Source organism: Prunus avium, chromosome 4, assembly GCF_965620075.1.
Source record: "Prunus avium chromosome 4, drPruAviu1.hap1.1, whole genome shotgun sequence".
Classification (NCBI taxonomy): domain Eukaryota; kingdom Viridiplantae; phylum Streptophyta; class Magnoliopsida; order Rosales; family Rosaceae; genus Prunus; species Prunus avium.
Window position 1 is genome coordinate 16,316,616 of NC_142287.1, and position 72,089 is coordinate 16,388,704.

General features: G+C 39.6%; 1 protein-coding gene and 1 long non-coding RNA gene across 2 annotated transcripts; both read right to left on the reverse strand.

Annotated features, from left to right (window-relative positions):
• Nucleotides 1-10,330: 10,330 nt before the first annotated feature.
• Nucleotides 10,331-12,439, reverse strand: LOC110760789 (palmitoyl-monogalactosyldiacylglycerol delta-7 desaturase, chloroplastic). The gene is made up of 5 exons (XM_021963112.2): nucleotides 11,941-12,439; nucleotides 11,685-11,825; nucleotides 11,424-11,564; nucleotides 10,877-10,983; nucleotides 10,331-10,705 (listed from the first exon to the last, which is right to left on the reverse strand). Exons 1-5 carry the CDS (start codon nucleotides 12,226-12,228, stop codon nucleotides 10,486-10,488), a joined length of 897 nt encoding a protein of 298 aa, XP_021818804.1. The 5' UTR covers nucleotides 12,229-12,439; the 3' UTR covers nucleotides 10,331-10,485.
• Nucleotides 12,440-14,034: 1,595 nt separating this feature from the next.
• LOC110760790 (uncharacterized) lies at nucleotides 14,035-15,269 on the reverse strand. Its single transcript, XR_015835240.1, has 2 exons — nucleotides 14,475-15,269; nucleotides 14,035-14,249 (listed from the first exon to the last, which is right to left on the reverse strand). It is a non-coding gene; the product is annotated as an uncharacterized LOC110760790 (long non-coding RNA).
• Nucleotides 15,270-72,089: the final 56,820 nt, after the last annotated feature.

The following is a 72,089-nucleotide window of genomic DNA, read 5'->3' on the forward strand; positions in this document are numbered from 1 at the left end:
AACCAACCATTGTGTTATGACAAAGGGTAACGGCAAGTAAGGACAGACACTATTTATGTGAATAGTGATTGCTCTAGCAATTTTTTTTATGCATTCTCACCCATTGTCATGGCAACCCAAGGACAACCACTATTCGCATGGGATATGAGAAGAGCAATTTGTATAGATTTTGGTGTAGGAAGTGAAGAACATGGCTAGGTATTTATAGAAAAAAAGATTCTAAAATTTTTGGTTTTTTTTCCTTATTTTTTCAATTTTTTTGGTATTTAAATTGGTGTGACGTCAACTTGCCCATGCGGCAACCCAGGCAAGTCTTGCCTTCAGGCTTGTCCAGTTTCATGGCCCACTTCTTGCCATGGCAAATTTTCCAATCACTCAGAAATACTTGTACTCCATAAAACTAGTCGTGAATGCGTTTGGTTAAGGTCGATGATCCATCACATCCGAAGCGCATGTGCCCTACCCTCAGCAACGGACACTCCAACTATCCTAAATGAGGACAATCCAGCTTGTATTGCTCAGATCACAGGAGGATACATCAAGGGTGACAGGACCAAGCACATATCACCAAAAAATTTCTACACACATGAGCTTCAGAAGAGTCAAAAAATTAAAGTCAGACAAATCCGTTCACGCGATAACCTAGCAGATCTCTTCACCAAATCTTTACCAAAATGTACATTCCAAAAGCTAGTGCATGGCATCGGATTACGTCAACTCTGCAAGCAATCAAATTGGAGCATGCAAAATCAAGAGGAGCATTCAAGAGTCCTCTAACACAGGACATATGTGCGTTGTACTCTTTTTCCTTCGATTAGGGTTTTTCCTAGCAAGGTTTTAACGAGGCAATATGAGCGCATTTAACATTACCCATATATCCCAAATAAAGTTGTACTCTTTTTCCTTCGCTTAGGTTTTTTTCCACTGGATTTTTACAAATCAATATACTTTTCTAAGCGGGCTAGATTAGACCCTGTCGACAATACTGTAAGTTTTATGACAGTCTTTTTGTTTTTACTAACTAAATTCCTGCGTGGTTTTATGACTTAATAAAAAGTATTGCCTTGCAAGTTGCAATGTATGGACAACTTTTGTTCTATATGACATTCATTCCAAATTTGGTTTCTTCACTTTTTTACTTAAAAGTGAAATAGTAATGGATTTTTGTTTACGTTTCAAAAACCAATCATTCGATAAAGACATGGAACAATCATTCAATTCAACTTAGTAATTATATATATATGCGATCGTGAGTGGTATCTGCCACATAATTTGAGATCTAAACTCGGTACACAAACTATTTGAATACTAAGAAGCACATCAAACTTCTGTTTCTGTTTATGGGGGATAGGAAGTTGCTTTGAAGCCTAATTCTGAGTAGCCATGGTTTTGTGGTGTATAGCTTTTCTTTCCTTCTGTGCCTCAGTTGGAGTTTTCACATCTGTTGCCAATCCAATTGCTTCAAGAAATCTTATTACATACCAAGTAACATCAATCTGCCACCATTCAAAACCTTGTCGAGCTGAGTAATCAAAAGCATGGTGATTATTTTGCTATCCTTCTCCAAGTGCAAGCAACCCCAACCACCTAATTAACGTACATTTCAAGAAGAAGACAAAAAAAAGATGCCCAATACCTCATCAGTTTCCATATAATAAAAAAAATGTTGAAATTGGGCAGAATATATACCAGTTGTTCCTTGATGTATCACCAATGTGATGTACTTGTTGTCTCCACATGTGGCCGGCCGAATTTACTAGTATAGTACTGTGGAAAAGACATATCATCCTCACCCCCTACAATGTCGACAAGGAATAATTTAACCTTCGATACTCTAAGCTTTAAAATATATATATATACCAGAGGTATTGGGGTTGCGGTGTTCTGACAGACACAATCGGGTGTTATGGAGTTCAAACTTGATAATTGATATGCTAGTCAAGATTCTTTTAAATTCATGCATGGTTTGGTTTTATGACTTTATTGCAATCAAATGAACCATAAAAAACTTTAATGCGACAATAATGTACATGCCAGCCCTGAATTAAATACATAAAAAGATATTCTATTAAAAAGCCATGGAAGTACAGAGAACGAGCAATTATAAAAAAAAGAAAACAGGACAAGGGATGAGAACTGCTCTCCCATGTCCCTCTAGTGTAATCGTTTTTGAGTTTGTAATTTGCTATGCCTTTGTGGCTCTATTTTATGAAGTTGTATTTTGAGACAAAAAAAGGAAACGAAAAAAGAGAATTGCTACAACATTGAAATATACATGTATCAATTTTGGAATCAGTACATTGATGGCGTGTTGGGTGTTATCTAAGATGGTAGACTTTCACACACTCAGGCACCTAGCACAATATAATAAGTGTTGACAATGACTTGAGACAAGCAAGAAACATGGAAAAGCTTGTCTACCACCTTTCCATGTTTTTGGGGAACACAATAAGTGGAAACACGGAAACATAACTCATGCTTTGGAGATTGTAATTTATTGTGAATTGGATTGTAACCAACGGATAGCTATCTCTAGCTATGTCTATACTTGTAGATATATATTCAATATGAGAAATAAGAAAAAATTGATTTTGCATTCTCTGCAAAACCTCTCTTATTTCACATTCTCTGCAAAACCTCTCTTATTTCACATTCTCTACTCTCTCAATTACACTATCTTTGGCATGGTATCAGAGCAATCGATTTTGGTTGCCTCTGCATAACCTTGTTCTTGCCTAATCTCTACCTATCCTTGCCCATAATTTGCTGTTATATCATTCCTATCTCATACTTTGCATTGCCTTAAAATTGGTTGTGATCACAATCCTAATTTGTGCTCTTGTTTGCTGAAGTTCTAAGCTTGTTTGCTTAAACCTTGTCTCTACTTAACCTTGTCCCTGCATAATTCAAACTTGTGTTCCTTTGGTTACTTGGTTCTGTTGTACCCCTGTTGTGTTCTTGAAATCTTCCGCTGCATTTACGTATCCGTACTTTCACACAAGACCCGCAACATGGCACCCAAGACTGCTTATGTCATGACTACCGTTGAGTCTCCATCTCCTGCCTTACTCTCCGACTCCAACCCCGACTCAGGTACACGCTCTACTACATGAATAATTGATACTGGTGCCACTGATCATATGACTTTTGACTCCACTGTTTTTTCCACCTTATCTCCTAAATCTCATTATCCTTACATCACTAGTGCCAATGGGGCTCCTTCTAATGTTGCTGGAGAAGGGACTATATCACTTTCCCCTAAATTGTCCTTACCTCATACACTACTTGTCCCCTCTATTAAATGCAATTTGTTGTCTGTTGGGAAATTCCTTGACTCACATAATTGTTATGCCACATTCTATCCTTCTCATTGTAAGTTTCAGGACCTTATGACGTCGCTTAGGACATCCATCGTTTGGCTACCTTCGACGGTTGTTTCGATCTTTATTCCAAGGCTTAGTTGATTCTCAGTTTAAGTGTGAAACATGTGTGTTGGCCAAGAGCCATCGCACTGTATTTCCCTCAAGTGATAGTAAAACAGAATTTCCTTTTGAGTTGATTCACTCCGATGTTTGGGGCCCTGCTAAAGTCTCTTCTACTGGCAAGAGGTGGTTTGTTACATTTATAGATGACTGTACCCGCATGACATGGGTATATTTGCTTGCCCATAAAAGTGATGTTACCACCACAATCCACGAATTTCATGCTATGATCACCACTCAGTTCCAAGCATCCATCAAAGTGTTTCGATCTGACAATGGTGGGGAGTATGTGAATGGTGCCTTGGCTCAATTCTTCAAGGACCAAGGCATCATCCATCAAACCTCCACACCCTTCACTCCACAACAAAATGGTGTCGCCGAATAAAAGAATCGCCAATTACTTGAAGTTGCCCGTGCCTATATGCTTGATAAATCTGTTCCTCATCACTTATGGGGTCATGCTCTTCTCTCTGCAGTCTATGTGATTAATCGGGTGCCTAGTAGCGTTCTGAATTTCCAAACTCCACTAGATACCTTGGCTCATCACATCTCTCTTCCTACCATTCTCAAGTTGCCTCCTCGTGTGTTCGGTTGCGTTGTTTATGCTCATATTCCTTCTCATTAACGGAGTAAGCTGGATCCGTGTGCCCTCCGATGTGCGTTCATTGGATATGGCTTGAATAAAAAAGGATACAAGTGTTACCATCCTCCTACTCAAAAAATCTTTGTCACTATGGATACCATTTTTCATTAAGATTTGGCCTACTTTATGGTTTCCAAGACCCCTTCTCTTCAGGGGGAGAGGGGGAGTGAAGAGAAGGACTTGTCATTTGAAGAGAATATTGAAAAAAATGCTGAAGAAAACGGAGAAGTACCCCAGGCGACCGATCGCCACCCTTCTTGCGACCGGTCGTTGATCGGTTCATAATTGTATATCATTTTGTACCCTTCTAGCTTATGATTTGGTTATGTTTTTGAGTTAAACTTGTGCTTTTAATCCTTTTTGTGTTTATCTTTCAGCTTTAGGGAACAATGATGGCTTTGGATAGGAAATGATGCAATCCATGCATGTTAAAGCCTGATTTGGATGAATGGATGAAGAGCTTAAAGACAAACTCAATTTTGGCTACAGTCCCCTGCCAGCCCAGTTTCGTAGGTCATATTGTAAGCTTTGTTTCAGCAACCTACATAGCTCGGATGAGGCCACATTCTTCATGAAAGTTGTTCCAATGGGTGTGTAATATAACATATCCAAAATTCAGCCCCATTGGATAAATATGGAGTCTGTTACCTAGCAAACACAGAGCCATGCTCAGGATGGATTTTATCAGCGCGCAAAATGAGTTAGCAATTTGTTTTGGCCTTAACTTCCTCCTCCGACCTTGGATTGGCCCAAATGATATATGGCTAGAAAGAAGACATTCTGAACTTCAAGTTTGAGTGCTTAAAGTCTTAATTTGCTTAAGGGAAGCCCAATTCGTAAGCCCTTGAAGTTTCTGGTCATGCTGACCTCAGGATGAACTATTATTTCTGGTTGGAAGCTTAGTCATGGTGACATGAAGATGAGCTAGGGCTGCTGGTGGGATTTATTAGTGAAGTGCATCAACCATTTCAGATTTTATAATGGAAGTGTTGTATGCATTAGTGAAGTGCATCAACCATTTCAGATTTTATAAAACAAGTGTTGTATGCATTAGCCATACTTAATTCAGATTTTCAGCTTCCTTAGGCCTATATATAGTGAGGTTTCCCAAGCTTGTAAACACACCCCAAGGGGGGGAGCTCTCAAACACTTCTCTAGAGCTCCCTTCCCTTCTCTCCCTCAAATTCTCTTAGTTTTCCTTTCTAGATTCTCAATTGATTGTAACAAAAATCCTTTTACTAAATTTTCCTTTAAGTCCTTTCAAGTTCCACTTTAATTTTCATTGTTATGTAAATTCTTTTCTTTAGTTTCAAGTTTGATTAGTTTCCAAGTTTCAATTATGGTTTTTGTTCTTATTCATTATGCTTATAAGTTAATATGCTAGTTTGAATGATTGATCACCATTTAGGCTTGCATGTTAGCTATCTTGGTTTGAATTAAGAGTATACACCATGCTTTAATTCGAATTGAACTATGAATAGGAAGAGTATGTATGGACATTCGACAACAGGGATTAGATACATACTTGGTTGTTTAAATTGTTCTTCTATGCTTAATGGGTTCCTAATGCTTAATTTTAGGTTAGACAACAAATGATCAAATTAGGGAATTAGGAACACAAGGTTATGACCACACACCATGGCTTAATCATACTTTAGCTAGAATCAATCCATTAATCTAATTGAACTTGGGAACTTATTTGCTTGAGGTATTTCCTTTTTCTTGTTTTATTTATTTCCTTTTTTTTCATTTCTGTTTTGTGTAGGAGAAATGAATGGGATCATTCAATCACCAATCCTCGTGGGATCGACCTCGCACTTACATACGCTATACTACCGAACGGCTCGTGCACTTGCGAGTATCACAAGTTGAGGATGCAACTGAATCCATTTTGGTGCAGCTGAATCTACGCAACAGTCGTTTTTACACAGAGTTGAAGATTCTCATGAAGTGCCCCAGGCGACCGGTCGCGATCCATTGATGACCAGTCGCGGAGTGCCCCATGCGACCGGTCGCGACACATTTACGACCGGTCATTTTTACACAGAGACGAATACAATTCAAATTCCCCAGGCGACCAGTCGTGAAGAACCCAGCGACCGGTCGCTTTTTCAAAGAGTTGAAAATTCTGAAGAAAATTATGATCTGTCCAGTCCTGACCTCAGTGAAGACCTTGAGACTATGGAACCAGAAGGTGATCCAGATGCCCCTGATGATCAACTACAAAATACAACCCCTCCTGCCCTGCCATCGCATCATTCGTCTAGTGATGAAGAACTACTTGAGGTAACCACTGAACCACCTAATGTTGCAACATATACACTTCCACCTAGATCCACTAGGGGAAAACCTAAACCTCAATATTGCACTGACCTTAATGCTAAATCTAAATACCCCATCAATAACCATGTGTCCACTCATAGATTGTCAAAGTCATATGCATCATTTGTCAATCAATTATCTACTGTATGTGTTCCAAGTAAATGGCAGGATGCTGTGACAGATTCTAGATGGACTGAAGCAATGGCAATTGAAATGGAAGCTTTGAAAAAGAATTCTACATGGGAAATGGTTCCTTTACCACATGGGAAGAAACCAGTTGGATGTCGATGGATATACACTGTTAAATACAAAGCTGATGGATCCATAGACCGATACAAAGCTCGATTAGTGGCCAAGGGATATACACAAACATATGGAATTGACTACCAGGAGACGTTTGTACCAGTTGCCAAAATCAACACTGTACGTGTTCTCATATCCTTGGCTGCAAATCTTGACTGGCTACTACTGCAATATGATGTAAAAAATGCTTTTCTTCATGGGGACTTACAAGAAGAAATATATATGGATCCACCACCAGGGATTCCTATGACATCCAGTCCTAATACCGTATGCAAACTGAGAAAATCTCTGTATGGGCTAAAGCAATCACCCCGAGCTTGGTTTGGGAGATTTACTGATTCCATGAAACGATTTGGGTATACTCCGAGTAGCTCAGATCACACATTGTTCTTAAAGCGTCGTGGTGGAAAGCTTACGGCCCTGATCCTCTATGTAGATGATATGGTGGTTACCAGTAATGACAATGAAGAAATGCAGAATCTACAGAAGCTCCTTGGAAGTGAATTTGAGATGAAGGAACTGGGTGAGTTACAATATTTTCTTGGCATTGAGGTTGCTAGATCTAAACATGGCATATTTTTATCCCAAAGAAAGTATGTGTTAGATTTGTTGACAGAAACAGGAATGCTGGATTGCAAGCCAGCTGACACACCTATTGAACAGAATCACAAATTGGGAATGTATCCAGATCAAGCTCCTACTGATAAAGAAAGGTATTAAAGGTTAGTTGGGCGATTGATTTATCTATCCCACACACGCCCTGACATAGCTTATGCTGTGAGTGTGGTAAGCCAATTCATGCATCAACCGAGTGAAGCACACATGAATGGAGTAATACGGATAATGCGATACTTGAAGACTGGAAAAGGATTGATGTTCTCCAAACATACACCTATGGATCTTGAAGGATACACTGATGCTGATTGGGCAGGGTGTATCACGGATAGACGCTCAACTTCTGGATATTTTACATTTGTGGGTGGCAATTTAGTTACTTGGAGGAGTAAGAAACAAAGAGTTGTAGCAAGATCCAATGCTGAAGCTGAGTTTAGAGGAATGGCTCAAGGAGTATGTGAATTGCTTTGGTTGCGAAGATTGCTAAAGAATCTTGGCATTAAACAAGTGGATGCCACAAACCTATATTGTGACAATAAAGCTGCCATTGAGATAGCACATAACCCAGTACAACACGACCGTACCAAACATGTGGAAGTCGACCGACACTTCATCAAAGAGAAACTAGAAAGTGGTATAATTAAGTTTCCGTTTGTAAACTCAGAAAACCAACTTGCCGACATTCTGACGAAGGCCGTATCAAGTAAAGTCTTTCATGACTCAGTTGACAAGTTGGGCATGCGTGATATCTTTGCACCAACTTGAGGGGGAGTGTTGACAATGACTTGAGACAAGCAAGAAACATGGAAAAGCTTGTCTACCACCTTTCCATGTTTTAGGGGAACACAACAAGCTGGAAACATGGAAACATAACTCATGCTTTGGAGATTGTAATTTATTGTGAATTGGATTGTAACCAACGGATAGCTATCTCTAGCTATGTCTATACTTGTAGATATATATTCAATATGAGAAATAAGAAAAAACTGATTTTGCATTCTCTGCAAAACCTCTCTTATTTCACGTTCTCTACTCTCTCAATTACACTATCTTTGGCAATAAGCACATGCCAATAGCAATAAAATGAGGAGACAAAACAGTGGTTGCTTGCTTCTCCATAAACCAACTCTCGTTCTATTGTTATGTAGCTAGGGTCATTTTTTGAATAATGTACCCACTACAAACTATATGTCGTACCTTTTATGTCAAATAAAGTATGACAAATATTCAGTTATGCTTATATTATTATTCTTCTACAATATGGAGGTATTTATACAAGTACAAAGATATGTTAACCTTAAATAAAATATGAAATATATCTAAATTACAATAGGAAATAAATCTCATTTATAATAGGACTAAATAAATGATAAGTAACCAAAATCCTAACTAAATAAGGACTCGCCAACATTTTATGAGTTATATATATATATATAATCTTTCTCTAATGCATATTGTTAAAATCCGGTCATCCCCTCTACAACTTTTTTTTTTTTTGGCCGTTGGATTGCATTCCTTCAATTCCAAGTGGTCCACAATTTGCATATATAAACAAAAACATCAAGAGCCGTGAGAGCAACCAATGGGAGTGCTTTCTTCTTCTGCAACTCCACTTTCCCACATGTGCTTTATGTGCTTTCTTCTTCTGCATCTGCACGTTCCCAAACCCATGATTGTTTTTCTATAAATTATTTATATTGGCAAATTGTGGACTACTTGGAATTTCAGGAATTCAATCCACTTGAAAAAACAAGCTGTGAAAGGGACAACTGGACTTTCAGAGCATCCGCATTAGAGAAAGACTATATATATATATATATATATATATAGAGAGAGAGAGAGAGAGAGAGAGAGAGAGAGAGAGAGAGAGAGAGAGAGAGAGAGAGAGAGAGAGAGAGAGAGAGAGAGAGAGAGAGAGAGAGAGAGAGAGATCCCTCAAATAAGTATTTGAGGGACACCCCTTGTAGGGCCTACTTCGGATTGTATTTCACTAATCCAAACCATCTATTTTGTAGATACTCATTCAAAGATCATCTCTACAAAAAAATCACTTGAATCCAATATCATTTGACCACTCAATTGAATTATTGAAATTTTAGTATTTTCTTGAAGCACCATGTTCATTGATTTTATAGGACGCAATGGATATCGAAATAGTTTCCAATTTGTCTAATTTTTTGCAAGGATGATCTATGAATGTAGACTTAAAAAATAGATGATTTGGATCGTTGAATTGTTTTTTTTGTAAGGGACCCTAAAGTCAATGGCGGAGCTAGAAAATTTTCACAGAGGGGCACCTCATATTTTGAAATATATATTTTTTAGAGTGACAACCAAACTAATTACCCTAGTTTTAATTTATATAATTCATTATTTTACATGTTATATTAACTATCTACTCATTATCGATTCTAGCAAAAAATCAAATGAAATGTATTTTATATAAAATACTCACAAATAAAATTTGAACGATAATTTATCACTATAAAATCAAGAGTCGAAGCAATAAGAGATATTGAAAGGGTAGCAATGATAGTGAGGAAGGAAAATAAGAGAAAAATACAAAGAGAGAAATAAAATTTGGTAAAGAAAAGTATGATTGTATTAAGAAGACAATAGCCTCAATGAAGATTTGAGAGGGGGAACATGCCAACCTTGGGCCTTAGCTCCCTCTGCCACTGTTTAAAAAGTGTCCCTCAAATAATTTATTTGAAAAATCTCTTAATAGAAGGGGAGTGATATACATCCCCTTCTTTTATGAAGTAACTTGGTATATTAGGTAAATTATTTTATGACTTAATAAAAAGTATTGACTTGCAAGTTGCAATGTATGGACAACTTTTGTTCTATATGACATTCATTCCAAATTTGGTTTTTTTTTACTTTTTTACCTAAAAGTGAAAAAGTAATGGATTTTTGTTTACATTTCAAAAACCAATCATTCGATAAAGCCATGGAACAATCATTCAATTCAACTTAGTAATTATATATATGCGATCGTGAGTGGTATCTGCCCCCACATAATTTGAGATCTGAACTCGGTACACAAACCATTTGAATACTAAGAAGCACATCAAACTTCTGTTTCTGTTTATGGCGAATAGGAATTTGCTTTGAAGCTTAATTCTGAGTAGCCATGGTTTTGTGGTGTAAAGCTTTTCTTTCCTTCTGTGCCTCAGTTGGAGTTTTCACATCTGTTGCCAATCCAATTGCTTCAAGAAATCTTATTACATACCAAGTGACATCAATTTGCCACCATTCAAAACCTTGTCGAGCTGAGTAATCAAAAGCATGGTGATTATTGTGCCATCCTTCTCCAAATGTAAGCAATCCTAACCACCTAAACGTACAGTTGAAAAAATATACATTTAATATCTCTCATCAGGATTCAGGATTCAGGAAGAAGAACATATAATAATATCCCAACTTAAAAAATACCCATAAAACAGTTAAAATCCCTCATCAATTTCTATATAATAAAAAAAATGTTGAAATTGGGCAGAATATATACCAGTTGTTCCTGGACGTATCACCAGTGTGATATACTTGTTGTCCCCAAATGTGGCCAGCCGAATTTACTAGCATAGTACTGTGGAAAAGACATACCATCCTCACCCCCTACAATGTCGACAAGGAGTAATTTAACCTTCAATACTCACTTAAAAAAAAATTGACAATAGTCACCAGTATTTGGTGATATTTTGTGACTAATATGGTGATATTTTGTGACTAATATGGAAGTGATTAAAGTGACTTTAAGTTTTAAAAATATATATATATACCAGTGGTATTGGGGGCTGGGGTGTTCTGACACACACTATCGGGTGTTATGGAGTTCGAACTTGACAACTGATATGCAAGTTAAAATTCTTTTAAATTCATGCGTCTTATGACTTTATGGCAATCAGATGAACCATGAAAAACTTTAATGCGACAATAATGTACATGCCAGCTCTTAATTAATTACATAAAAAGATATTCTATTAAAAAGCCAAGAAAGTACAGAGAACGAGCAATTATATAAAAAAGAAAACAGGACAAGAAGCAAAATATCTCACCACTCCCCATGTCAAGAAGGGCAATCCACCGACGGCATAGAGTAAAGCTCCAAGTAGAAAAGAATGCAAAAGAAAAGTATGATGAAGAAACCTATAGAAGGCTTGCCTTTTCAAATCTTCAACGTTCTTCAGTCCTCCATACTGCAACAATTTCCATTGAAGAGTTGAACAAAATGAGTGCACTGTGGTGGTGTATGTAAATGTATTTAAGAGAGAGAAAGAGAGAGAGAGAGAGAGAGAGTTGGGTGTATTTTTTGTTACATTTCCAAACCGAGAGCCGCTATCGAGGATCCAACCCATGTGACTAAACCAAAAACCTTGAAGAGGGCTATGAACATCTTTCACAGTATCAGTAAACTGATGGTGATATCTGTGTGAGCTCACCCACTCTATTGGACTTCCCTACAAAAACCAAAAGAAGAACAACAAACACTTCAAATAAAAATTGCCCCTAAAACAAAAAGAAAAGGGCTAAAGCTAAGCAAAATTATGTTGCTCAACATTGACATTTACATACCTGAAGTGAGAGAACCCCGAAATAGGCAAACAAGTACTCGAGCCATTTCGGAATACGAAAGCTCCTGTGAGCAAGATTTCTGTGGAAAGACAGAGTAACTCCTACCCCCGTCACAACATAGAGAGCAAAGGCCAGCCAAAACGCAGGCCAGGTGAAATGAAACGGCGCCATCGCACAAAGGCAATGCATAGTGAGAAACACAGCTGCGGTGACTATGTCTAGTAAATTCCATTTCCTTCCAAAATATTCTCCGCAGGGCATCATCACAATTTTGACTAAAATCCCCATCGCTCCTCTGCTTCTATGGCTGCTGCTCAATCCCGCTTCTGTTGCATCTAAACGCTGCCACTAGCAAACTATATATATATATATATATAATATATATATACATATACAACGTTGTATGAAAATGTTGGTGTTTGGAGACAAGTTGGCCTCCCATTACATACTAATGAAGCAATTTAATACCTCGCTGCTTTGTCAGGATAGGGTATCGCTGTTTTTTTATTACAAGTCAGGAAATCGATTATGTGAATTTCTAAAAAGCATAACTTGACTTCTTAAGTAATAATGTGTGTTTAATATCATTATAATACGACAGCCCGCCCGGTTCATGGCCCGAGCTTTTTATTTTAATTTTATTATTTGATACAAGCGATAGTGGGAGAGGGGTAATCTAACTTAGGACCAGTATAGAAATAAATGCTTTTAACCACCTTAGCTATAAATTCCTTGTCTCATGAACCGAACCCTAAATAATATATACGTATGAATATCTTTTTCCTTACATGTTGTTCTCTATATATTGTGGTGTTTTTTTTTTTTTTGTTTGTTTCCTTTTGTTTTTGGATGCTTCATTTTGTCCAAACCTCTAGAAACAATCTACATTCAGTCGTATAAGTCTAAAATGAATGAACCGCTTTGTTTGAATGAAACATCACAATTAATAGTTACTTGTTAATTTCACTATCATTATCCAAACGATGTGCAATTTCAAGAAAAAACATGGACTACAGGTCATGCTTTGCACACATGAGTTGAATTTATTGTATGAACCGACTGTCTGTATAAACTATTGAAACTTGACAAAATGGTAGTTCTATGGACACTGTCGATAATGAAGTGGGAATGCTAACAATTTTCTCTCTAACCTTCTTTTTTGGATATTCTCCCATTTCCTCCGGACACTGTCGGTAATGAAGTTAAAAACAATATGATAATAGTGAGTTACAAGTCCATTTCTTTGAAATATTTACATCTATCTTATTAAAAGCTTTGGCATACAAGGAGTTTTATATAGCCTCCTTTTTGACCATATCACTCTTTATAATGTGGTGGGCAGAATACAGCTGCTAAAACATCTTTTGTTTTCTTTTTGGGCTTCATTCCCTGTTGCCAAAAAAGAAAAAACAAACAGAAGAATTCATCATGCGTGGTTGGGGCCACAAAGTATATTTCTCGGGTCTCACATGCAAAGATATCATGGCTACGATTCTTTTTCCACTAATTAGAACACATCTCAATCTACTTTTAGCCATGCCTTCTGTTGGAAGCCTGGTATTTGTTTCTTTATGGTGAGGGGAAACTTTATTTTCCTGAAGGCATTTTAAACCTAATATTGTTAACAATTCAAAATTTGAATGGAAATTAATTATTATTTTTTGTTATACAATCGATATTGAGGTAAGGAGGAATCAAATTTAGTACCTCCGATGCATGCATAAATAGATGTTCTTAATCACTAGAGCTACAACCTCTCTACAAATGAACATTAATTTTTAAAATAAAAAAGAAGAGCTTAATTAAACCAGGGTGTTGAATCTAGAAGTTGGGAATTATCTTGTGTGGTTGAGTAGCTAGTAGCTACAAATGCCAGTCTTCACAATAGTGAAGAAGCTTGAGGAGATTAACTAGGTACGTTAAGGTCATGTTTGGTGGGTTTGACTGAACTGGTTAGGATTGGGCTTGAAATGTTGGATTGATTTGACTTGAATTGAGTTGGACTTTAATAAGTTATTTGGTACATTAAGTTGGGTTAGACTGCACTGGACTAAGTCCAGTCCGTTGTTTGGTACAAGTATGGGCTGGACTGCATTGGAATTCAAACAAAATTTATTAAAATTATTTAATATCAGAAATAATTAAATTTAATAGAAAAACATGTAAACAAAATTAAAAATAAGAAATCAGATATTCCAAGAGGAAGATATTCCAAGACCTTAAGGAGCGGTATACACAGATTCCATGATAATATTTGAGGTTGTAATGGAGTGGCGACAATGATCTCAGGAAGGTCAACTGCAGAGGAACTTAAACCAATCCATGGCCAATTAAAAAACCAAAATTTCTCATCAAATCATGCCTATTTAGATTCTTTGTCAATCTAGTTTCTGCTTGAACATAAATAAATAACTACACCATTTCCTTTCTTCAACATAATAAGCATTTCAGAATTGAACCCAGAACCACAAATCATAAAAGGGGTCTATCTGATGCCAAATTCACCAAATTGAGATGGGTTTGTTTCTCTTTACCTTGTCGTTCATCAGTGTTGATGGAGTCGGAGGCGACGACGTCGTTCATCGGTGTTGCTGGAGTCTCAGGCGAAGGCGTCGATCAACCCATTAACCAAAATTAACAACAGCAAATAAATAAATAAAATTGAAGCCAAAAGGAGATAGAGAGGTGGAGAAAATCTGGGATTCTTATCAGGACCAGAAACAAACAGAAGCAAGAAAAAAAAACAGAGATAGACAACCCTTATCAAGGGCCCCCAATTCCAAGTTTAGGCGAAACTCAGAAAATGAGAAGAAAAAAAATTATTGTCAAGATCTACTTTTCCCTTCTCTTCAGACCCATCCTTTCCTTCCTATTTTTTTCTTGCTCCTATTTGCATGAGAGAGAGCATGAGAGATTGAAGTGTCAGATTGCTTGAAATCTGTGGGAGCATCAGAGACAAAGATGAATAGAAGAAGAAAAGAAAGACGATGAAAAGAAGAGGTGCTCTAAGCAACGAAAGGCAGAGGCGGAGGCGGAGGCGGAGGCTTCGAAACCCATGGTTCCACTTGGGTTTACAAAATCCTCATTCGCTGGATTGGTATCCTATCGAGATATGAGGCCTAACCAGTCCCACAGTGCATTTAGACCCACCAAACAACAGCTAGGATTATAGTCCATTTTAAGCCCAACAAATAGGGCCTAAGTATACTATATATATCAAACATGGCCTATCAGGGTATGGGTTAGAGTACTTTAATTTGACTGGTGATTTTTATGGAGTTTGGGTGAGTGAGAGTTACCTGTAATATTGCCTTTCATGCAAACCTGCTCCTCCATACCCTCAGATATTTTGTGTGGGTGAAGATGTGGTAGAGATGTAGTTTAAATTTAGGCTTATTTACTGTAGTGCTTTTTGAAATTATGGTCAAATCTCATTTTATTATTTGAAAGTTAAAGTGACTCAGAGTGCCCCCCTTGATCAAGGTTTGATGGTTCACTTTGCCCCCCACTGTTAACTCTATTAAAAAATATGTTAAAAACGTTGACATGGCACTAATGTACCCACCCTTTTGCTAAAATGTATGCTACATAAGTGCCATGTGTGAAAAGAAACAATAAAATATTTTATTGAAAAAATTAACATATAGGAAAAAATATTTATAATTTTTTTTTTCTTTCTCCTTTCTCTTTCTCCCTCTCTCTCTCTCTCTCTACTCGACCCATCCCCGCCCAAATAGACACCCACCCACAACACACACCCATCCTACCCATAAACCCACACAAATAGAACAAATATTCTTTTGAGAGGGAGATTAGGCTTGTGGGTCAGTGGAAAATCCATCTCTCAAAAGCCAACCATTTCCCTCTGTTTACACCCGAAATAAACAGCCAATGAGAACAAGACACGTGGAAGGAATCGAGCATGGTCAGGAAGGCCCTCGGCACCCTACCTACCGGTCGCTCCGTTTAGGGCAACTCCCCCTCCTGGGACACGTGGCATGCTCCCAAGCGACGTCCACAGTCCCACATTGAAATTATCAACAAAATGCACACCTCCCAAGGCCTATAAAAGAGGTCAACTATCCCAAAATAGAGGTAATCAGAACTTACGGCATACAAGCCTATTGATTTGTCAGTTGAACTTTCTATTCCCGAACTTACTTAAGCATCGGAGAGCCTTCGGCCGGTACCACACCGGTGCCCTAGGTCTTACCGTGCGTTTGCTCATATTGCAGATCACGTTGACTACCGAGGCCTTAAGGATACCGAAGGCATAAAATTACTAAGTTGACCCTCAAAGTCAGAGAACCACTTTTTGGCATCAACAGTTTGGCGCCGTATGTGGGAAGCGATAAAATCGACCCTTTATCCCAAACACATGGGGACCAACTCAAAAGCTACGTTCCTACCACAGGAGGGGATGCCGTTCGGCATGCCTAGCGGGGTTAGCCCAGCGCCACCCCCATGCACCCCGGCAACTAATCCACCTGTACTCCAACCCGCTGAAAATGCGGAGCTTTTAGCCCAAGTTGTGTCCCTTCGGCAGGACATGGCTAGGTTGCAGGAACACAACAACTTCCTATCGTCCAGAGTGGACGAAACACAACAGTTGCTCAATCAGCAGCAAACACAAAACATCCAGACCAATCGATCTTCCGAGAGCCTACAGACTCCCCGTCGGCAGAAGAAGGGCAAGAAGGTGGCAAAGGCAACGCCTGCGCCGTCTAAACAATTGGTGGTCCCGGCACCAAGAAATAAGCCCCATGTGCCGAAGAAGGTCTATTCCGATTGCCGACACATGCTGTTAGAGTGGGAAGTCGAACGGCAGTCCGAACGGCAGGAATCGCCGATCAGGATAAATGCCCACCTGGACGATCCCCGACTGAGAAAATGGGGAGGAAGTCTCCAATACGGAGGATACAAGTCTTGGAATCAACGGCAGAGTCTGACCGAGAGTACGCTCCTTCCACCAATCGGCCATCGTCCTACCGTTGGGCAACGCCGATGAAATTCTCTGAAGTTAACCCTATCAGGTCCCAGCAGCAATCGGTGCATCAAACCGCGGAGGAGATACCGGACAGGGACCCTGTCATCCGCCTCCTCCTTCAAAGGGTACAGAAGATGGAGGACGATCGAACTCGTTCTCAGGAGCCGGACTGGGGAAGGCTCCGGCCAGGACCCTTCACCGAACGCATAAGGCGCTCCCGGCAGGACAGAGACGTACGGCCCCTACGCATAACCCCATACACAGGAGTGGAGGATCCACTGACACACCTTCATTCTTTCCAATCGGCTGTAGGGTGCCGAGGGCTAAGCGACGAAGGACTGTGCCTTCTGTTCCCCTCTTCGCTCACGGAAGCGGCTCTGAACTGGTTCTACCATTTGGAACCAGGAACGGTAGATTCCTTCGACGAGCTAAAACAGATTTTCCTGAACCATTTTATGATTCAGACGGACAGACTGTATTCTGCCGATGATCTATATACCATCCGGCAGAGAGATGACGAACCATTGCGTGAGTATACCGCACAATTCAGCCATGAATACTCGAGATGTCCAGATACCGATGACAAGGCAGCCTACGGCGCCTTCAAGAGTGGCCTACGGTCCTCATACTTTCGGTATTTGGTGCACAGCAGCAACTGGCGTACGTACGATGAACTCATGAAGCAAGGGCAATCCACGCCAAGGCCGAATACTTTAACTCGAGGGCCGAGACCACGGCTCGGCAGAGCGAACCCATACAGCGGTCCTCCACGACACAGGCATCGCCGTTCGCGCCAGCAGTGCAAACCGCCGGATACCTTGAAAGCCACAAGCGCAAAGATGCCGGGAGCTCCCAAAAGGGGCATTCCAAGAAAAACAAGAGCAGGTACGGCAAGGACAACTACCGAGCCCCACTACCGGCACATAACCAGGGGACAGAGGTGTTCACCCTGCTCAATACCTCCTACGAAGCGGTACTGATGAACGAAAACGAGATAATCCCGAAGCCAGCATTCCGAAAGCCCAGTCGGCAAGACGGCAGGGATACAGGGAAATTCTGCCGATACCACCAGCAGAATAGCCACAACACTGAGGACTGCATCAGCTTGCGGAAGATCGTCAAGCGGTTGATTCGGGAAGGCAAACTGGATCAGTACATTGCCAGGCCGCAGCAGGCGCCAGTGTCGAACGCCAATCGACAGATCAACATAATCAGCACAATCAGTGGGGGCCCAACCCTCGCCGGAGCATCTAACTGGTCAATGAAGCAGTATGTCAGGGCGGCACAATACCCCCAAGTCTTCGGCATAGAAAGTAGCCGGCATACCAAGATGCCGAAGGTCAGGTGGGAACCCATCACCTTCTCCGAGGAAGAAGAGGAGGGGATCATCTACCCACATGACTACCCTATGATCATCCGAGCCAAAATTGCCGAATTCGATGTCGGACGAATTCTGATCGACACTGGCAGCTCGGTAAATGTCATCTTTGCCGATGCATTCAAAGAACTCGGAATAGATGACAGCCAGGTCAACCGACAACTCTCGCCTCTCCTTAGCTTTTCGGGAGACCTGGTCCAGCCAATCGGCAGTGTCAGTCTGCCAATCTCCTTCGGCACAACCCCACGAAGGACCATGGTCTACGACCAGTTCCTTGTGGTGGACTGTCCGACGGCCTACAACGTCATAGTTGGTCGAACGGCGCTCACGGCGATAAAGGCTCACCTATCCCCCCACATGCTACTCATGAAGTTCCCAACCTGCTACGGCACGGGGGCAATCAGGGGCGATCAGATAAGCGCTCGGAACTGCTATGCCACGACGTTGAAATCAGCATCCCCTCAAAAGCAGAAGGAGACCCTTACGGTTGCAGGCTTGCCGAACAGCAACGAACCAGTGGACGATCCAAGGGAGGAAATGCCCACTCCAGTGGCACAACCTGCCGAGGATCTCGAAACGGTGGCGCTGGACGAGTGTCAATCGGATCGGTGCGTGAGAATCGGTACCATGTTAAACGCCACCCTCCGTGCCGAATTCATCCAGTTCCTTCGGCAGAACTCGGAAGTCTTTGCCTGGTCTTACAACGACATGCCAGACATATCTCCTGATGTCATCAGCCACAAGCTGAGCATCTCACCAGCCTTCAAAGTCGTCAGGCAAAAGCGCCGATCCTATGATGCCGAACGGTATGAAGCTATGAAAAACGAAGTGGACAAACTAATGACCATAGGCTTCATCCGGGAGGCTGTATACCCGGATTGGATGGCAAACTCTGTCATGGTTCGGAAGGTAAAAGGCGGGTGGCAAATGTGCCAAGACTATACTGTTGTGTGGATTTCAGCTGCACCAAAATGGATTCAGTTGCATCCTCAACTTGTGATACTCGCAAGTGCACGAGCCGTTTGGTAGTATAGCATATGTAAGTGCGAGGTCGATCCCACGAGGATTGGTGATTGAATGATCCAATTCATTTTCCCTACACAAAACAGAAATGAAAAAAAAAGGAAATAAATAAAACAAGGAAGAAAGAAAATAACTAACTCAAGTAGATAAGTTCCCAAGTTCAATTTAGATTAATGGATTGATTCTAGCTAAAGTATGATTAAGCCATGGTGTGTGGTCATAACCTTGTGTTCCTAATTCCCTAATTTGATCATTTGTTGTCTAACCTAAAATTAAGCATTAGGAACCCATTAAGCATAGAAGAACATTTTAAACAACCAAGTATGTATCTAATCCCTGTTGTCGAATGTCCATACATACTCTTCCTATTCATAGTTCAATTCGAATTAAAGCATGGTGTATACTCTTAATTCAAACCAAGATAGCTAACATGCAAGCCTAAATGGTGATCAATCATTCAAACTAGCATATTAACTTATAAGCATAATGAATAACAACAAAAACCATAATTGAAACTTGGAAACTAATTCAACTTGAAAACTTAAGAAAAGAATTTACATAACAAAGAAAAATAAATTACAACTAAGAAAACATTAAGGAAACTAAGAGAACTTTGAGGAAGAAAGGAAGTGTTTGAGAACTTTGAGGAGGGAGAAGAAAGTGTTTGGGAACTTTAGAGAATTTTGGAAGAACATGTGTTTGAGAGCTTTGAGGATTTTGGAAGGGAATGTGTTTAAGACATGGGGAATTTGGAAGAGAGTGTTTGAGAACTTGGAGGATTTGGAGAAGAAAGTAGAGAGGTGTTTTGAGAGCTTTGTGGATTTTGGAAGAGAGTGTTTAGGAACTTTGAGAATTTGGAAGAGAGTGGTTGAGAACTTGGAGGATGTTTGTGAACTTGGAGAATTTGAGAACTTAGGGAAGGAAGAGAAATGTGTTTGTGAAGTGTTTGAGACATGGAGACTTTTGGAAGAGAAGGGAAGTAGAGAGATGTTTGAGAACTTTGAGGATTTTGGAAGAACATGTGTTTGAAAGCTTTAGAGAATTAGAAGAAGAGAAAGGAAAAGTGTTTGATATTTAGTACAAAGAAAATTTAATAGAATGATCTTATTACAACAATTGAGAACTACAAAGGGAAACTAAGAGAATTTGAGGGAGAGAAGGGAAGGGAGCTCTAGAGAAGTGCTTGAGAGCTCCCCCCCTTGGGGTGTTTTTACAAGCTTGGGAAACCTCACTATATATAGGCCTAAGGAAGCTGAAAATCTGAATTAAGTATGGCTAATGCATACAACACTTTGTTTTATAAAATCTGAAATGGTTGATGCACTTCACTAATGCATACAACACTTCCATTATAAAATCTGAAATGGTTGATGCACTTCACTAATAAATCCCACCAGCAGCCCTAGCTCATCTTCATGTCACCATGACCAAGCTTCCAACCAGAAATAATAGCTCATCCTGAGGTCAGCATGACCAGCAACTTCAAGGGCTTACGAATTGGGCTTCCCTTAAGCAAATTAAGACTTTAAGCACTCAAACTTGAAGTTCAGAATGTCTTCTTTCCAGCCATATATCATTTGGGTCAATCCAAGATCGGAGGAGGAAGTTAAGGCCAAAACAAATTGCTAACTCATTTTGCGCGCTGATAAAATCCATCCTGAGCATGGCTCTGTGTTTGCTAGGTAACAGACTCCACAATTATCTAATGAGGCTGAATTTCGGATATGTTATAGTATACACCCATTGGAACAACTTTCATGAAGAATGTGGCCTCATCCGAGCTATGTAGGTGGCTGAAACAAAGCTTGCAATATGACCTACGAAACTGGGCTGGCAGGGGACTGTAGCCAAAATTGAGTTTGTCTTTAAGCACTTCATCCATTCATCCAAATTAGGCCCTAACATGCATGGATTGCATCATTTACTATCCAAAGCCCTCATTATTACCTAAAGCTCAATGAACTGAAAGATAAACACAAAAAGGATTAAAAGCACAAGTTTAACTCAAAAACATAACCAAATCATAAGCTAGAAGGGTACAAAATGATATACAATTATGAACCGATCAAATACCCCCAAACCTAGATTTTGCTAGTCCTCGAGCAAAACAAAAGGAAAACAAAGATAAAAACAAACAAGAAGTTAACTAGACCACTTTCGTAGGTAACTCGATTGCATTGAGCATATGCAACAAGCCTTTAAACCTCTAGGCATCCCTAGTAGGAGGAGTTGTGTCTCCTGAGGGTTTAACAGATACGATACCCACAAACGTTTTACTGACTCTGTAAAACAAGGTAATTAGAAAACTTAAAAGATTGTTAGTCCGTAAGCAAAATAAAAAACAAAAACAAAAATAATTACAAAAACAAAACAAAAATAAAAATAAAAATAAATAAATAAAAACTCAAAACAATCTTTCCGAACATTTTATGAAGATAAATGACTCATGCACATGACTCAAAAGTTTAAAAGCTCAATTTTAGACATTATTTACAAGGCGGCAAAGTTCAAAACATAACATGTTCAAAGTGTATTAGTGTGATAGCCAAATGCAACAAATTCCCAAATCTTAGTTTTCACACAATTTCAAAAATCATACCAAGCACAAATGCTACTTCAAATCTCACCGAAGTTGTCCTCTCACAAATGAATCACTCAGAAGAGGGCTACAATGCAACACTCAATTATAAACATGAGATTAGAGTTAAATCATAAGGGACTTAACTCAAAATAGGAAAATGAAGAACTTGCATTAATATGATCTCAAGAAGGATGCCAAACACTTAAAAGTAGAAAAATGGATGCAATTCAACCACATGACATTTAAGATCAATTTAGGTCTTTAGTATAGGTTGTAATGGGGCCAAGGGTGTAAGGTGAGTAAGAAATGAAAGGTATGGATAATACAAAGTCCAAGGAACTCGCAATGTAAGAGCATAAAACAATTGTTTACAAGACTTCGAATCATCACGATTAGATTTTTTTTTCTTTTACATGATCAAAACTCCTTATACCTTCATTTACATTGATTCAAACTCCTTTCCAAACACCAAATTATTTTGAAGGCCCAAAAATGAATTTTCAAACAACCGCCACTTAATCACAACTTTCTCTTTTCTTTCACCAATTGTGTGATTTTTTTTTTTTGATGTAATATCCCTTCCCAAACTTAGCCTGAAAAACACATCCGAATTAGAGCTCATGAATTCCTTAGAAAGGTAAATATTTGTTTTTCGGGCTAAGGTGAGGAAATATAATTGGTAAAATGAAAGAAAAGGTTTACATGTAGGCTCAAAATGGTAAACAATGGAAAATCATGCTTAAGCATGCATAAGGTTAGCTTGAAAGGCACAAACGATCCAAAGAAGGCCTTAATATCACTTCTTAAAATGTCATGAAGTCAAATTGCATAAGAATGAATGACTTTTAAGTGATCAACCAAATCAATGAATAATGAGATCAAACAACAACTTTGATGACAAGAAAATAAGAGTATGTGTATAACACTCATGAAATGAAGCACAAGGCTCAAAAGCTCACATTATATGGTTATATAAGTCTAATTTATGCTTGATACAATTATTTGGGTCATGCAAATCCTTTAATTGGAAAATTATGAAACAAATGGCAAGTGCAAAGAAGGTTTCGAACATGTCATGCTAGAACGATGCCAAATTAATTAATTAATTAATTTTTTTTTTACAATAAAAATTTACAAGGAAAACAAAATAAATAATAAATAAAATTCAATTTTCATTTAAGTCATGCAAACATTTATCACAATCTCATCAAATGTGTTCGGAAAGTGAATAAAATCAAAATCAAAATCAAAATCAAAATAAAAGCAAGACTTAACAAAATAAAATAAAAATAAAAACAAGCAAATAAAAAAATAAAAAAATAAATTAAGGAAAAACCAAATTTACATGCTAAACTCCAATACCCCCAAACCTAGAAATGAACATTGTCCTCAATGTTTAAAATTTAGGCACAAGCAATGTCAAACATAACAATTGAAGGTATTAAAGCAAATAAATAAATAAATAAAACAAAAAACAAAAATAAAATAAAATAAAATAATTACAAAATAAAAAAATTACAAAACAAACAAACAAATAAAAAGAAATGAAACAGTAAAACAGTCGAAACAAAAAGCCCTAAACAGACAGTCTTACGCAAACCAAAACCCAAACAATTAAAAGCCCAACCCAAAAGAAAGTTAACCCACCTTGAAACCTAAACAACGGTGAAAACCCGACCCACAATAAAATCCGAAGCCCAGACGTTTATTTTTTATTTTTTATTTTTTATTTTTTTTTTAATTTAAAAAAAAAATGTGCATTGGGAGTGCAAAGAGTGTGATTTCTGAAAGGGAAGAGCGTGGTCCCTGATGCCTTGGTTCCTGGGGAGTCACGGGTGAAAGGGGTGAGGGACGTGTCGGCGTGCAGAGGCAGCAGTCACATCCCCCAAGCTAGAATTATTGGCTTCTTGGGTGAAGCGGGACGACTTTTTCACTAGAAGGTGGTGAAAGGTGAAAATGCAATTAAGGGGGTTGGGAAACGGGTGCGGCGACATATAGAGATAAGCGGTAAGGGCCGCACAGAACTCAGAACCGCAGCGGCTAGGGTTTAGCAGACTAAGTCTATAAAAGGTAAAAAGAAAGGGTAAAAAAAACACAAACTCAGAAACACACAAAAGAGAAAAGAAAGAAAGAAGAAAAGAGAGTGAGAAATCAAATGGCCTCTAACTACCCATTTTCGTTGGATCTCAACCTAGCTCCACCGACTCAGACACGAGGCCAAGCAGCGGCACCAGTATGGATGCCCTACTTTGCTTCCGCACGGGGGCCTGTGACAGTAACTGACTCAATACTCCTGGACAACGATGTTGCCATTGGAGTGGCTAGAAATTTAGTGACTCCTAAAGATATACGTGTTCTGGGGACAAGGGATGACAACCGGGTCGTGAGCGATGCCCTGGCACTGAGCGTGCAGAGTACGGCAACAGTCGCAAGTTTGGGTCATCGCCTACTTGCGAAGTCCCATGAGGTAGAGGTGCTGAAAGGTCAGTTGGCGGCGGAGCGAAGTATGGTTGAGGAGTGTCAGACTGCTATAAAAAGCTTGAAAAGGGAGAGGTCAAGGATAGTGGAGGTGAATCGACACCAGCTAGAAGTATTGCGGGACGAGAATAAAAACCTATCAAAAATGGTAGAGTTGTACTCTCGCGACATGCGAAAACAGCTGGAGGACCTAGACCGACCGGGTAAACGCAAACAAGCAGATCGCGAGAGTAGTTACGCTCAAGCTAAGATTGCGATCTTTGGGAGCTCAAGTGATGAGCCCCAAGAAGCTGTGCGTGAAGCCCCGGAAGAGGACAGCCAGAGGGCCAAACTTAAAGCTCCAATGGTCGAGACACCAAGCACCGAGAAGAAATGATTTCCTACTGCATTATTGTTGTTTTTATTTTATTTTGTTGTTTTTGTATTTTCGTTATTTTGTTTCGGAATTAAAAGAGTAAGGTTGCAGAAAGAAAAAGAAAAAGAAAAAGAAAACAAAGACGACAAACGGAAAAGAAAACACATTTCCCTAACTAAAATAAGATAAAGATGATAGCCGAAAGGGAAAAGCAAAAACACAAAGCTCTAGAAAATGAAAGTAACGGGCAAAAACATTAAACACCAGAAAACACGGAGGAAAAAAAAAAAGTAAAGTAAAGTAAAGGTGCTCCCCCTTGAAGCGATTAGGTCGAGCATGCCCGGGAAATCCGAAATGGTGTTTGCTCTCTCTCATCAACATATGTCTATTTAAACCACACCTCTGCAAGCGGATGATACCCAGCATTTCTTCCTGCAAACTCAAGGAAAAACATCAAAAAATTCAGAAGCAAAACAAATGGCATCCTCATGCACTCACCTTGATGATCTCAACCTTGAGCTCTCACTTGCACCACCGAATGCCCAAACAAGGGCTCCTCCAAACACTGTCTTTCCAAACTCTTCATATCATCACGGCACGGCCTCAAACTTTGCTGAGGCAATACCGAACTTTTCTGAGGCACTGCCGAACAGAGCAGCGCTGCTGGGAGGCATGATTGGCAGCAAGCTCACACCGACAGATCATCTGCATGTGGCACAGAGGTCTGATAAGGCAGCGGTAGAGGAGTCCCACAATTTAACTGTGCTCCACGCGGTCTCCGCTACCAATTTGGGCATGCGATTACTGGCGAGGACAAGGGAGTGTGCCGCGATGAGCGAGGAAATAGCTTCCTTGAAGGCTATGGTGGCAGACTTGCAGAAGCGGCTCTACTGTGCCAATCGGCACGTGGAAGCACTGCAGAGAAAAAATGAGGACCATGTGGAGCTGCTGCAGATTCTACAAGTGCGAGAAAATAGAGGCAAGCCATGATGATGATGGAGATGAAGAAGATGAAGAAGATGATGAAGAAGATGATGATGATGATGTTTTTTTGTTTTTTTTTAATTGTTTTTTTTTTTTTTTTTGTTTTTTTGTTGTTGTTTTTTTGTTGTTTTTTATGCAATGTTTGAAATAAAAATGTGTTTTAACACTCATAAATAAACTAACTAACCATACCACGTAAATAAATAAATAAACTAACATAACAACACAAAAACAGAAACAAAACAAAAACAAAGACTCAACAGAAAAGAAAACAAAGAAAATAAAAAAAACTTAATTTAAAAACACACAATATACAAGCAACTCACAGATGACCAGTTAAGGGCCTCAGAAAACACAGCCAGGGGATCCGGGAAGGTTGGAGGGGTCACAATGGTCCCGCTTAAAACCCAAACTTCTTAGACACCGAAGGTGTCGCCTAAAGAACTCCTAGACACTGTATTAACGGAAGTGCTCACTGGGGTTACCATAAGTCGGCTCATATGAAAAATCTTTTTTTTTATAAAATTTTTAAGATAAGAAACAAAAACAAATTAAGATAAAATGGAACAACAAACCATAAACGAAAATGAACTAAGTACTCTAAACAAATTCAAACAAACAACATAAATTGTTGTACTAAAAGAAACAAACCAAGAAACCAAAGAGAAAAAAAACAAACAGCACTTTCTATCACCCGTTTATCACCATTTGGACAGATTCGTTTCTCTGTTTTTCAGCTTCGACCTGTGTTCAGTTTTTAGGCTATAACTTTCCAACCGTAAGTCCAAATTTCACGTTCTTTATATGGTTGGATTCAGCACAGAAAAACAAAGAACTCAACGCGGACCCAAAGGTAAAAACAATGACGGAAATAAACATAATTCAAAGAAGAGAAAGGATTGAAATGCTCCCCCTTGAAGCGATTAGGTCGAGCATGGATGCACTTGGAGGTCGCGACTTCTCCCACTGCTCCACACTTCCCATTCTTATGATTGAGGTTGCCATCTCTCTCCATTTATTATTGAGCTATAAAAAATTGCTAAAACAAACATAGAAAACTTGAAATAGAATTAAAAGGATGAGGAAATAAAAACTAAAATGAAAAGGAAAATCAACACACATCCAATTCCATGTTTCAAAGCAACAAGCACCAATGGGTTGTGTAAGCTGGGACTTAAACCCAGTTCTCTTGCTTGTTGGGCAATTGTCCTTTTCTGTTGGACTACAAACACAACTTGTCCATTAACGTCATTAACTTTAAAACAAGAAATTGTCCAGTTAAGAAAAAAAAATAAAGTAGGATAGCCAAATAGAATCAAACAATGTTACCGATCCCCGGCAACGGCGCCAAAAACTTGTTGTGTGGATTTCAGCTGCACCAAAATGGATTCAGTTGCATCCTCAACTTGTGATACTCGCAAGTGCACGAGCCGTTTGGTAGTATAGCATATGTAAGTGCGAGGTCGATCCCACGAGGATTGGTGATTGAATGATCCAATTCATTTTCCCTACACAAAACAGAAATGAAAAAAAAAGGAAATAAATAAAACAAGGAAGAAAGAAAATAACTAACTCAAGTAGATAAGTTCCCAAGTTCAATTTAGATTAATGGATTGATTCTAGCTAAAGTATGATTAAGCCATGGTGTGTGGTCATAACCTTGTGTTCCTAATTCCCTAATTTGATCATTTGTTGTCTAACCTAAAATTAAGCATTAGGAACCCATTAAGCATAGAAGAACATTTTAAACAACCAAGTATGTATCTAATCCCTGTTGTCGAATGTCCATACATACTCTTCCTATTCATAGTTCAATTCGAATTAAAGCATGGTGTATACTCTTAATTCAAACCAAGATAGCTAACATGCAAGCCTAAATGGTGATCAATCATTCAAACTAGCATATTAACTTATAAGCATAATGAATAACAACAAAAACCATAATTGAAACTTGGAAACTAATTCAACTTGAAAACTTAAGAAAAGAATTTACATAACAAAGAAAAATAAATTACAACTAAGAAAACATTAAGGAAACTAAGAGAACTTTGAGGAAGAAAGGAAGTGTTTGAGAACTTTGAGGAGGGAGAAGAAAGTGTTTGGGAACTTTAGAGAATTTTGGAAGAACATGTGTTTGAGAGCTTTGAGGATTTTGGAAGGGAATGTGTTTAAGACATGGGGAATTTGGAAGAGAGTGTTTGAGAACTTGGAGGATTTGGAGAAGAAAGTAGAGAGGTGTTTTGAGAGCTTTGTGGATTTTGGAAGAGAGTGTTTAGGAACTTTGAGAATTTGGAAGAGAGTGGTTGAGAACTTGGAGGATGTTTGTGAACTTGGAGAATTTGAGAACTTAGGGAAGGAAGAGAAATGTGTTTGTGAAGTGTTTGAGACATGGAGACTTTTGGAAGAGAAGGGAAGTAGAGAGATGTTTGAGAACTTTGAGGATTTTGGAAGAACATGTGTTTGAAAGCTTTAGAGAATTAGAAGAAGAGAAAGGAAAAGTGTTTGATATTTAGTACAAAGAAAATTTAATAGAATGATCTTATTACAACAATTGAGAACTACAAAGGGAAACTAAGAGAATTTGAGGGAGAGAAGGGAAGGGAGCTCTAGAGAAGTGCTTGAGAGCTCCCCCCCTTGGGGTGTTTTTACAAGCTTGGGAAACCTCACTATATATAGGCCTAAGGAAGCTGAAAATCTGAATTAAGTATGGCTAATGCATACAACACTTTGTTTTATAAAATCTGAAATGGTTGATGCACTTCACTAATGCATACAACACTTCCATTATAAAATCTGAAATGGTTGATGCACTTCACTAATAAATCCCACCAGCAGCCCTAGCTCATCTTCATGTCACCATGACCAAGCTTCCAACCAGAAATAATAGCTCATCCTGAGGTCAGCATGACCAGCAACTTCAAGGGCTTACGAATTGGGCTTCCCTTAAGCAAATTAAGACTTTAAGCACTCAAACTTGAAGTTCAGAATGTCTTCTTTCCAGCCATATATCATTTGGGTCAATCCAAGGTCGGAGGAGGAAGTTAAGGCCAAAACAAATTGCTAACTCATTTTGCGCGCTGATAAAATCCATCCTGAGCATGGCTCTGTGTTTGCTAGGTAACAGACTCCACAATTATCTAATGAGGCTGAATTTCGGATATGTTATAGTATACACCCATTGGAACAACTTTCATGAAGAATGTGGCCTCATCCGAGCTATGTAGGTGGCTGAAACAAAGCTTGCAATATGACCTACGAAACTGGGCTGGCAGGGGACTGTAGCCAAAATTGAGTTTGTCTTTAAGCACTTCATCCATTCATCCAAATTAGGCCCTAACATGCATGGATTGCATCATTTACTATCCAAAGCCCTCATTATTACCTAAAGCTCAATGAACTGAAAGATAAACACAAAAAGGATTAAAAGCACAAGTTTAACTCAAAAACATAACCAAATCATAAGCTAGAAGGGTACAAAATGATATACAATTATGAACCGATCAAATACCCCCAAACCTAGATTTTGCTAGTCCTCGAGCAAAACAAAAGGAAAACAAAGATAAAAACAAACAAGAAGTTAACTAGACCACTTTCGTAGGTAACTCGATTGCATTGAGCATATGCAACAAGCCTTTAAACCTCTAGGCATCCCTAGTAGGAGGAGTTGTGTCTCCTGAGGGTTTAACAGATACGATACCCACAAACGTTTTACTGACTCTGTAAAACAAGGTAATTAGAAAACTTAAAAGATTGTTAGTCCGTAAGCAAAATAAAAAACAAAAACAAAAATAATTACAAAAACAAAACAAAAATAAAAATAAAAATAAATAAATAAAAACTCAAAACAATCTTTCCGAACATTTTATGAAGATAAATGACTCATGCACATGACTCAAAAGTTTAAGAATGCGGGGGCGACCTATCAGAGACTGGTCAACCGAATCTTCACGGAGCAGATCGGTAGTACAATGGAGGTCTATGTGGATGACATGCTAGTAAAGAGCCGAACGGCAGGGGAACATCTGGCGAACCTATCCCTCATGTTCGGCATCTTGAAGGAATACCGAATGAAACTCAACCCTACGAAGTGCGCCTTCGGCGTATCTTCAGGGAGATTCCTCGGTTTCATGATCAGCCAGAGGGGCATCGAGGCGAACCCCGACAAAATCAAAGCCATAATTAACATGGAGGTGCCGAAGACACAAAAGGACATCCAGAGCCTTACCGGACGAGTGGCAGCCCTCACTCGCTTCATCTCCAAAGCCACAGACAAGTGTGCACCGTTCTTCAAAGCCTTGAAAGGGGGCAAACATCACATAGAGTGGACTGCCGAATGTGATAAGGCGTTTCAAGACTTGAAGGACTACATGGGCAGAGCTCCGCTGCTGTCAAAACCCCTCCCTGGGGAAATACTCTCTCTATATCTATCGGTATCCAACACTGCCGTCAGCTCAGTACTGATACGGAACCCTGAGAAGGCGGAGCTACCGATTTTTTACGTTAGTAAGGCCCTTCAGGGGGCAGAGTCTCGGTACCCCCCACTCGAGCAGCTGGCTTTAGCCCTGGTCGTTTCTGCCCGGCGGTTGAGGCCCTATTTTTAGGCCCACACCATCATCGTTCTAACCAACCAGCCCCTTCGGCAAGTTTTTCAAAAACCAGAAACATCCGGTAGGCTGGTGAAATGGGCGATCGAGTTGGGAGAATTCGACGTACAGTTCAAACCCAGGCCTGCCGAAAAAGGACAAGCCATAGCGGACTTCATCGCTGAGCTAACACCTTCGGAGACATCAGAACCCGGAAAAACCCCTCCACAGGAAGGCCTACCGAACGACAGTCGTCTCGACCAGTCAGCTCCTATCTGGACCCTACACGTGGATGGCTCGGGAAACCAGCACTTTTGGCCGGCCTACGGCTCGCCAGAAGCATGGGGGCCATTCAGATCAGCATCTACAGCGACTCGCAACTAATAGTGAACTAGGTGACTGCCGATTTCGCAGCGAAGGACGCGTCAATGACGGCGTACCTCACGGCAGCACACCGACTGCTAAACAAATTCCAGGCGTATGAAATTCGGCAGATACCAAGAAACGAGAACAGTCATGCCGACGCCCTAGCTAGACTGGCTTCGGCAATCAACGACAAAGTAGGTCGAAAGATCCCTGTCGAGATACTGACCCTGCCAAGCACCGCCGTTGCCGAGATCTGCGCCATAGAGTATAACGACACATGGATGTCGCCTATTCATGCTTACCTGACAAACGGCACCCTCCCTGGAGACAAGGCCAAGGCAAGACAGTTGCGTTACCGATCGGCAAGGTACATCATCATCAACGATGTTCTGTACAAACGTGGCTACACCACTCCATACATGAAATGCATCACCGAAGAGCAGGGCGAGTATGTCCTTCGGGAGATCCACAGTGGAGTCTGCGGCGATCATTCTGGCTCCAGGTCCCTAGCACACAAGGCCTTTCGGCAGGGCTACTATTGGCCATCCATGCACAGGGATGCAATCGCGATGGTAAAGAAGTGCGACAAGTGCCAACGGTTCGGCAATATCCCGCACCTGCCTGCCGAACCCCTCACCCCAATCGTGAGTCCATGGCCGTTCGCCCAATGGGGACTCGACCTAATTGGTCCAATGCCGCAGGGCAAGGGACAGGTTAAGTATGCAATCGTTGCCGTGGACTACTTCACGAAATGGGTTGAGGCCGAAGCCTTAGCCACCATAACGGCAGCAAGGGTCGAAGAGTTTGTCTGGACCAATATCTGTTGCCGCTTCGGCATCCCCTACGCCATCATCACCGATAACGGCAGGCAGTTCGATTCAGAGCTCTTCAGGCAGTTCTGCACTCGCCTCAAAATCAACCTATTCTTCGCCTCCCCAGCTCACCCTCAATCGAACGGTCAGGTAGAGGCCGTAAACAAAATTATCAAGAAGCTCTTGAAACGGCAGCTCAACAGTGCCAAGGGCGCTTGGCCGGAGAAGCTTCCCGAAGCTCTGTGGGCCATAAGGACATCCTACCGAACCTCCACAGGGGAAACTCCCTTCAGCCTTGCATTCGGCTCGGAAGCCGTTATCCCGGTGGAGATCGGCGAGTCAACCTATCGAACGGAGAGTTTCGCACCGAAGGCGAACGAGGCTGCACTCACACTGAGCCTAGACTTGATCGAGGAACGCCGAACGGTAGCCAACCTTCGGAACGAAGCTTACAAACAGCGCGTCTCTCGGTACTACGACTCAAGGGTCAAACCTCGCTCCTTCAGAATCGGGGACTGGGTTATGCGCAAGGTTTCGCTTGCAACCAAAAACCCAACGGAAGGAACCCTCAGACCTTCATGGGAAGGACCCTATGAAGTCATCGGCATCCTTTGATTCGGTACCAACAGGCTCCGAGGCACAGATGGGAAGACCCTCAGTTACCCATGGAATGTGGAACATCTCAATAGTTATTTTAAATAAGCCCCCTAGCCAATGGCAGGGTGGAATTTGTATTTTTGCCTACGGCACATATATAAAAGGAGATTATCCAGAATTGTACATGTTTGAAACGTTGTAGCCTATGGTATTTTCTTTCAAAAAATGTTTCGGTAGGGCTCATTATATACGAGCCACAGCAACATTGCCTACGGAAATTAAAAGCAACACGCTAGTATATTTACTACCGACTCCAACTTAACTTCATCTTTTTTCAAGTTTTTTGGACAACACGCATTGGGTACGAGCCAACGGCAGTACCGTGTTCTGGAATTACCTACGGTATTCTCATCACACAAACTACTTAAAGTCAGTACGGTACCCTAGACCTGCCCACGACACCTCTACAGGAAAATGGTTACTGGAACCTAATGCCTACAAACGGTACAACAACTACTTTGGGTATATCTACCGAAGGTAGAGACACTATGCGAATCCAAAGCAAGTAAACTCCTAAACGGCCAACGGCCCAATCGGTAATTATCCTAAGCAGTTATTAGCCTACGGCAGTAACATGCATGGATGGAATTCAAACAGAAAATAAGCAAAAACGCACAAGTTTGAAGAGACAAATTACTTTAAATTAAAAATGCCCTCGGCATTAATGTGTTCGGAAGAAAATCCAACGGCAAATAAAAAAAAAAAAAAAAACAAACAACACTTGGACAAAATCAAAAACGACTCAGGCTTCGGCAGTTTGGTTATCCCCAGCTTCTATAGGCCCGGCGTTGGCATCGGTAACAGTAGGACCCTCTCCGGCATCAGGACCATCGGCACCTTCGAGGGCATCCTCCCCCTCGTACTCCTCGATCATTTCTTCTGTAATGCCTTCCGGTAGAGGAGGGGGATCGGCAGCGAAATTCAGGTTCAGTTTCTGCCCTGGGTTGAACCGCTTGAAACGGTAGATAAGGTCCGCCATCTCGGAAGCCACCTCGTTGTCCAGGAGATTGGTGAACTCAGCGGAGGAACGGTAGTTCTTAATCGCCTCGCTAACGGCAGCGTCAACCTCTGCCGCCTTCGCTCGCTCGGACGCCTCCAGTGCCGTCTGGGCTGCCACCTTGGCTCCCTTGGCATCCCTGGCCGCCTGCTTCGCGCCGTCCAGAGCCTCACGCATCTCGGCAAGTTTGACCTCGTGCGCCTTCATCTGCCGTTCGGCAGCATGCATGTCCTGCACGAGACTTGCGTGGTCCTGGAGGGCTTTCCCAGCCTCGGCAACCTTAGAGTGGCCCTCTTCGTACAGCCGTTTGGCGCGCTCGGCAGCAGTAATAGCCCTCTTCATGCACAGCCACATGTCCATTGAAACCACTGGTTAGTGCCGAGCAAAGAATAACAATGGCAAAAGATAATAGGAGTTAGAAGGTTACCGTGGCCTGGAGACGGAAGGCACGCCCTGCCTCTTCCCTAAGAGCCTTCTTTGGCAGCTCGTCGAGTTCAGACAAATCCATCTGTGAACCCACGATCATGTGGTTCGCAAACTGGACCGTCTTTGAAGGACACGCCAGTGTGACTGCCTCGGTAGGTCCCCCTTCGTCCTCGGCGGCGAAGATGGCCCTCGGGGGGTCGGTAAGCCGCACCCGCTTGGGGGTGGATACGGTATCCAGATCCACCTGCATAGGCCGTTTCCCAGATGCCTTGGAGGTAGCGGCCTCAGCTACCTGACGCGGGCTGAGCACTGGCTCGTCTACCGGCACCCTCCTGTTCGCAGGCTCGGCATTCCGCTGCCTTTGCCATTCGGCCAGCGGTTGCTCCTCAAGGTCTGCCTGTGAGACCCTCTCGGCAGAAGCCTCTGGCTGCCGTTTCTGTTTTTTCCCCTTTGCAAGCACCTGGAGGCGCCGCTTCGAGGTCTCTGACATCTTCTTTGCCTCGGCAAGCTTCCTGGCCTCAGACACTACATGAAGACAACAGTAAGAGTAGCCGAAGGAATTATTAAAGAGAGGAGAAAAAGAGAAGTGGACTTACTCTCGGCAGGGTTCACAAGGCGGGCTCTGATGAGATTCTCGGTAAAGAGAAACTGTGGATATTCCCTGTCACCGGCAGGAACTTTCAACCTCACCTTGTCAATCTTCCGAAGCTCTGATTGAGTTGCCGTGGGCTGCTTTAGTTTGCCTGCAAAAATAAGGAAGTGAAGTTAGTCCACAAAACAAAAACAAGTAACCTACCGATCGGCATGGTAAAGACCTACCAGCAATCTGGAAGGTGGTAGGGATGTGGAATCGTACTGGGACTCCCGAGGGCGATTCCCAATCGCCAGAGAGTAGCACCCGCCGATTCCTCCAGGACTTCTGAGAAGTCGGCACAGCAGCTAGAAAATGGCCCATTTCGGAAGCCTTGAGGCAGTTCGCCTGAACCCAGCCACCATGATCGGTACTCTTGGATTTGGTGATGCTGTATAGGTGGGAGAACTGCTCGTAAGAAGGCCCCTCCTCATCGGCAAGTCCGAATGCCGTAACTACCCCCATCAGAACGGCCCAAAAGTTCGGATTGAACTGCCCAGGGGCATACCCAATCTGAGCCCAAATTCGTTGAACTGGAGACTGCAACGGCAGCCTAACGCCCTGCTGAAGGACATCCGTGAAGAATGCAACCTCACCGTCCTTGGGGTTGCTCAGGGATTCGGTAGGGCCCGGGATCCTCATCCTTACCGAATGGGGGATCATGTACTCTGCCCTAATCTTCGCCAGCTCACGGTAGGTCAGCTTATTGGGCGGTAGGTAATCGACATCGAATAGCTGCTCCCTCGCTACCCCCATCGGTACCCTTTGGTTCCCGCTGTTCACTATCGTTACCCTCGGCAGGGTAACTGGCTCGGAAGACTCTCCACGGCCAGAGGTGGAAGCCTCTTCACTGTTCGCACCACTTTGCAAAACCCAAGGGAGGTGTCGTATAGTAGTGTAGCTCGGAAGTCCGAGTGTCGTATCCACAGAGAGCAGTGTAAAGAAAATAACAGAGATGAAAAAAGAACAAGTGTGATTGAGAGGTTGATTTATGCAAGATTTGATTTAGAGAAAATTTAATTGATTAAAACACTAAGGCATTGGGTTTCCACTTCTAACATAAGCATGCAACTCTTATTAATTTGATCCACAAAATATTTTCCTTTGTAGTTGTTCAAAAATAATTAAAGCCCTTTTTAATTTCCTTTAGAAGTATTCTAAGCATAACTTGTACCATTGGCAACAAACTATCAAAAAATAAACTTCATCAAAATTCTATTAATCTTTAGTAATTTTCTTCTCTTTTAAAAGCATGAAAGTTTTTACTACACAATGGGAAAAACATGATTGAACCCATGAAATAGATTATCAAACATTCATCAATTAATTAAAAAGAAAACTACAAATTCCATTTGAACAAAAACTACAAATTCACATTAAAGCTTAAGTTTGGATCAAACTAATAAAAATTACACACTTATATTAAAAGCTTTCTCCCTAGCCTTAGCTAGGGAGTTAGTTCCCCATAATAAAATTAAACTAAAAATAGAAATTAAAACTTAGAAAGATGGAGGGAAGAGAGAAAGCTCAAGAGTTGTGGAGCTTGGGTGTGATTTTACAATGCCATAGCTCCTCCTATTTATAGGAAAATGGGAGCAATTCTAAATTCATTAAATCCCTCCATTCATGAATTTAATATGTATTCCACTTGCCATCAAACCAATTGCCAATTTGCTTCCATTACTTATTCCATAGTGTTGATGACTCCATTCTCCAAATTCTTCATCTTCTTCAATGCACAACCGTAACCCTCATCTTAATATTTCTTCTTTTCTTCAATTGATGCTCCACTTCTACTTGCTTTTGTTATTCAATCCTTTCTTTTGGTTAAGTGTTGCACCCATTTGCCTACTAGCATCCAATGATCTTCTTCAACCTTAAGATAAAATAATAAAATCATCATCAATTATGTAATGGGTATGTAAGCAAGTGCAAAAGTGAAAAACAAACCTAATTAACTAAAATTGTAAGAAAATCAATTACTAACAAATATATTTAGGGATAATAAATGTGATAGTTTATGTGCTCATCAAATACCCCCAAACCTATAATTTGCTAGTCCTCGAGCAAACTAAAATTAAAAACTAAGCATAAATGAAAACTAACTAAGCCACTTTCGTAGGGATCTCGATTGCATTTAGCATATGCAATAAGCCTTTAAACCCCTAGGTTGCCCTAGTGGACGAGTTGTAGTCTCGTGAGGGTTTTCAGGGATGATACCCACAAACATCTGAAATTTTAAGTAACTCTCCTGCCAAATCATCATCAAGAATGTTAAAGCTCAAAAACCAAAATTCTCAATTCATGAACAAATTTAAAAGAGCGAACACAAATCCAAAACTTTAAGTTCTCCCAGTCTAAAGTCAAAGTCATTTATCACCATTAATAAACTTTTCATTTGCTTTCTTTGGTGTAAAGTGAACTAACACAGTTGAGAAGACAAAAATTCAATCATAATCACACCATCCTTGCTATCTTAGATTTTTTTATTTTTTATTTTTTTAATAATAAATATATACATGCAATTATGTGGACTGTGCAATGTTTAGCTCCCTTAAGCTTTCTAATTAACCCATGTAGCGAGTGTTAGGCCAATGACTCTCAAACACAAAGGCTTTAAGGCATTAGGTGTTGATACACCCCGATGAGCTTAATAACTTGAGTTAAAAAGGCTACAAAGCTAAACAAGTCACACATGCATTTATTATTATTATTTTTTTTTTAAGAACTTCACGGTTTGACGCGAACACTCACTACTGATTAGGCAAGAGGCCCGGTTACTAAGTGAAAGTTCTCTTTTTATTCTTTTTATTATTTTTATTTTTTTAAGACAACAAGGATAAATACAATAAATCTCAAACTCTATCTTCTCAAGCGCATTAGTGTGAGGTTTTTTTTTTTATATTTTTATATTTTTATATTTTATTTTTTATTTTATTTTATTTTTTTATGGAGAAAATTTTAGAAACAATTTGTGATAACTAATTCCACTCCCCCCCCAACTTGAATGAAACATTGTCCTCAATGTGTAAAACTTAGAAATAAGCAATGTTATAACAACAAATGAAGGGTATTAAAGTAAATAAAAAAAGAATTAAAATACAAAATAAATAGAAAATACAATTACAAAACAAAAGAAACAGGAACCCTTAATCACACAAGTATACAAGCAACTCATGGATGACCAGTTAAGGGCCTCAGAAAAGACAGCCAGGGGTTCCGGGAAGGTTGGAGGGGTCACAATGGTCCCGCTTAAAACCCAAACTTCTTAGACACCGAAAGTGTCGCCTAAAGAACTCCTAGACACTGTATTGACAGAGACGCTCACTGGAGTTACCAAAAGTCAACTCATATTATTTTAATTATTAAAAAAAACAACTTAAAATAATAACAAAATAAGTAAAGAGAAAGGATTGGAATGCTCCCCCTTGAAGCGATTAGGTCGAGCATGATACCAAGTAAAGATAGTCTGAAAATTCAATCCCGATAAACAGGATTCTCCAAGTGAATCGTGTCATCCTGCAAAACAAAATTCTCCAAAAATGGTTTAAGACGTTGACCATTAACTTTAAAAACATTACCATTCTTTGGATCCTCAATCTCTACTGCTCCAAAAGGAAAAACTTTTGTGACCACAAATGGACCTGTCCATCTGGAACGCAGTTTACCAGGAAAAATATGCAATCTTGAATTATATAAGAGAACTTTCTGTGATGGTTCAAAGTTTTTCCTCAAAATATTTCTATCATGAAAAACCTTCATTTTCTCTTTGTAAATTCGAGAGTTTTCATAAGCATCATTCCTTAATTCTGCCAACTCATTCAACTGAAGCTTCCTATTCGAACTTGCATCATTTAAACCAAAATTAAACATTTTAATTGCCCAATATGCCTTATGTTCAAGTTCAACTGGTAAATGACAAGCCTTACCGTAGACAAGTCTGTACGGTGACATCCCTATGGGGGATTTGTATGCTGTACGGTATGCCCATAAAGCATCAGTTAATCTCAAAGACCAATCTTTACGGGGGATTTGTAGATATGTCTTCAAATTCTTCTATGCCAAACCCAACTGGGTTTTCACCATCTGTTGAAAAAGGCCAAGAAGGTGAACCATCACCACCTTCACCTCTCAATTTTGGTGGTAATGATTTTTCAAATTTTGAATTGGATCCACATTCGGAATCTTGAGGACCATCGCGGTGGTCATCTTCCACCCCTTTTGTTCTAATTTGGACATTGGAAACAGAAGAATTTTGTTGTTGTTTGTGTCGGTTTGTGGTGGGTAGGGTGGGTGTGTGTCGTGCATGGGTGGTTGTTTGGGCAGGGAAAGGGATCTAGTACAAAGAGAGAGAGGGAGAAAGAAAAAAAAGTAATTTTCTTAATAAAATAAATTTTTTTTCACATGTGGCACTTACTTGGCATACATTTCAACAAAAGGATGGGTCCCATTCATGCCATGTTAGCGTTTTTAACAGAATTTTTAACATAGTTAAAGCATTTCCAGCAGTCAAACCCTTGCCATGGCAAGGGGGGGCTAGGGCTGACACTATTCACATGAATAGTGGCTGCCCTTGCCATATTAAGCTATGTGTGTTTCCAGCAGTCAAACGCTTGCCATGGCAACTACTATTCATTTTTTTGTTTTTTTCACAACTTTTTTTACTTAAACAATTATTTTAGATAATATTTTCGGGTAAGATTTTTGGGTTCCTACGTGTCAATACTATTCATATTGGATAAGATTTTCGGTTTCAAATTTAAGATAAATTTCAAAAATCAAATTTCAAATAAATTTCAAATTTCAAATTTAAGATGCATTTCAAAACTTGAATAATAGTAGAAAGAAGAATAAAATGTATGAGGATTTGGTGTTAAAAGTGAAGAGTATTGGTTGGTATTTATAGAAAAAAAATTCAGTATTTTTTTAAAAAAAATTTGATTTTTTTTCATTTTTTTATTGCACAAAAATTGGCTGCCGTTGGATTTGAGGAAAAATTCTGATCGGACAGCCCAGAACGCGACATGTGGCCGAATGGTACTGTGCGCGGCACTGTAGCGCTGACGTCATCGATGACGTCAGCTTGCCCGAGTTTTGGACCTGGGGCTAGACTTGCCCTCGGGCCAGCCTAGTTCGCTGGGTCCCACTGCTTGCCCGGGCTGGATTTTGTTGCTAGAAACAAGTTTTTGGGCTTGCCCCCCCTGTCTGCCGCGCAAATCTCACGGCCTGGAGTTCCGGGCCGAGGGGACGTGCGTTAACACGGGGTTTCCTGCTTTTCGGTGCGGTGCAGTTGTGCGCGGGCGTGCCAGCACGGTTTACCGTGCGTTGATGTTTTGGTGAGCGTTAGATGGATGAATGGTGCGCCTGTTTGATTTGTCTTCTTGGTCAAACGATTGTAGCCGAGAGAGGAACTGGTCTCGGCTGTTAGGTTCACAGCCTGAACTACAAGGCCGTTGAGTGATGGTGTTGGTGGTGGGTTTTGGGCGGTGCTCCGGCGCACTGCTCAGGGAGCGACGGTCGTGTGATATATGGTGTGAGTGAGCGAACAAACAGAGATGGTGCTCCGGCGCCTTGAAAATCAAGGGTCGTATGATATATTGATGAATGGATTCTGCTTACAACCTAACACTACTCCTAGGAAAGTAAGTAAAGATATTGAAAGTGCATTACAGAAGAAAATAAGTTGCTCCGTGGGAGGCTTGTTTTGGTGTTTGAACCCTTTGAAAGTAGCTCGAGTCTTGTATTTATAGGAAGAGTCCCTGGATGAGTAATCGAGGCTGAATTTACGCATAGTGGAGTCTGATTAGCAAAAGTGGGCAATCCAATCGACATTTGGGATCGTGAAGTATGGTGATGAGACCCCAGAAATCCTGGTGAATCTCGGCCGCCGCGCTCAATCGTGGGTTTTGAACCTCTGGCCGTGGAGACGCATTTATTTCCTGGATAGCTGGTGAACCAACATCTCAAGCTGTCAGAATCTTCGTGAGAATGTCCATGTCTAATCACTCTGATCTTCATCACCAAATCCTGACTTCAGTCACTTCCCACCTTCCCTCATGCATTAAATGCTACTTTGTGGCCAATGGGTTTTGCTGCATTAAACAGGCACTACTTCATTAAATGAAGCCTGGGACCCTGCTGTCACGTGATGATTTGCCTTTAATGCCTTGGCCGCAAATTTGTTCGGCCTCGGCCTCGGTCTATGCTTGAGGCCGAGATGATCGTGCCTTAGCATTTCCTTCTTTTATTTTTAAGAAGGCGAAGTACCCTGGCGAAACGCTGCGTTTCAGCCTCTGCAAACAAGTGCCAGGGCCGAGATAAAGGGCTCCTTCGGCCTGCTCATGGCCGTGATTTATCAGGCACAAACACCCCCCCCCCCAGCCCTCCCCTTGCCCTCCCTGCTGGAAATGCTCTTAATGGTAGGAGGCAAAGTGAACTACCAAACCTTGGTCAATGGGGAACTCTAGGTCACTTTAACTCTCAGGGGGTAAAGTGAGATTTGACCATAGTTTCAGGGGGCACCATAGTAAATAAGCCTTAAATTTATTGCCTTTATCATCTTAAAAGTTTTCACCCCATTCCTCAAATAAGGTCAATCGGCCCACAAATTGATAAGTACTGATGTTATGGTTTGCGTTTGTTACTCCGGATTGGTAGCCCACACATGCTAGCTAAAAAAATGGCGCTTTTGATTTCTTTTTTTGACAAAACGATATTCTAAATTATTCTAATGTACGCGGTGGGGATCAAATTCGAGTGCAAGGGTGCAAGCACATTGCCTTGATCAAATGGCCTAATTCACATTTGCATAAATAGGGCTTTTGATGACTTGGCATTTCTTAAACTTTTTTATACAAGCAATGTTAGAAAATAAGGAGATTTAATTGCTATATTTAAAGAAATAAATACCAAATTAAATGCATAGAATAACTCAAACAATATAAGAGAAGTTTTAGAAAAACCAGAATATGGTCAAGTCTAGAACTTGATTCTTTCTACTTAAGACGAAATTATCCCTCATTGCTTCAAGGTTCCAATAACAAACATCTCCAAGGATACACCAATCTCCTTCTTATGGTAGTACCACTCCAAAACACCAAAACAATGAACGCAAACTTGTGTTTAAACTCTCTCAATTTGAGACACTATTAAATTGTCAAAGACTCATTAATGAGATTAATTCAAATGATGTAGTGGACTTCTCTATTTATAGATAATTCCTAAAGTATGTGGCTTAATTTGAAAAAGGCAAGTGATGCATCTCTTTATTTAAGAGACGCATTGTTTCAAACTTGAAAAGTCACATCTTTTCGAATTTTAATTTTAATTTAATAACATAAAATTAATAAATTTTCCAATAATCCCCCACATAAATGGGAATGGCTCAATAATATGCAAAACTAAAAGGGTTTCTTAGATCTAGGTCCAAATAGATTAGCTGCCATTGGGTTTGGTCCACGCGTTTTTGATTTTAGATGAATCCCATCGTCCGATCGAGACCAAACTCCCGGGACATATGTCCTAGGTGTATTGGAACCTCTAGGAACTTCCGAAGCGGAATTTTGAGGTCGTGGACTCCACGGGGTCTCGGGTTGACTTTTTGGGACTTCATTGCTTTTTGAGTCCCGAGACACTTTTAGATCGTTCTAAATCTTGGGAAAGCTTTTGTGGGCATAGGAACGACTTTAAAGTTAGTGCACGTACTTAGCTCTACTGTTTGTGTATGAGCTTTTAGGAAGCTCATGTACGTGCGAGTGTTCATTGGCTTAATTATGGCATTAATTTCATGAATATATATATGATCCCGAGATGAGCATGCATAATTGAAAGCATATTATACTATGCGAGGGTTTATCTAAAGAGTTATTTCAGTGTTTGGAATTATGCATAATTGGAACTGAGGAAATCTCTAAAAGTATGAGTATTTATTTATCTGTTCATTTATCCCTATTTACTTATTCATATGGTTAATTGTGTTGTTAAGATTATAAATATAATATTGGAAGGGGTTGTTAATCAGAGTCTGAAGGGACTAATAGACTAGTTAAATATTTAAATATATATCTATATTGAGTCCATACACTCAGTAGCAGAAAATAGATTTGTGGAATAGAAGGCAAAGTTTGTGATAAATTTCTGAATATAATTTTCAAACCTACCAGAGGAGTACCCCCCTAGTGTTTTGAAACCATTTGTCATTTATGACATGCCCCACAAGTTTCGGGGACACCCGAAACGTGCGGTGCAAGGATTGCGGCTCAAATAGAAGTGGTATCTCCGAGGCCAGCGCGGATTGTGGCTCGGATAGAAGTGGTATCTCCGAGGCCTGCGAGGATTGCGGCTCGGATAAAAGTGGTATGTCAAAGGCCTGTGAGGATTGTGGCTCGAGTGGACTTGGTGTCTCCGAGGCCTGCGAGGATGGAATTGACGGTATTAATGGAATTAACGGATCAGGAATGGGGGTACGTAAGCGATAAATTGTTTTACAAATGAATATAGAAATATATATATATATGAGCCTTACGTAAGTTTCGAAGCAAGGATAAACAAGGTCTTCGAAGATTGTTGATTTTATTTTTATCTTTATGTTTACCTTAATCTATCTTTGTCTTCATCTTTATTTATTACGTGTATATATATATATATATATATATATATATATATATATATATAATTTAAGCCAATAACGTATAAATTATATATATTGGTGTATGAACTAGAGGAAATGCAATAAGTGACTTACATATGTTTGAATATGAACTATTTCGAGGAATGCGGATCAGGTCAACTAAATGTCCCCTGAATCCTGTGAGGGTTGCGGCTCAGGCGACCTTGTGTTACCAAGACCTATAAGGACGTGTCACAAATTGAGACACGAGGAAATCACAGATAATGATAGACACACCCGGGTGGAAAATGAATGTTTGTTTTACAATGTTTTAAACTGGTGTGAAGACTTATGCAAACGTATGAATGGATATATAAATATAAATGAACATATTCAGTTTCTGTATAACAAGAACAGTATAAAAAGTGAAAGAACTACGTGTGGCTTGATCCCTGGTTAAGGGTACGTAGGCAACTTGGAATTCTAGGTGCAACCGCGAGGTCAAGTGAGTAAAAGGTAGTCCAGCTAAGTTATTTTGAGATCTAAAATTGTTTTGATGATGTTCTAAGAATTTGAATCGAATGTTGATAGCAAAATTATTTATTCGTTTTATTGAGGCCTGAGGCCAGAATGTTATGATGCTTGATTTTCTTGGATATAATTTATTACATGCTGGCAATTGTGATATACATTTATATGCTTATTTGACAAGTAAAATTTTTGGGAAATGTTCAAATTACAGGGGAGACTCTACTGAATTTTCGGTAGAAGTCAAACTTGTGATTAGTTTGGAAGTTTTGTTAGAAGGGCAATTTAGTCATTTGTGCCCGGCACCCGCCAGGTGTCGGACACACAGGGTTCAACTCGGATTCCAAAGTGGAATTTGAGTCGGTCCTGTCAGTACTAGTAATAGAACTATGTTAAGTAACATATATACTCTAATTTACTATACCCTCATTAAATGATTAAAGTATATAAACATGAAAACTAACTTTCATTTATAAACTTTATACAAGGGTAAGGCTTTAGGTACCCCTTGTTTGTATACATTTCATTCTATGTAAAATACCATGAATATATACATAACCTTGTTTTGGAAGCAATATCAATATGCAGTTATATTATTATGAAGAGGAATATGCAATTATATTATTATGAAGAGGTAAGATTTCTAGAGGAGATAATACAACCAATTTCTACCCATTAGTTCAGTTAGGGCTTTTTTTTCTTCTCTTTAATTAGGAGTAATTTAAATTTAATTCCTTAGATTAAATTTTAATAAAGTGGCGTGTGGAGGTTAAAAGTCAAGCAAATCATAACAGAGAAAATCAAAGCAGAGGATCCGGATCCCTTCCAAACACCTCTGAATTTGGGCAACTCTTCATCAAGAGTTACTTATTTTTGAGATCTTTGGTAACCATTGCATTAATTTCTCTTTAGAAATAATTAATGGCACATATCGAAATATTTCCAATCTTGTAAGATCCAATGATAGATCAAGAGACAGCCTCTCTTGAGAGAAATTAATAAAATGCTCATGTATTCTACACTGTTCTGTAATCAGACAGCACAGCATAAGCAACGCAACCAATTGTTACTTTTGTCTTCAACCTCCATGTGAGGAGTTGCATACTTAAATATTTGAACAACACTAAAACAAATAATTATAATTAAAGCCACATATAGATTTTAAAGCAAAAACTCAAAATCTTTGAAGTCTTAGGAAAAGCACGTATATATGTCAAATATAAAAGGCCATGCATTGGTTATAAAAAGTTACATACCATTATTCCTGACATGCATTAGAACAAGTCAACCGTGACTAGACCTTTGGTTTGCAAATATTTAGATCAATAAACATAGCAATCAAACCATAATTTCGTCTTAAGATTGTTAGAGAGTAAGGAGATTTAATTGCTATGCATTTAATTTGGTATTTGTTTGCATGGACTAAATTCTGATTTTCTTTAAATATAGAAATTAAATCTCCTTATTTTCTAACAAGCAGTAGTGGGGATGGGGAATTTCAACATAGGACCTTGAGCACATAAGTAACTATCATTATATATGTGACAAAGGTATTGGGCAAAAATTAGAGATAGGCACCATTCGGATTGGATTGATTTCATCCAAAAACCGCGACTGAATTAATTATATTGGGTAATGCGCTAGGGACACCAAATTTATGCACCAAATTTGGGTCCCAAATGAAGTGTCATGTGCACGTCATAGATTTTTAATTAACCAATTTCAACTTGGATTATAATTTTGTTTTATTTATTTTACGGAGAAAATTAAAAACTTAAATAATCAAAACACTGCAGCTTTTAGTTCCAATAGAAAACCTATTGCTAGCCTTAAACCATCAATTTGTCGTCTCCTTCCCACCATATTTGCTGCACTGTCTTCCCCTTCTTCTCCCTTCATGTTTTTTCTTTTTCCTTTTTCTTAGAAGAAACACAATTGTACAAAACCCAGAAAAATTTCCCTACAGTTTAGCATTTATAAGTTCACCAAACACAAAAGGAGCCATCCGGTGTATCTACTTTAGCAGAAGAATCGCTTTAGTCTTTTTTAGAACACACGATTTTGCTAGTAAACAATCAGCAAGTCATTGTAAAAATCTGAATCTTCATGAGAAATTATAGATGACATCTGGAATACGACGTCAAATTGATGGTTTAGGGCTAGCGATAGGTTTTGTTGTTGGAACTAAAGTTGCAAAGGTTTTGCTATTAATTAAGTTTAAATTTTTTTAAATTTTCTTCTTAAAACAAATAAATTAAATTATAATCTAAGTTGGAATTGGTTAATTAAAATCTATGACGTGGCACATGCTACATTATTTGGGACTTAAATTTGGTGCAGAAATTTGGTGTCCCTAACATTTTTTAATTATATTATAACGGTTTGATCAGGTCAATTTGAACTGAGCTTAATATGTTTTTGCTTTTGCATTTCTTTTTTTCAACTTTATTAGCCCAATTACAAAAAATCCATAACCTCTTACATATTTTTAATTGAGTGTTGCTATTTTCACCCCTTATCCTATTATCTTCTCACCCACTATGTAAATTTGAAAAAACACAATCTTATCTTTCCATCCACCATTATTCCTAACATACCCACCTTATCATCCTATCTTTCCACACAATCCTATTTCTCAATTTTCCGGGTTCATGAGGCTCTTCCCCAATATACATGCTACACACATATAGAGTTCAAAAATATGCTGAGTTCTTGAACATTCAAACTAATAAAAACCCAATTTTCCAGACACATCAACCAGTTGAGAGAGTCCAATTAGCACATCGTGGACCCACCGTGTTCTACCAATTCAAGCTAGGGGTGGGCATTCAAATCGGAAAACCGGGAAACCCTAAACCCTAAAGCCTATCAACCAACACCTTACCATAAAGCCACTTTTTCTTTCCTTCCTCTCTCCCTTATCCTTACTTTTCCTTCCTCTGTCTGCCACTTCTCTCTTTATTTTGTCTTTGTCTTTTTCTCTCTTTCTTCTTCTTTCTCTTTCTCCTTCTTTCTCTTTCTCTTTCTTCTTCCTCTTTCTGATTCCGAATTTCTTTCTCTCTCTCTCCGTATTTTTGTGTGTGCTTCTCTCTACCCTATGAAGCTTTCTTCATATGTTGGTTATGACGATCCAAGGACTAGATTCAAGAATCAGAGTCTCATGCAAGCCTATGAAGAGTTGTAGAAATATATCTTCTGTGGAGTTTTCATAATATGCCGAATTTCTTTTGTGGGTTTCATTAGATTCATGTTTGTTTATGATTTCTGAATTAGATTCATATAGAAGGATAAGTGAAATATTTTGGATCTCATTTATGTTTATTATTTCTTTTGGGCTTGCTAGAGAAAAATGGGAAAAAGGAACACTGAAATGGATCTTGTGATGTTCAGATGAAGGCTAAAAAATAAAAAACAAGAATTAAATGGAATGGGTTTGTAGATATTTTAAGGCTAAAATCCAAAAAACAAAAACAAAATTGCGATGGCCTCGGTTTAAACCGAAATCGGCATAACCAAACTGGAATTTAGGAGGTCCGGATTAGTTTGGCTCTCTCAGTCATTTTTAGTAAAAGTTGAATCAAACCGGACTGAGTGAACAGTACAATTTTGTTTCCAATTTTAGATGAGAATCGGGCTGAACTAGATTGTGCTCACCACAAATTCAAGCATCAGTAATGGGATTCTATTAGCACATTAACCAGTTGATAGATGATTTCATCATATACATGTTTGTGCCTGATAAATCACGGCCATGAGCTGGCCGAAGGAGCCCTTTCTCTCGGCCCTGGCACTTGTTTGCAGAGGCTGAAACGCAGCGTTTCGCCAGGGTATTTCGCCTTCCTAAAATAAAAGAAGGAAATGCTAAGGCATGATCATCTCGGCCTCAAGCGTAGGCCGAGGCCGAGGCCGAACAAAATTGCGGCCAAGACATTAAAGGCAAATCATCACGTGACAGCAGGGTCCCAGGCTTCATTTAATGAAGTAGTGCCTGTTTAATGTAGCAAACCCATTGGCCACAAAGTAGCATTTAATGCATGAGGGAAGGTGGGAAGTGACTGAAGTCAGGATTTGGTGATGAAGATCAGAGTGATTAGACGTGGACATTCTCACAAGGATTCTGACAGCTTGAGATGTTGGTTCACCAGCTATCCAGGCCATAAATGCGTCTCCACGGCCAGAGGTTCAGAACCCACGATCGAGAGCGGCGGCCGAGATTCACCGGGATTTCTGGAATCTCACCACCTTACTTCACGATCCCAAATGTCGATTGGACTGCCCACTTGCGCTAATCAGACTCCACTATGCGTAAATTCAGCCTCGATTACTCATCCAGGGACTCTTCCTATAAATACAAGACTCGAGCTACATTCAAAGGGTTCAAACACCAAAACAAGCCTCCCACGGAGCAACTTATTTTTTCCTGTAATGCACTTTCAATATCTTTACTTGCTTTCCTAGGAGTAGTGTTAGATTGTAAGCAGAACCCATTCATCAATATATCATACGACCCTTGATTTTCAAGGCGCCGGAGCACCATCCTTGTTGTTCGTTCACTCACCCCATATATCACACGACCGTCGCTCCCTGAGCAGCGCGCCGGAGCACCGCCCAAAATCCACCACCAACACCATCACTCGACGGCCTTGTAGTTCAGGCCGTGAACCTAACAGCCGAGACCAGTTCCTCTCTCGGCTACAATCGTTTGACTAGGAAGACAGATCAAACAGGCGCACCATTCATCCATCCAACACTCATCGAAACATCAACGCACGGTAAACCGTGCTGGCACGCCCGCACACAACCGCACAGCACCCAAAAGTAGGAAACCCCGTGTTAACGCACATCCCCTCGGCCCGGAACTCCAGGCCGTGAGATTTGCGCGGCAGACAATACATAAAAACCCTTGATTTGATAAACTTGATGCGATAATGCTAATCAAGTAGCATTAGCATCACATGCATGACAAGTTCTACGGTGCCACTTCGTTCATGTCTTTTCTCAGCAACACATCCAAATTGACCAACGGGTTATCCAAACCTGATCAGACCTTACAGGTTTATCATCGTCATTTCTATTCCAGGTGCAAACGGCATGGGTCGAATTCACTATATTTATTTTTGGTTTTAAAATTTAAAATTTAAAATTATTTTTAAAGAATAGGTAGGTTAGGTGAGTTGACTTTTTTTCATAAGTCCTTAGAAGTCATTTTACAAAGAGGTAAATTTTTCTTTAAAATTTTGAAGATAAGGTGGGTGGGGAAATAGGACACGGGGGGTGGAATAACAACACTCTTTCAATTTTTCTAACACGTCAAAACCATCCTAAAGTTCAACATGCCTTCAAGTTTCAAAGTTAAATAACTAATAAAGTTACAACTCTCTCCAAGGTAAATAAGTTGAAAGTTCCATCAAGCTTCTAATTGAACGTTATTATCTAGTTATTACTATATGTGAATAGTGTCATAATAACCAACAGTATAGCATTTTTGGAGAAAGCCCTCACAATTTCATTAGGTGAATCATCAACCTCCTTAAACCGATTACAATAACCCATGTGTATTGGGTTAGAAAACTTGACCACTATTGAGGCCCAAAAAGTCACGATAAGCCCTAAAGACATTTAAAGCCCAATAGAACATATAATGTTGGTCATGTGTTAATCCAAGCTGTATTTTGGGAATTAATTCATTAAATAAATAATAGTGTCCATGCCATGCGAAGCCAATAATACATTTTTCATATGTCAATCACCTATCAAGCTTACATGAACCCAAGTCATGTGGTTTACGGGGCTTGCATGAGGGATTGTGGTGTGGAAGGTTACGGAGGTCCATAAGGCCCATGGAAGCTCTTGGATAATGGAGACTTTGGGCTAGCTACTTGGGAGCACCAAAGTCCAAGCCCATTACTTAGAGTTCTCCAATGTGGGTGAGCAAATGAGATATTTTTCAAGCACTTCATTTTACCCATAGGAAATAGTCATTTTTCAAATGCCTAGACTTACTTGTTGGAAACAAGCCTTTTCCAGCACTCCTTATTACCCGCTGGAAACAAGCCATTTCCAGCGCTTCCTTTTACCCATAGGAAATAATCAGTTTATGGTATCTAGCTTCACCTGTTGGAAAATAGCATGTCCTAATGCTCCGTTTTAACCATTGGAAATAGGCTGGTTCCAGCACCTCCCTTTACCTATTGGAAATAAAGGAAAACCCTCACCCTCTATAAATTGGCAGGTATTTGCTAGGCAAAATCAACCTCTCTTGGTTGTTGCAAGCCTCTCAGCAACCATGAGAATTCACATTCCTTCCTCCCTTCGGCTACTGCAAGCATTCCAGCGGCCATCCCAGCCATCAACCTCCATCCTTCAGTTGCTGCAAGCATCCCAACAGCCATCGACCAACATCTCTTGGTTGCTCAAGCACCCCAGCAACCATCAAACTACTTTCCTTCCTCCCTTCGGCTGTTGCAAGCAATCCAGCGGCCATCCCTGCCATTCCTCAACCATCACAATCATGTTTCCTACTTTCTCTCTCTTGAAACCCTCCATCTTTCCTATAAAGCCTCACCAAGCATAACTCCAAGCTTTTCCTTCCTCCTCATACCCTTCCAAATTGTAAACATCATAGCCTTCAAGCCTCAAGTTTTTCCTTCCATCCTTCCACCTCTAGAACTCATAAATCTCTCTAGAATCATAGTCACAAACACCACAGCCTTCAAAGTCTTAAGCTTTTCTTTCCTTAGCCATGCTCTTTGAAACCCCATTTATTTGACTGCTATAAACATCCCAATAATCATCACAGCCAAACAATCAAATCACCACAGCCATAGCTTCAAACAATAAGTTCTCAAACACCAAGCCAAGCACAAGCATTCTCATTTGCTAAACTTGTGGGTCTTTAGCTCCCACACTCCAAGCCCTCATGCCAAGCTCATATAATCTCAGTTCAACATCAGCAAGTCATCTTCAACTCTTCGTTAAGATGCCGGAAACGTCAGCACAAAATACGCAGCCGCTGGAAGAAGAACAAAGTACTCCCCTGAGACTTGCTTCTCCCTCGGGATACTTTGGGCCTAGTCCTCGCTAACTCAAAAAAAAGGGGCATTTAAGGCTTTATTCACCACTCTATGGCGGTCCAAGAATCAACAAGCCCAGAAGAGCCTTCCGACGGAAAAAGACCCCAACAAGCACCAAGGACAAGCAAAACAATAAAATATTGGAAAGTACTAGAAAATCTAAAATACCAAAAATACTAAAGGTACTTATGCAAATCCTAATTTAACTTGAAACATAAAACCAAGGTAACATATTCATAATTTTAGAAAGTTAGCAAGCCTAGTCGACCGACAGTGAAGGACAGGCAACTAGTAGGCCAGGCTATGTCTTACTCTTTCAAGTTAATGTGAAGTAGCCATCATTTTACTCTTTAAAGCCTTTCGTCGCTTTTGAGGCTCAGTAACATCTGTTGTTAATCCAAGTAGTTGGAAAAATCTTATTACATACCAAGTAAAGTCAATTTGCCACCATTCAAAACCTTGTCGAGCTGAGTAATCAAAAGCATGGTGATTTGTCACGACCCGATTCGAAAATAAGGAATATTCTTGAATCATGATGAGTCATACCATAGTCATAAGAATAAAATCCTACAACCGTTATATGATGAGAAATAGAGCTACAAATAATACAAATTTACTTAACAACACAAAATCAAAGTCGCAGTAGCTCGTAGTTAAATACACACTAAGATCTTTATCAAACTGTTGACTACTTACAAATATTAATTACACAAATCAACAACAAAAGCCTAGTAGCTTGGTTGAAACCCGCTCCCTCAAACTTCCCCTTGAATCCTGCACAATCTATTTGGGTATGAGCATTCTAATGCCCAGCAGAGTACCGTCAAACCCCTCAAGGTCAACTATCACAGTTAATCAAAGTGTCACGCATCAATCAACACAAGATACATAAATTATGCAACTATACCAGATAATCGCACTAATTTATACCTTAGGGCAACAAGCCTGCATGTCTCATACCATACGTTTTACCACTGTGGCTTCAAATACCCTAAAATATGAATTAGCGCCCATCCATCCCTTAACCCATTTTTCTTTTGTTTACGAATTTCTCAACTTTCACTTTTCATTAGAGGCCCTGCTCCTATCATCTCAATATATTCAAGCCCTGCTCCCATCACCTGAATATATTCCACATATTTACTTAGATATATCTAAGGCCTTTTCCCACCCCTTAGATATACCTCAAAAGACACACACACCCCAAACACCTTTGTATTTATATTGCATATGTAATGCAACGCAAACATCATTTATCTCTATGGAATAATAATACAGATAATAACAATAATATTTTAGGCTTAATCACATGAATAATAATATTCACCCAACGTCAAATAATATCCACGGAGAAACATCAATAATAATATTCACTGAGCAAGGCAACAATAATATTCATATTTATAGTAATATATATAAGCACCAAGATTAAAAGTGATATAGGCCAATCATCGGGAAATCAGAAAACCCTACCTCACGTCCAACTAGTTAGATTATCGAATTACCCTTCGAATCCTTCTGTTTCCACTCGAGCCTAAATCGAACAATAAGGACAAATAATAATTAGTGCTTTTGCTTAACATAATTTTTGGTCAAAAAGTTACGGGTCTCGGATGGTCTTGAAACCAATGTTAACAGACTTAAAATGAAAAACCAAGTTGGGGAGGATGACGAACGACACCAACATCGCACCACATTCGCTGAACACACATATGGCGATTGCATGGTACTATTCATCGTCTTCCCCAAAAGACCATTTCCCCCTGTTTTCCACTTCGTTTTCGGCGTAACTAACAATAGTAAAACTTTGCAAGACTATGCTCAAATTGAAGCTTGTAACCTTAGCTTTCTATACATATAAAGATTTGTGAAAACGGAGCAACGGTTAGTGAGATATTCGAACCCAAAGACAGACCCAAAAATCTGAATTTGCATTTTCTAGCTTCCTCTGTTTTGGTAGTTTTGGAAACCTAACTTCACTCCAATATTTGATCCCCCAAAACTTTGTTGTGAAAATGGACAAACACTTTCACTCCTTCCCCTAATGATCTTGTTGTTGATGGACTTTGTGACAAACAAAATAATGGATGAATCACACACACACACTTGAGAAACCAACCAAGCACAAAGTGACACAAGAATTTATAGAGGTTCAGCAATTGCCTACATCCTCTTGGTGATCCCCTTGAGAAATTCACTAATGAAAGAATAAGTTACAACTTTGGTTTACAAAGAAACCCCCTTAGAACTCTATTCTCTCCCAAGCTCTCTTTTCTCTCTCACCCCTTGCTCAATACTTTGATGCACTTGTGAACACTCTCTCACACTTGGTGTTTCCCTTCTTTGGTGTCTAAACTCTCAAGACCCAACTCAGCTCTCTCTTGAACTGATTGCCCTCTCTCTCTTCCTCCCTTGGTGAGATAACCTCCCTTTGAACACAATAGCTCCCAGCTACTTGACAACTTTGAGATTAACCACACTTATTGTCTTGCATCTTCTTTCCCTTTTGTAGGCAGACCTTTGGACTTAGTAGAGGACTACAATTACTCCTTCACGTTCTTGCTTTCAGCTACTCACCTGAACACAAGGTTAGGCAAACCAGAAAACAAGCCATAAAGCATGCACCCTTTGTCCCCTTGTCTCCCACCTAGAAAACCCTTTGGTACAAGACAACAAACAACATTTAAATGGTGTTCCAGCTTCTAAGGCACATTGCCAAACTTCCTAGAACCCATAAAACTCTTGGAAGCTCGAGGGATTAGGTAGGGAACCAACACATGTGCAATGCACCTTGAAAAACGCATGGAAAAACTACACAGCACGTCTGGCGACCGGTCGCACGTTCCTGGAGACCGGTCGCATTGCAATCTGTCTGAAAGCGACCGGTCGCTTGCACCTTGCGACCGGTCGCTGGTCACGATTTCCAGCTTCTCCTCCAGACTTCGAATCTGCTTCAAAACGACCGGTCGCAAATACCCAGCGACCGGTCGCCTCTTCCTTCACTTGCATACTAAATGTGAGCCAATTTTACAACAATCTCCACCTTGGTGAACCATTTAATCACCTATGAACCATTGTTGACCTCTAGAACCTCTTCAAACCTCTTAGAAATCGTTCTAGTAATTTCCAAGAGCTCCACCATGGCAATACACCTCTTGCCTTAATGCACCTTTGGTGGAAGGTGCTCCACCCAACTCTAAGCTTGAGTAACATGGACCTCTTTTGTAGAAGAGAGATCCCCCATGCCAAATTCCTTGCTCCTTGCCTTCTTGGAACCTTGAATCTTGGACATGCCTTGATATGTAAACCACATACCAAACCTTTGTTCACTAAATCCCCACTTAGCCAACCTTGCTCTTGGATTTAAGAACACATTTCTTTTCATCAATGCACCTCTCCAACTTTCTCGCTTCATGCTCCCTATAGCACTCCAAAACGTGGCTGGAACTTCTTGGTCCATCCATCCAAAACCTAGGGACGGTTTGATGCATTCCTTGGGCCCGGACCTTGCAATTGATGATGGCTCCACCTCAAGTAGAACCCCTTGTGAGTGTGTTGTTGTTGCCCTCCTTCTTCAGCCCTTGTGTCAAGCTCCACCTCAAACGGAGACTCCTCCATGACCACCTGTTGTGTAGATACAGCTGCACCAAAATGGATTCAGTTGCATCCTCAACTTGTGATACTCGCAAGTGCACGAGCCGTTGGTAGTTTAGCATATGTAAGTGCGAGGTCGATTCCACAGGGATTGGTGATTGAATGATCCAATTTAGTTTCCCTACACAAAATAGAAACAAAAACAAAGAACATAAAACAAGGAAGAAAGAAATAAGTAACTCAAGCAAATAAGTTCCCAAGTTCAATTTAGATTAATGGATTGATTCAAGCTAAAGTATGATTAAGCCATGGTGTGTGGTCATAACCTTGTGTTCCTAATTCCCTAATTTGATCATTTGTTGTCTAACCTAAAATTAAGCATTAGGAACCCATTAAGCATAGAAGAACATTTTAAACAACCAAGCATGTATCTAATCCCTGTTGTCGAATGTCCATACATACTCTTCCTATTCATAGTTCAATTCGAATTAAAGCATGGTGTATACTCTTAATTCAAACCAAGATAGCTAACACGCAAGCCTAAATGGTGATCAATCATTCAAACTAGCATATTAACTTATAAGCATAATGAATAAGAACAAAAACCATAATTGAAACTTGGAAACTAATTAAACTTGAATACTTAAGAAAGAATTTACATAATGAAAAGTAAAGTGGAACTAAGAAAAACTTAAGGAAAATTTCAACACAAAAGATTTCATTACAACAATTGAAAACTAGAAAGAGAAACTAAGAGAATTTGAGGGAGAGAAGGGAAGGGAGCTCTAGAGAAGTGTTTGAGAGCTCCCCCCCTTGGGGTGTGTTTACAAGCTTGGGAAACCTCACTATATATAGGCCTAAGGAAGCTGAAAATCTGAATTAAGTATGGCTAATGCATACAACACTTTGTTTTATAAAATCTGAAATGGTTGATGCACTTCACTAATGCATACAACACTTCCATTATAAAATCTGAAATGGTTGATGCACTTCACTAATAAATCCCACCAGCAGCCCTAGCTCATCTTCATGTCACCATGACCAAGCTTCCAACCAGAAATAATAGCTCATCCTGAGGTCAGCATGACCAGCAACTTCAAGGGCTTACGAATTGGGCTTCCCTTAAGCAAATTAAGACTTTAAGCACTCAAACTTGAAGTTCAGAATGTCTTCTTTCCAGCCATATATCATTTGGGCCAATCCAAGGTCGGAGGAGGAAGTTAAGGCCAAAACAAATTGCTAACTCATTTTGCGCGCTGATAAAATCCATCCTGAGCATGGCTCTGTGTTTGCTAGGTAACAGACTCCACAATTATCCAATGGGGCTGAATTTCGGATATGTTATAGTATACACCCATTGGAACAACTTTCATGAAGCATGTGGCCTCATCCGAGCTATGTAGGTTGCTGAAACAAAGCTTGCAATATGACCTACGAAACTGGGCTGGCAGGGGACTGTAGCCAAAATTGAGTTTGTCTTTAAGCTCTTCATCCATTCATCCAAATTAGGCCCTAACATGCATGGATTGCATCATTTACTATCCAAAGCCCTCATTATTACCTAAAGCTCAATGAACTGAAAGATAAACACAAAAAGGATTAAAAGCACAAGTTTAACTCAAAAACATAACCAAATCATAAGCTAGAAGGGTACAAAATGATATACAATTATGAACCGATCAAATACCCCCAAACCTAGATTTTGCTAGTCCTCGAGCAAAACAAAAGGAAAACAAAGATAAAAACAAACAAGAAGTTAACTAGACCACTTTCGTAGGTAACTCGATTGCATTGAGCATATGCAACAAGCCTTTAAACCTCTAGGCATCCCTAGTAGGAGGAGTTGTGTCTCCTGAGGGTTTAACAGATACGATACCCACAAACGTTTTACTGACTCTGTAAAACAAGGTAATTAGAAAACTTAAAAGATTGTTAGTCCGTAAGCAAAATAAAAAACAAAAACAAAAATAATTACAAAAACAAAACAAAAATAAAAATAAAAATAAATAAATAAAAACTCAAAACAATCTTTCCGAACATTTTATGAAGATAAATGACTCATGCACATGACTCAAAAGTTTAAAAGCTCAATTTTAGACATTATTTACAAGGCGGCAAAGTTCAAAACATAACATGTTCAAAGTGTATTAGTGTGATAGCCAAATGCAACAAATTCCCCAATCTTAGTTTTCACACAATTTCAAAAATCATACCAAGCACAAATGCTACTTCAAATCTCACCGAAGTTGTCCTCTCACAAATGAATCACTCAGAAGAGGGCTACAATGCAACACTCAATTATAAACATGAGATTAGAGTTAAATCATAAGGGACTTAACTCAAAATAGGAAAATGAAGAACTTGCATTAATATGATCTCAAGAAGGATGCCAAACACTTAAAAGTAGAAAAATGGATGCAATTCAACCACATGACATTTAAGATCAATTTAGGTCTTTAGTATAGGTTGTAATGGGGCCAAGGGTGTAAGGTGAGTAAGAAATGAAAGGTATGGATAATACAAAGTCCAAGGAACTCGCAATGTAAGAGCATAAAACAATTGTTTACAAGACTTCGAATCATCACGATTAGATTTTTTTTTCTTTTACATGATCAAAACTCCTTATACCTTCATTTACATTGATTCAAACTCCTTTCCAAACACCAAATTATTTTGAAGGCCCAAAAATGAATTTTCAAACAACCGCCACTTAATCACAACTTTCTCTTTTCTTTCACCAATTGTGTGATTTTTTTTTTTTTTTTTGATGTAATATCCCTTCCCAAACTTAGCTTGAAAAACACATCCGAATTAGAGCTCATGAATTCCTTAGAAAGGTAAATATTTGTTTTTCGGGCTAAGGTGAGGAAATATAATTGGTAAAATGAAAGAAAAGGTTTACATGTAGGCTCAAAATGGTAAACAATGGAAAATCATGCTTAAGCATGCATAAGGTTAGCTTGAAAGGCACAAACGATCCAAAGAAGGCCTTAATATCACTTCTTAAAATGTCATGAAGTCAAATTGCATAAGAATGAATGACTTTTAAGTGATCAACCAAATCAATGAATAATGAGATCAAACAACAACTTTGATGACAAGAAAATAAGAGTATGTGTATAACACTCATGAAATGAAGCACAAGGCTCAAAAGCTCACATTATATGGTTATATAAGTCTAATTTATGCTTGATACAATTATTTGGGTCATGCAAATCCTTTAATTGGAAAGTTATGAAACAAATGGCAAGTGCAAAGAAGGTTTCGAACATGTCATGCTAGAACGATGCCAAATTAATTAATTAATTAAATATTTTTTTTTACAATAAAAATTTACAAGGAAAACAAAATAAATAATAAATAAAATTCAATTTTCATTTAAGTCATGCAAACATTTATCACAATCTCATCAAATGTGTTCGGAAAGTGAATAAAATCAAAATCAAAATCAAAATCAAAATAAAAGCAAGACTTAACAAAATAAAATAAAAATAAAAACAAGCAAATAAAAAAATAAAAAAATAAATTAAGGAAAAACCAAATTTACATGCTAAACTCCAATACCCCCAAACCTAGAAATGAACATTGTCCTCAATGTTTAAAATTTAGGCACAAGCAATGTCAAACATAACAATTGAAGGTATTAAAGCAAATAAATAAATAAATAAAACAAAAAATAAAATAAAATAAAATAAAATAATTACAAAATAAAAATTACAAAACAAACAAACAAATAAAAAGAAATGAAACAGTAAACCCTAATCACACAATTCTGAAACCCAAAAAAATTTGAAGCCCAAAGCCCACAATGAAATTAACCCACCTTGAAACCCAAACAAGGTGAAAAACCGACCCAAAATGAATTCTGAAGCCCACACATTTTATTATTATTATTATTATTATTTTAAAAAGAAGATAAAACGTGAATTATGAGCGCAAAGTGGGATTTCTGAAAAGAAAGCACGTGGTCCCTAATGTCGTCTCATGGATAGTCACGGGCAGAAAGCAGGAGCCACGTGTCGACGCATAGAGGCGCCGCAGACTCCACAAGCAGAAATTACGGGGCCATACAAAGTCGTGATGACTTTACTGAACGCGTCCGTTCAGAAAGGTCACGTCGAGATAAATGTGTTGGGTACGGTTGGAAAGCAAGAAGGTTGTGGGACTCGATGAATGCTGGAGATTCAGAAATGCTTAGACGCTGCAATGGCTAGGGTTTGTCAAAGACTATATCTATAAGAAGGAAAAAGAAGGGGATAAAAACAAAACCACAAACTCAGAAACACAAAAGAGAAAAGAAGAAAAAAGTGAGAAATCAAATGGCCTCTTCCTACCCATTTTCGTTAGATCTCAACCTAGCTCCACCGACTCAGACACGAGGCCAAGCAGTAGCACCAGTATGGATGCCCTACTTTGCCTCCGCACGGGGGCCTGTGACTGTCAATGACTCAATACTCCTGGACAGAGATGTTGCCATTGGAGTTTGCAGAAATTTAGTGACTCCCAAAGATATACGTGTGTTCGGGACAAGGGATGACAACCGGGTCACGAGTGATGCCCTGGCACTGAGCGTGCAGAGTACAGCATGTGTCGCAAGTTTGGGTCATCGCCTACTTGCGAAGTCCCATGAGGTAGAGGTGCTTAAAGCTCAGTTGGCGGCGGAGCGAAGTTTGGTTGAAGACTGTCAGAGTGCTATAAAAAGCTTGAAAAGGGAGAGGTCAAGGATTGTGGAGGTGAATCGACACCAGCTAGAAGTATTGCGAGACGAGAATAAAAATCTATCAAAGATGGTAGAGTTGTACTCTCGCGACATGAGAAAGCAACTGGAGGACCTAGACCGACCGGGTAAACGCAAGCAAGCAGATCGCGAGAGTAGTTACGCTCAAGCTAAGATTGCGATCTTTGGGAGCTCAAGTGATGAGCCCCAAGAGGCTGTGCGTGAAGCCCCGGAAGAGGACAGCCAGAGGGCCAAACTTAAAGCTCCTATGGTCGAGACACCGAAGGCCAAGAAGAAATGATTTCAGTTTTTATTTAATTTTAAAGTGTATGTGTGTTTTTTTTTTCTTTAATTGGGAAATAAAAACGTTAGCTATCTCAAAGAAACGATTGACCCTAAATTTAAAGAACGACAATCAAACAAAAACACGAAGACCCAAACAAGATTTTTTTTTTTTTTTAATTTTTTTTTATAGTTAAGTAAATACACAAATAACTGCTTCTTCTTTTAAGAGAAAAACTTAAGGATAACCAGTTAAGGGCCTCAGAAAACACAGCCAGGGGTTCCGGGAAGGTTGGAGGGGTCACAATGGTCCCGCTTAAAACCCTAACTTCTTAGACACCGAAGGTGTCGCCTTAAAGAACTCCTAGACACTGTATAGACTGCGGTTGCTCACTGGAGTTACCAAAAATTTAGCTCCTTCAAAGAATATCCTATGAGTTTTAAATTATACTACCTAATTAAATAAAAAAAACAAAATAAATAAATAAATAAATAAACTGAAATAAACACGCAATTCAAACAAGAATTTAAAAGAAGAGTTGGGATTCTTGCACCTGGTGTCCAAGACGCATCTTTAATTTTGTCTCTTCTTCCAACTACATTATTAAGAAACCTGTCAAACAAGAAGAAAATAATTGAAAATAAAATAAAATAAAATAAAAACTGAAAAAGCAAAAACACAAACATCAGAAAACAGGGAGGCAAAAGTAAGTGAAAGTGTAGACATGCTCCCTTTTAAAAAAAAACGTGCTCGCAATTTGCGCCAGAAATGAAGGGATCCGAGAGAAAAGAGCACAGGATAGCACCCTCGAGATCCGAAGTGCTTTCGGCTCCCTCGTCTGTATAAGTCTATTTAAACTCATCTCGGTGAAGTAGAAGAGTACCCCGCATTTCTTCCTGCAAATTCAGAGAAAAACATCAAAAAATCCAAAAACAAAACAATGGCATCCTCATGCACTCACCTTGATGATCTTAGCCTTGAACTGTCCCTTGCACCACCGGATGCGCAGATAAGGGCTCCTCAAAACCATGTCTTCCCAAACTCCACATATCATCACGGTACGGCCTCAAACTTTGCTGAGGTAATACCGAACTTTTCTGAAGCAATGCCGAACAGAGCAGCGCTGCTTGGAGGCATGATTGGCTGCAAGCTCACACCGACAGATCATCTGCATGTGGCACAGAGGTCTGACAAAGCAGCGGTGGAGGAGTCCAATAATTTAACTGTTCTCCATGCGGTCTCGGCTACCAATTTGGGTATGCGATTGCTGGCGAGAACACGGGAGTGTGCCGCGATGAGCGAGGAAATAACTTCCTTGAAGGCTATGGTGGCGGACTTGCAGAAGCGGCTCTACTGTGCCAATCAGCACGTGGAAGCACTGCAGAGAAAAAATGAGGACCATGTGGAGCTGCTGCAGATTCTGCAAGTAAGAGATAATAGAGGCATGCCATGAAGATGAAGATGAAGACGAAGAAGAAGAAGAAGAAGTTGTTTTTATTTTTAATTTATTTGAATGTTCTTTTTTTTTTTTTTTTTTTTTTTTTTGTTTTTGTTTTTGTTTTTAAATTTTTTACTTCTTTTTTTTTTCTTTGTTTGTAATGCAGTGTTTGAGTGAAATAAAAATAATATGTTTTTAACACTCAGAAATAAACTAACTAACCACACCACGTAAATAAATACATAAACTAACTTAACAAAACAAAAAAAAGAAAACAAAGAAGTTCCAAATTGATTTTTTTTTTAAATTTATTATTATTTACAACTAACTGACCACACAAAGAAAAATAAAAAAAATAAAAAAAAAAGAAGTTCCAAATTTCAATTTACAAGGATAAAAAAAATAAAAACTCAAATTTCAATTTTTTTTAATTTTTTTAAATTTTTTGGTTTTTTTTTTTATAAAACACACAAATATACAAGCAACTCATGGATGACCAGTTAAGGGCCTCAGAAAACACAGCCAGGGGATCCGGGAAGGTTGGAGGGGTCACAAAGGTCCCACTTAAAACCCAAACTTCTTAGACACCGAAGGTGTCGCCTAAAGAACTCCTAGACACTGTATTGACGGAGACGCTCACTGGAGTTACCACGAGTCAGCTAATATAAAAAATCTTTTTAATTTTTTTTTAATAAAAGAAATAGAAAATTAAAATTACTAAAATAATAACAAAACAACTAAAGAGAAAAGATTGGAATACTCCCCTTTGAAGCGATTAGGTCGAGCATGGATGCATTTGGAGGTCGCGACTTCTCCCACTGCTCCACACTCCCCATTCTTATGATTGAGGTTGCCATCTCTCTCCATTTTTATTAAGCTATCATAAATTGCTAAAACGAACACAAAAAACTTGAAACAGAATTAAAGGATTACGAAATATAAAAAAAAACTAAAAATGAAAAGGAAAAATCAACACACATCCAATTCCATGCTTCAAAGCAACAAGCACCAATGGGTTGTGTAAGCTGGGACTTAAACCCAGTTCTCTTGCTTGTTGGGCAATTGTCCTTTTCTGTTGGACTACAAACACAACTTATCCATTAACGTCATTAACTTTAAAACTTGAAATTGTCCAGTTAAGAAAAAAAAACTAAAGTAGGAAAGCCAAATAGAATCAAACAATGTTACCGATCCCCGGCAACGGCGCCAAAAACTTGTTGTGTAGATACAGCTGCACCAAAATGGATTCAGTTGCATCCTCAACTTGTGATACTCGCAAGTGCACGAGCCGTTGGTAGTTTAGCATATGTAAGTGCGAGGTCGATTCCACAGGGATTGGTGATTGAATGATCCAATTTAGTTTCCCTACACAAAATAGAAACAAAAACAAAGAACATAAAACAAGGAAGAAAGAAATAAGTAACTCAAGCAAATAAGTTCCCAAGTTCAATTTAGATTAATGGATTGATTCTAGCTAAAGTATGATTAAGCCATGGTGTGTGGTCATAACCTTGTGTTCCTAATTCCCTAATTTGATCATTTGTTGTCTAACCTAAAATTAAGCATTAGGAACCCATTAAGCATAGAAGAACATTTTAAACAACTAAGCATGTATCTAATCCCTGTTGTCGAATGTCCATACATACTCTTCCTATTCATAGTTCAATTCGAATTAAAGCATGGTGTATACTCTTAATTCAAACCAAGATAGCTAACACGCAAGCCTAAATGGTGATCAATCATTCAAACTAGCATATTAACTTATAAGCATAATGAATAAGAACAAAAACCATAATTGAAACTTGGAAACTAATTAAACTTGAATACTTAAGAAAGAATTTACATAATGAAAAGTAAAGTGGAACTAAGAAAAACTTAAGGAAAATTTCAACACAAAAGATTTCATTACAACAATTGAAAACTAGAAAGAGAAACTAAGAGAATTTGAGGGAGAGAAGGGAAGGGAGCTCTAGAGAAGTGTTTGAGAGCTCCCCCCCTTGGGGTGTGTTTACAAGCTTGGGAAACCTCACTATATATAGGCCTAAGGAAGCTGAAAATCTGAATTAAGTATGGCTAATGCATACAACACTTTGTTTTATAAAATCTGAAATGGTTGATGCACTTCACTAATGCATACAACACTTCCATTATAAAATCTGAAATGGTTGATGCACTTCACTAATAAATCCCACCAGCAGCCCTAGCTCATCTTCATGTCACCATGACCAAGCTTCCAACCAGAAATAATAGCTCATCCTGAGGTCAGCATGACCAGCAACTTCAAGGGCTTACGAATTGGGCTTCCCTTAAGCAAATTAAGACTTTAAGCACTCAAACTTGAAGTTCAGAATGTCTTCTTTCCAGCCATATATCATTTGGGCCAATCCAAGGTCGGAGGAGGAAGTTAAGGCCAAAACAAATTGCTAACTCATTTTGCGCGCTGATAAAATCCATCCTGAGCATGGCTCTGTGTTTGCTAGGTAACAGACTCCACAATTATCCAATGGGGCTGAATTTCGGATATGTTATAGTATACACCCATTGGAACAACTTTCATGAAGAATGTGGCCTCATCCGAGCTATGTAGGTTGCTGAAACAAAGCTTGCAATATGACCTACGAAACTGGGCTGGCAGGGGACTGTAGCCAAAATGAGTTTGTCTTTAAGCTCTTCATCCATTCATCCAAATTAGGCCTTAACATGCTTGAATTGCATGAATTATGCTCTCTAAAGCCATCATTATTACCTAAAGCTCAATGAACTGAAAGATAAACACAAAAAGGATTAAAAGCACAAGTTTAACTCAAAAACATAACCAAATCATAAGCTTGAAAACTTAAGAAAAGAATTTACATAACAAAGAAAAATAAATTACAACTAAGAAGCAAAAGGAAAGCTAGAATTGAGAACTAGAAAGCAAAACTAAGAGAATTTGAGGGAGAGAAGGGAGGGGAGCTCTAGAGAAGTGTTTGAGAGCTCCCCCCCTTGGGGTGTGTTTACAAGCTTAGAGAACTTCCCTATTTATATGCCTAGGGGAAGTGAAAATCTGAATTCAATATGGCTAATGCATACAACACTTGTTTTATAAAATCTGAAATGGTTGATGCACTTATATTAGAAAATCTAAATTGGGTGATGCACTTGTATTAGAAAATCTTGAATTGGTTGATGCACTTCACCAATAGATCCCACCAGCAGCCCTAGCTCATCTTCATGTCACCATGACCAAGCTTCCAACCAGAAATGATAGCTCATACCTAGTTCACCATGACCAAGCATCCAACCAGCACATGCTGAGGTCAGCATGACCAGCAACTTCAAGGGCTTACAACTTGGGCTTCTCTTAATCAAATTAGGACTTTAAGCACTCGAAATTGAAGTTCAGGATGTCTTCTTTCCCGCCATATGTTATTTGGGCCAATCCAAGGTCGGAGGAAGAAGTTAAGGCCGAAACAAATTGCTAACTCATTTTCCGCGCTGATAAGATCCATCCTGAGCATGGTTCTGTGTTTGCTAGGTAACGGACTCCAGATTTATCCAATGGGGCTGAATTTTGGATATGTTATAGTACACACCAATTGGAACAACTTTCATGAAGAATGTGGCCTCATTCGAGCTATGTAGGTTGTTGAAACAAAGCTTGCAATATGACCTACGGAACTGGACTGGCAGGGGGCTGTAGCCAAAATGAGTTTGTCTTTAAGCTCTTCATCCATTCATCCAAATTAGGCCTTAACATGCTTGAATTGCATGAATTATGCTCTCTAAAGCCATCATTATTACCTAAAGCTCAATGAACTGAAAGATAAACACAAAAAGGATTAAAAGCACAAGTTTAACTCAAAAACATAACCAAATCATAAGCTAGAAGGGTACAAAATGATATACAATTATGAACCGATCACTTAAGTGGGCCCAAGCCACGCAAGATGCCTGGGACTTGCTTGAGTGGGTTGTGGTATGGATGGTAATAAGTTGACATGAGGCCCATTGATGGGCCAAGAAATGGAAGTCCCGGGGTTGCTTGGGAGCCTCAGAACTCAGGCCCATTTCTTAGGCCCAAACATGTGGGTGAGCACAAAGAGAAAATATCCCAACCAAAAAGCCCAATCGAAATAGCCCATTAGCTTAACCAAATTAGCCCAACACCTCAACAAAAAATAGGCCAACACTTGTTGAGGTTAGCCCATTTATTTTGACAAACCAACCCATTATCTTAGAAGGCCCATACAATTAGAAATGAGAAGTAGCAAAAACCTCAAAAAACAGAAGCCACGAAGGGAAGTCTGGAGGTCCACTATGCAGAGCTGCTGGGAGGCTCCAGCACATGGGGGGAACAAGTTTCAAGCAAAAACTTCCAAAGGACCAAGGGATATTGGAGCGCAGATCACCATTTGAACCAGCATGCATACCCATTCTCTTTCCCTCATCAGACCTAGCCATAAAAAAAGGAAGAAAGGAAAGGAAGGAGATGGTTGAAAATGGGAGTTCTGAGGCAACTACGGGAAAGGGTCTTGAGCTCCCAAAAATCCCTGATTTTGTGCAAATGGGCAGAGTGGATTTCACTAAAATAGGATGATTGAAGGGATGAGGGGAGAAAGGAAGGGAAAGACTTGGCCAAATTGGATAGAAGCCATTAGGGTTTCTTGAAAAGGGTAGCTTCCAGCGCCTATAAAAAGAGGCATTTCCTACCCATCATCACAACACACATCCAGAGAGCAAGCTTCCTCTCTTGCATGCAAAACCCAGCAATTTCGTGCTCCATTCTCCCTTCTCTCCCATTTTCCCTCTTCTGGCAGACTGTTCTCACATTTGATAGAACCTCTGTCAAGCTGCCGAAAGAACACTTAAGACACCCATTTCTTTCTCTCCCTCCTTTCTCAGCCAAACCTCATTGCAAAATCTCCATCTCCTACCTTAATACCCCCTTTTCCACCAAGAACACTCAGTTTTCTATTCGGTGCTAAACTCATGTCGATTTTGCTCCCATGCCACAAGCTTTTCATGTCAAGCCAAGAATTTATCTGTAAGCAGCCATTATTTTCGTTGGTGAAGGTAACCAAGGTGTTTCATAAGGCTTTACAACCCTTTCGAAACATTTTGGAGTCTGATCTTTGAACTCAGACACAAGGGGGAAATTTCAACCATTTTGCTCCTTACGGCGGCCTAGCCCATTTGTAGTTGCCGGAAGAAAAAGACCCCCACAATTATCCCTCATTATGAAGAAGAACATTTAATAATATCCCAACTTCCATATTTATTCAAAATGTACGAATTGTTCCTTGACATATCACCAATGTGATATACTTGTTTACCCCACATGTGACCAGCTGAATTTACTAACAAAGTACTATGGAAAACGCATACCATCCTTACCCCCTACAATATAAAAAGAAATTTATGTTAAATTTCAAAGACACGGGTCAACGGACCATTACTAACAACACCGAGGCCTGCACTTTTGCTATTGGATTCATGTATGGTTCATGACTATTTAGTCTTTATGTAAATAAAATATTCCAATGGTTTGGTAAAAGCCACCAAGAAAACTTTAATATGGTTGGAATATTTATGGCCTTTTATTTTTAAAAATAAATAAATAAAGAAGACACGAAGAAATCTCACCATCCCCCACACAAAGAAGGGAACTCCATCGGTGGCATATAGTAAACTTCTAAGTAGAAGAACTGAATGCAGAAGATAAGTACGATGGAGAAACCTATTGTTTGTACTGAAATTAACACAGGTTAATTCCTACAGTTAAAAGGCCAGTCTTATGGCTAACTGACTAAGGCCCAAACCGCCAAAGGTTTATCTAGCATCCGTGAAGGCCCAATTAGTGACTAACGTGGCCCAAAAGCCTTTCAGACATAAGCCAGCTGCAAACATTGACCAGCGTGTGGTCAACTAGCACTTTGGACACAAGCAACGCTTCAAACACAATGTAGCGTTTCAGACACTCCCACATTGGACATAAGAGATGTCCGATACTACAGTTCCATTTCGGACAGAAAACGTCTGAACTATAGTAAGAGCCAATTAAACTGTATTAATAACCAATCTAAGTGGTTGTTAATCACAATCTATCTAACAAACAATATGAATTAATTGGACAGCAATTTGAGCTTTGGGCCGAAAACAATTCAAATTGCTTTGTTTGTACAGGTGGTATGCAATGATTTCCAGCAAAGCAATAAAGAAGTCTGTTTTGGCAGAGAATATTCAGTCATTGACATGCAAAGAATGGTAAAAAACTTAGAGCTAGCCCGTTGCGGTGCCTCCTGCAAAATGGTCCCAAAGTTCGAGTTTGAAGAGCACCTCCACTGATCAACTTGAAAGGCATGCACACATTATCTTGTAAATTCTTTATGGTTTGAAGCAGCAACGTCCATCAAGTCATCCTTTTTTCTGAAGATCTTGAAGCTTATAAATAGAGGAAGAAAGCTCAGTATCAAGGATCCAACAACGAATCAATCAAACCTATTTTGTACAACCTTCAAAATATGCTTACTCTCGACAACCTCGAAGTAACCCAAACTCAAACTCTTGCAAAGCGTCTCCCTGTAAACCAAAGCCAAGTCTTGAATCGAATCCTCTTCGTTTCTTTGAGTTCCCAGTTGACAACTCCTTATTGGAATTGCACTGCTATTATTTGTAATCTATATGCTCTGCCAGCATTGCTTGGTATGATTTGATAGTTGGTCTCGATTTCTAGCTCACTTAAATCAAAACTCCTATATGTGGTTCAAACAAGTTCTGACTGCAGATATTCTGACAAACTCTCATCGGACATACCTTCTGCATTGACTCAAGTAGATTGCAGTTATGTCCGATAGAATTTGTTTCTGTCTAATAAGGCTCTTGTAGTTTTGTTGGAACCAGCTTTACTTTTATTTGTATTTACTATTAAGTATTTGTTGGATATATAATTGCTTCCTGATATTATGTTATACATCATACACTTTTCATGCAAGGCTGGTTATTGCACTCTCTGTTCGATTACAGTCTAAAATGTGACACCCTGACCAATTTTAACTGTTTATTTAATTTATTTAAGGGCTAACGACAAAAGACACCCTACTGGTTTAGGGTCATTCTCAAATTGGGCCCCATGGTATCAATTTATGCCCTTATGTTTTCAACATCGTCCAATTTCATTCTTCCGTTAAGTTGACTAGACGGTCAATTGTTAAATGCTGACATGGCACCCGTGGGACCCACCCCACCAGTTGATTGACCATTCTGCGCATTACAGTTGGAGGGTAGTTTTGGGTTTCGACAACTCCAAAAAAAAAGAAAAAAACTGGAGATCGCGCCCAAATTGGGCACGCATTGCAAAGCTGGGGATCGAACAAAAATCCCCAAAACGTCTTCATCCTCAACCTCAGTTTAACCTAAATCCTAAATCTCCATAACTGAAAGCTCAGATCTACGATTTTGAAGAAGTGAGCCGCCTAAAAGGTTTATTCGAGTGAATTGGCTCGTTAACTCAGAAAACGAAGGGGAAATGGAGCATAAGGCGATGGTGTGTTGGTGTGGTAAGAATGCGAGAATCCGAACCTCGTGGACAATTTCGAATCCAGGGAGGCGATTAGTTGTGTGTGCAAAGGTAAAAAACTGGATTTGATGCAAAATATTATATTTTGAATTGTAGCAGGTGCAAATATGAATTTACAGAGTGGGTTTTGTGCATGGTAGAGGAGGTTGTGATTTCTGGGTTTGGTATGATGTGGAAATGTGTGAAAGGTCTAAAGTTGTGATTCCGGGGCTGTTAAAATCACGGGATAAGTTGGAGAATTCACTAGCAAAGGCAAGACGCAGAGAGAAGGTTCTTTGGGCAGTATTGGTAGTGTCGTGGATGCTTATTGCAATGTTCTTCTTTGGAGGGAATGGTGGATCAGATGGACTGAAGCTGAAGACTTTGGAATTGGCATGAAAGGGGGTGTTTAAGGGATGCACTGTGCTTTTGGTATGGGAAGTACTGTGCTTGTGGTGTAATGTAGTGTGTTTTTGGTATGGAAAACACTGTGCCTTTGGTATGGAAAGCACTGTGCTTTTGGTATGGATAGCACTGTGCTTTTGGTTATGTAATGGGAATGAACATTTTGGCTATGTAATGGGAATGATCATTATGGCTATGTAATCTGCATACAATGTGATGTTTTGGTAATGCAATGATGTATTGATATATACAATGTGATGTTTTCATTCCAACAACTTGTTTCTACAAAATATCAACAAATTCATTTCCACTTGCAACATAACAACAAAATAAGCCACAGAATAACATTTACAACCTTCCAAGTGAACAGAACCTGTTTTCCAAAAAAAACAGAACCTGTCTTACAAAATATCACAAGCTATCATCCCAAAATAAAGCAACTTGTCTAAAAACTTTACAATCACTGCCTTTAGCTTGAAAGCCTCACTTCTCACAAATACAACATCCCTATTCATCTTTATAAATTGTTCTCTTACAGCAGATCTAAAAACTTTACAATAACTGAACTTCATCCCAACCTCAAACAGTGGATCTCCCATGTCAGTTGCCGAATTGAACTCTAGCCATCTATCCTTCATTGGAGTGTCATCATCAGAGTCATATTTAAGTTGCACATTATCAGAATCATACTCCTCTGAATCCAGTTCAACATCTGCACCCCAATCCCAAGATTCAACCCCAGTATTTGTTGACTCTGGCTCTTTTCCTTTTGCCCCATCTCCAACCCACTCAGTTTTTTTGTCCACCCATTCATCAAAATCGACATCATCATCATTATCAGAGTCAAGACTATCTGCTGACTCCTCATCATCACATACTGTGGTCATTTTCCTTGCTTTTCTTGTCTTCATTGGATGACATCTTGATAACTTGCTCTTATCTACAGTTACTTCAACAACCTCATTCTCAACTAGTCCCTCAATTACTGTATTGGACCTTTGGTCTTCTTTATCACGTGTCTTATTTACATTTTTACACCTTCTTTTACCAAAAGCTCTTGCCCTTTTTTTTTCTTCCCAAAAACAGAACTGACTTTACTTTTCCCTTTGTCTATAGGGGCAGAAGATTCCCTCTCAACTACTTTTTCTTTGTCTGTTTGCATTGCAGAAAATTCATTCTCTACTGCACAAGATTCCCTTTCTACTGCTTTTTCTTTGCCTTTTTCAAAAACACCCTGTCTTGCAAAAGATTCCCTTGCCTTTTGTGTACCCCCACCACTTTGTTCATCATTTGGGACTTCATTGAGCTCTTCAATCACAACACTTGTTTTTTTTTTTTTTTTTTTTTTTTTTTTTTGTTGTTGTTGTTGTCTCCATTGTTTGCATTTCCCACCAATAGGAACAATAGCCCCACAATTGTCATTAAGCTCCTCAATCACAACTCCTCTGTTAGGCACGATATTAGCTTCTAAATCAACAAATAGATTTGATCCTGATTGACTATAAAACTAATCCTCATTACTATCAACCCCATGATGTAGGAAGATGTCTATTAGCCTTGTCTCTGGTACAAATACAAGCATGTCTATGACATCTTGATCATCATTAAGCTTTGTTAGGTCACCATTGCTATAGGTCGGGATATTATTGTTGAGGCCCAAAAAATCCAAGGCTAGGCCCAAATATAATCTCGGCCCAATGCTATACTTTATCAAGAAGAAACCCGATTTGGGCACGCGAAAGTTCGTCATATGTGCTTGCACACATGCCACGCCAAGCAAATATGCAACATGCCACGCTACAAGCTTAAGTGGGCCCAAGCCACGTGAACGCCTGGGGCTTGCTGAGCGGGTTGTGGTATGGATGGTTACGAGTATTCACAAGGCCCATTGATGGTCCAAGGAGTGGAAGTTTTGGGCTACTTGGGAGTACCAAAACTCAAGCCCATTCCTTGAGCCCAAACATGTGGGTAAGCATGAGAGAAAAACCTAGTAGCCCATCACCTTAAGAAAACCTAATAGCCCATAACACGTGAGAAAATCCCACATTAGCCAAAGCTTCCAGCAGTCTGACGAAATCAAAGGGAACTCACAAGCCGCTGGAAACAAAACAGCCCAGCCCAGCACATTATAAAATATCCAACGTCGTGCATCTCTGTTAAAACCATATCGCAGCCAAACCACCAAAACCAAGCAAACCCATGTGCCGATCACCTTTTTGACCAAGCACCCTTACCCATTCTTTCCTCTTCAAGCTTTGGTGAGAAAACAAGAAACAAAAGTGGGCGGCTCCTCACCCACATGGAGAAGCCCAACTGCCTGAGGACCTTGGAACCCCAAAAAGCTGCGTGCCTATGGGTTCAGGCTAGGGAAATTTCACCGAACAAGAGTAAATGGAAGAAAGTGAGGAAAATGGGAGAGGGTGGCTTGACAAAATTAAGGTTTTTAACGCCTATAAAAGGAGCCACTTTCTTCCCAGCAAAACACACAACAAAAACCGATCGAAGGCAAGCATCCCCTCTGGAATCCTTCAATTTCATGCTTTGTTCTTCCATCTTCCTCCTTTCTCTCTCTCAAAACCCACATCCAGAGAGAGCAAGCATCATCTCTCATCTCTGGAACCCTCCGATTTCAAGCCTTGTTCTTCCATTGCTTCCCATTTTCTCTTCTGTCAAATCGCCCAGGAGCTTGACGAAGCTTTCGTCAAGTTGCTGGAAATATGCTAAAGCCACCCATGCTTTCATCTTCTTCCTCGCTCTCTCTCTCATAACACATATCCAGAGAGCAAGTTTCCCTCTCATCTTCAAAACCTAGCAATTTTGTGCACTATTCATCCTTCTTCCCCATTTTCCCTCTTGGCAGAACTGTTCCAATACTTGACAGAACTTTCGTCAAGCTGCCGAAAACTTGCTCAAGCCACCCGTTCCTCTTCCTCATCCCTTCCTCTCTCTCCTCAACAAATCCTCCCAAAAACTCTCTTTTCCCCTTACTTCGAGCCTATGTTTCTCATAGGAAACCCAAGCCTTCTTTCTTTCATGCTAAACTCACGAATGCTCAGCTCCCATGCCACAAGCTTCTCATGCCAAGCCTAAATATTTATCTGCAAGCAATTGTCTTTTTTGTTGGTGAAGATAACTAGGGTGTTTCCTAAGGCTTCGCTACCCTTTCGAAGCACACTTGTGGTTTGATTCTCGAACTCAGACACAAGGGGCGATTCCAACCATTTGCTCTTTACAGCAGCTCATGCCCATTCGTCAAGTTGGTGGAACGAAAAAGCCCCTACAATTATACCAGTAACTAATCACCCCATCATAGCCTAACTCCCTTACCATATTGTCTATCTCAGTCATTGGCATTCTATCCTTGTCACAATAATCAAACCAAGCTACATTTCCACAAGCATAACAATTACCACAGATTTGACCTACATATTACATGTCCCAAACATGGGTTATTTTCAGTTAAAACATAACACACAACAGAAAACACAGTATTCAAACACAGTATTCACACATTACACAAAAACCAAAACATAATTTTCAATCATTTTCAATTTAGGACCATTATAGAAAAGGCTAAGTTTTTATTAAACAACCCTTTTCACACCCTTCCACCTAACACTTTTGCCTTATTAAAGGCAGACATTGCCAACATATGCTTAGCTTGAAGGACCACCTATATTCGAAATCTGTAGAAGGACCGCATATATT

Bases quoted from the DNA above. Each gene is read 5' to 3' on its own strand.
- LOC110760789 (XM_021963112.2), bottom strand. From the start codon at position 12,228: ATGGGGATTTTAGTCAAAATTGTGATGATGCCCTGCGGAGAATATTTT. The intron at 11,826-11,940 runs GTATGTAAATGT...TGGTTTTTGTAG, and splicing joins TCGGGGTTCTCTCACTTCAG to GGAAGTCCAATAGAGTGGGT. The intron at 10,706-10,876 runs GTATATATTCTG...CTGTACGTTTAG, and splicing joins GATACGTCCAGGAACAACTG to GTGGTTAGGATTGCTTACAT.